Source organism: Coloeus monedula (genome assembly GCF_965178545.1).
Source record: "Coloeus monedula genome assembly, chromosome: 22".
Classification (NCBI taxonomy): domain Eukaryota; kingdom Metazoa; phylum Chordata; class Aves; order Passeriformes; family Corvidae; genus Coloeus; species Coloeus monedula.
In genome coordinates, this window is record NC_138802.1 from 2446603 (window position 1) to 2517854 (window position 71252).

Here is a 71252-nt window from a genome sequence, read left to right on the forward strand (position 1 = left end):
CCCCTGTCCCCTCCCAACGATGGGGATCGTTACATCAGTCTCCTGTCACACCTGTCCCCTATCTCCTCACACCAGTCTTCTCTCACGGCAGTCCATTCACACCTGTCCTCCCTTACATGTTCCCTGTCCCCTCAGCACGGCCCCTCACACCTGTCCCCTCTCACCTGTCCTCCCTTACACGTCTCCTATCCCCTCACACCTGTCCCCTCAGCACGGCCCCTGAGCACGGTCCCCTCACACCTGTCCTCCCTTACACGTCCCCTATCTCCTCACAACTGTTCCCTCAGCACGGTCCCCTCAGCACGGTCCTCCCTTACACGTTCCCTGTCCTCTCACACGTGTCCCCTCAGCACGGTCCCCTCACACCTGTCCTCCCTTACACGTCCCCTATCCCCTCACACCTATCCCCTCACACCTGTCCCCTCAGCACGGTCCCCTCACACCTCTCCCCTCAGCACTCTCCCCTCACACCTGTCGCTTCAGCACTCTCCCCTCAGCACTCTCCCCTCACACCTGCGCCCCTCCCCGCTCCCTCAGCCGCCCCTCCCCGCCGAGCCGCGCTCCCATTGGCTGCAGGTGTTCCCCGCCGCCCCCCCGCTCACTCTGGTTGGCCGGGACGCTCCGGCTCCCCAGGTAACGGTTTCCGCGCTGCGATTGGCGGCGGGTGGGCGGGATCCGGGTGCGGATTGGCTCCCCATTGGCTGCGGCTCCCGCCCTCAGGCCGCCATGTTGCCGCGGGCGCGGGGCGCTGAGCCGGGACCGCGGCTGAGGGGCGCCAGGGGCACCTGAGGCGGGACTTGAGGGGGTACCTGAGGGACACCGCGGCTCTTCCGCCGCCTGCTGTCGCTGCTCCCCGCCAGGGCACCGCCGGCAGCGAGGCAAAGTCCGCTGCGAAACTTCCTTGCGGGACTTTGAGCAACTTGAGGCCGCGGAGGTGTAGCCGAGCACGGCGCAGAGAGCGGCCCCTGGTCGCCGCGGGGCCCCGCTGTGTGGAGCGGGGCCGCGGTCGGAGCAGGTAGGAGTCCGGACGGTCCCGGTGGGGAGGCTGGGCAGAGCCCGCTCCGTCCGGGGAAGTGCCGGCGCCACCTCGTCCCGAGTGACGGTGTCGCGTCCCGGCCGCTCCCCGCAGGCCGGGACTGAGGGGGGACCCCGGGTGAGCCGGAGGGGCCGCGTGTTCCCCTGAGCCCCCCGGAAGGGTCGGGTCGAGAGTTCTGGGGTCTCCGCTGCCCCGGTACTTGTGGTCCGGCTTGCCCGGACAGCGGGGTTAGGGAGGTGTCTGGATACATGCATTCATATGTGAGGTGGTAATTTGGAATAAACAGGATGTTTGTCAGCCTCCAATCATAAAGGTATGCTAAATTGCCTCGTGGAGTTCCTCTTCTGCTTCTCTTGCGTAAATGTGTAACCGATAGTAATTGACTTTAGTGTTTTATATACATAAAAACTATTTTTAGTTACTCGATTCTTTGGGAGAAAGGAGTAAGATGCTGTGTTGATGAGTAAGTAAAAACTTCAGTGGAGTATTTTCAGCCAAGAGGGAGCTGTTGGATGATTTTTTAAGAAAACATTCTCAAATGCTTGGGATATTTCTGTAAAGCTAAATTGGACAGGGTATTTTTAACCAATCTTATTTAGTTTCTGTGCAGGTCAATGGTCTCACACATTTTCCTGTTGATTTTTTGCTGTTCCATGTAAAGCTATTTGTCTTTCTAAAATTTGATACAACTCATTTGTTTAGCAGTGTGTGTATATTCATCAATATTCTGTTTTTTTTTTTTTTATTGAGGCAGCTGGATTGAGAATCATCTGGAGCAGAAACACATTTCACATGTGAAACTCTTCACTTCAGAGTCTGTTATCTGTCTTGAATCAACTTATTTCTGCATACTTCTAATTTTATTTAGCTGCTAAATACAGACCATGCCTAGCAGAATGGGCTCAAAAATTGATCTGAACAAAGACTTCATCAGAGTAAAAACACACTACAGTGGGTAAGTCAGTGTGTCCTTTCCTCTGTGTTGTGACCTGTCTATTTTTGAAGCATATTGAGCAGGAGTTTATGGTCTGACCTAGTGATAGAGTAACCAGGGCTTTGGTGGATTTGTAATTAATGTCAGATCAGGCAGGTGAACTTCTGAGCTATTAAAATACCAGTCAGACTCCTGCAGCACGCTGATCAAGAAGAAGAGTTAATTTATGCTTTTCTCAAAAGGGGAGAAAATGCGCGTAACTGACAACCCACAGTTACTATGGGTTGATGGATTATTGATTCCCATGGTCACAGCCAGGTCTAGATCCATCTCCTGCATCCAGATGCACTTATTACATTTTATCCTGTCTGTAATCAAAATGTCATGGTCCTTTATGACTTCACTCAGTTGTCAGTAGAAACAGGAAGGTTTTATTGCGGCAACATGAAATCTGAATTTTCAGGTATGTTTAATCTAATTGGTTTGCCACTCTGAGGACCTTGTAAAATAATGTTGCTTTGGTTTCTCCTGTCTTCCTTCAAGGCCTGAGTTTAAGGCATTTGAGGAGTTAAATATTTGGCCCAAGTAGATCCTTAAACTTGATTGGAAGTATTTAGGCTGAAGTTGTTTGCATTTACAAAGTGACTTGAGTGATCTTTTCTGAAGTTTTACTGCTAAATAAGTAAATGTAGCTACTACTGTGATTGTTCTTACATTATGGTGTAGAAAAATGCTGTTTTGAATGTAGTTATGAAAGTCACTTCACAAATTTTATTGAAAACAAAATGCTTGCTTTTTAAACTCATCTGCTTATCAGTGCCGTGTAGTTTGAGGTCCTGAGTTTAGAATTCTAGAGCAAATGAATTAATGTGGTAATGCAATAGGAGAGCTGCCTCAGCTATTTAAGGGAAGGCACTATAAACACCAGTAGAACTGGGTGTAAATAATTTGGGGTGCCTTGCTGGCAGGTAGTGCTGATATAAAGTGAAAGGAGTGTGTCTGTGGAACTTGTCTGTGCAGAATTGGGGGAGGTGATAATAATTGTGTCAATGTTAGAAGTCAAGTAATTATTACCATGTTTTACAATAAACTACTGTAGTTTTTCCTGCAACACTACATTCAGTCTTTTGCATTAGCTGTGAAGTCTGTAGAAGTCAATTTACAAACAAGAGTTCCACACTCTGTGAATTTTGTTTTTGTTCTGCTGATCAAATTGTGTGCGTTAAAACTGACTCTTTTTAGCGTTATAGCCTCTATAACTGATCATCTCAGTATCTCCATTGCAGTACTACGCTCAGCTTTTGAACAAGTTTGACAGACTTCAGGAAATCATTGATGCTGGGCAACTTCAGAATTTGGGACAAACCTGTTCAAGTAGCTGCTAAAATTAAAATAATAGTACAGATGCCATACTGTAATCTCAGTTAGAAATCTGAGCATGAGGAAGTTTGAAACATGTGAATGTTGAGTGTATCTCTGGAGGCTGAGTATCTCAGGTATTTCTGTTTCTGGGTGTGACGGAGTTCCTAACATAGCACAGTAGAAAGAACTGCCAGATAGATTACAAAAGAAAACTAAGTAACTGCAATAATGAAACAAGAATTACACAAGTTGCCTCTCTAGTTTATACCTGGTTACTTGAAATCACTGAAACAGAGCAGTGGTGCAGCCTGGTTTGCTGTGTGTTATCTTGGTTCTAAGTGGTGACATGTTTGATCTGTCAGTGGGAATGACTTTTCTTGCTGTAGCTGCTCATACAGAACTTACTGGTCATTAGCTCTTCATATTACTCTGTAGTGTCCAGTTTCAAGTATTTTTTTTTTAAAAAGCATGCTATGGGATTATTTAGTGTTAAACAAGGAATGGCTTTCACTTCCCTGTGCCCTGATTGCCTGATGTGGCTGCAGAGAGGTTAAGATTAAATACAGTAAATCTCAAAGGAACATGGACATCATGGCTATGAAGTTCGTTAATTTACCTGTAGAATGACATCTGTTATAATCCTTTTAACAATTCAAGGTTGATTAGTAGTTTCTGGCTGTATTTGGAGTTTGTAGTGTGCATAGTTAGAATGTTGTCTTACAGTGTATTTTCAGTCCTTGAATATTATGTAGATACTTGTGAAAGCGTGATTGTCCATGGTTACCACAGATCTACAGCTGCTTCATTTCATGAGTGGCTCATGGTGGCACTGCATTAAATAACGAGCTGTGTTTGTTGGTGACCTTGTCTTGGGGCAAGGCATTGCACCAGCCCTCAAACATTGCTGCGAGAACTAGTTTGGTCTCTTACGTTCATAAATGCATAAAACATGACTTCTTTGACAGGGAAATGTTCTTAAACTCAACCTCACCTGACAGCTCTCAGTGTTGTGGATGATATGGATTTACAGGTTAGCAAGTAGCATACGTACTTCTTTTGCTATTGATGTTATGAAGAATTATTAAGTTGCTGTTCTTTGAGAGCTTTACAAAGTGTAGATTAAAGATACACTTGAACAGGTAGCAGTGCTTTTAATCTGAATTTGAAACAGTGCAGTTCTTTAAGATGATTGTTTTAGAGCTTTGCTTATAGTAATTTTTCTCAGCAAAGGCAAAATGGCAATGCATTAATGCATATAATTTAAAATGTAAGTTGTAGAATTCAAGTTTCTTATTTTAGTGTAGTAGTATTCAACTGCTGGCTGAAAAACACAAGTAGGCAGAATATGTTGTATAACATTTTTTCTAAAATGACTTGCCCCACAGTATGGAAATAGGAAAATTATCTCAGTCATGTTGGACAACTCCTGATATGTTTGCTGGGCTAAACTAAGAGGGGAAAGAATTATACATGCCAGTAGCCATTAACTACAAAACTGTTTTCTAATTGTCCTCTGGAAGGTTTTGAAGGCAGTGAAATGACTTAAGTTCATCTCCTGTTTCTTTTTGCACTTGTTTATTAGTTGATTTCCCAGAGTCAGTTATTTGAAAAATATTTTTTAAATAGTAGAAATTCTTGTTTGTATTATCAGATTTTGTTTTGTGTAATCTTTTTTCCTTTCTTCAATATTTGACCTGCTTTGACAGGACTTGTGGACTCTCATTATATCAAAAGTTATTGTCACAAATTTCTGAGATAATGTATAGTTTACATAGAGAGTTCAGTATTGGGGTCATGTTCTCTAAACACTACAAAGGTAGAGTGCAAGATGCAGAATTTGAGTAAGATTTTATCTGAATTTTCCTGTAATTACTTCTTTTAAGAATTCACCCAATCAAAGCTTCATCTCTAACAATAGAGAGGATGTGAGGAAAAGCCTACAGTTTAAAAGGGTTTTCCAATAATTGAGATTTTATCCATCTTCTGATGGAAGAAGTACCTGGATAAAAAACATTTAATTATTATGAAAGCTTCTGGTTTGTTTTTAAACAACGCTTCAAACACTGATAATTATAATAAGGGAGCTTGGCTCACCCAAGTAAACACGCATTAAAGATGGGTAATTAACACATTTATTTCCTCCATACTGAAGTATTTAACTTAAGCACTGTGACATGTAATCCTGCTGGTACAGTGGGAGCATTTTCTATGAGGAGTGCTCATTCTGTATGATTCTGCAGCTTTGTGTCCATAGATGGAACCAAGTATATGCATGGAATGTGCAGGTGTTTTCTGATAAAACCTGATGTTTTCATCTTCTGCAGGCACATCCTGATAACAAATTTGGATGCATCAATGAGCTATGCTGAACTTTGTGATGAAGTGCACGAGATGTGTAACTTGCAGCAGGAACAGCCAATTACCCTCAAGTGGATTGATGATGAAGGTATTGGACTAAAACACTTCTTAGGATTTGTTGTTCACTGTGGTACAGAGAAGGGGCATTGAGGAACGTGTATAAACAAATGTCACACTGTGGAGTTTTTTGTTTCTAAGTACCTAGCTACAGAACTGTCATAGAGCAGGAAGCTTGGAGAAATGAGGCTCAAGACATCAGGGTTGGTTGCAGTAGCACTTGAATTCACTTCTGTAGAAATGAGGCTTTGTACAACCCCTCTGCAGCATGTCAAAGCCATGGCTGCAGAACTAGAACTGAGTGCAGAAAGGTGGGCAAATACTAAACTGGTTTGGCCAACATTTGTAATGGTGTGTTTTGGTTTTTCTAATAGCTCTCTTAGCTGATAGTGTTGTTTGAGTGAATGGAATTTCAAAGTAATGACCTTGGATGGAGGTAGCTGGAAGTCAAAGACGACTCAGCCCTTTTTAAGACACCAAGGAGTAGTATTAAGATTTTTAAATTTTACTCTTTATCTTTTGAATACCAAGAAGGACAGAGGCAACTGTACCAACCTCAGTTTAATGGTGGTGTAATAAAAAGTAACCTGATCAGAAGGACATGGAAGATAATTACATTGCTGGTGCTTAGCAGGTTGAACTGCATGCCTGCTAATAAAGGAAGATTATTGCAGGGAAGAAGAAAACCCCATGAGTTTCGAGTTGGAGGATTCTAAGACACGAGTCCTGTTAAGTGTTTCTTGGTTGGGCTCTCTTTTGCATTGGCTTTTTGAAGCTTACTTAAACTAAAACAACGAATTTATTTATTCTCCATTCTACTAACTGTTTTCCTCTTGGAAATGCACTGGTTAAATGCATACCTGTACAACCTTTTTCTGATTCCTGGGTCTGAGCTGTTAAGTTTCAGCCAATCTGCTGTGTTGGCTGTCCTCAGTCCTCCCGGGTTTTGTGAGTTATCCTATTTCTGCATATGAGTGTTTCCACTTAACTGCCACATGGAATTTAAGTTCATTGGACTGATTGCACAAACAGATGTTCTCTTTGAACTAACTAAAAGCAAACAATTGCCGATGGCTTAATGAATAAACAAAACGTACCAACAGATGAAGAAAATAGATTTTCTGTTGGGCTTTTATAGTGTATCTTTGTTTTTGACAAGATACAAAAGGTTTGAACTATGAATAACTCACTCATGATAAAATCCCATAAACTTATTAGGAATATGGATTGTTGATTTGCAGTACAAATAATTATTTTGTCTTTCATGTTGTATTATTGCTGCATTTATAAATCATCAACAGCAGTGGCCTTCAAAGAGGGATAGCTGGGCCCTGGATTCATCATTTTACAAAAGAAGAACCTTTTTTGAAAATAAGGAATTAAAGTTTAATATGTGGCTTGACACTGGTGTCATCACTTGGCCTGGATATCATAAGGTCACGTGTCACCCAAGGTGTGCTGCAGGAAGTGGCTGTTCCACAAGGGGACAGGGGTTCAGAGTGACACCCTTGCTTCTTTGCATGCTCTCAGTGCATGGTGACGTACTGTACTTTACGTGTGTCTGGTTAAGTGGATTTATGGATTAATTATCCAGTTTTAACAAAAATAACCCTTCCAAGGTAATGCTGATAATGTGACTGCAAGCAGACAACAAGAAAATGGGGGGGATCTTTAAGCATATCTATTCACTTATTTTTTTGTTATCCTATAGGATAGTTCTGTCTACTAAATTTTGGTAAAATCGGAAGGAATAATTGTGTTGCTCCATTTTGGCTTTGATCAAAATGCCCACTTAATATCAAGTGGTTGAAAGAAAGGCAATACTTGAAGCTGGTACATTTTTTACTAGTTGAAATTCTCCACTGAATTCTTCAGGGGTAAATTTGCCTGTGTGTTGCTTTTTTTTGTTAGGTGACCCCTGTACCATCTCATCTCAGATGGAGCTGGAGGAAGCCTTCCGTTTGTATTGTCAGAACAGAGGCGAAGGGCTGATTATTCATGGCAAGTATTGCACAGTTCAGGAACCCCTGTGTGTCTGATAATCCCAACAGCTGCTTAAGTGTGAGGTTGGAGTGACTCCCTTGCCTGTCAAGTATCCTTCTTTGTGTAGCTGCTGCCCTGTAGTTTGATGCTGAAGAAGGAACTGGAGCCCAGAGCTGAAACTGTGCAGGCGGCTTTGAGTTCTGCACAGATTTGTTAGTGCTTTGCTCCAGTATAAGCTCCTGCCAGTCTGGAACCAAATTTTGATTGCATCATTTCTCATGTAGAATTACTTAAAGGCTTCCAAAAACTCTGTGTGTAAATATACTCAAGAATTAAGGAAAAACTACTACTGAGAATCTTTTATCTTAAAAATCTAATGTTTTTGTTTTAGTTTTCCCAAGTACTCCAGAGAAACCCGGCATGCCTTGTCCAGGAGAAGATCGTGAGTACTAAAATGTTACCAAATTCTAGCTAAATTTCTTTTTGGTTACATGGAAAAGAAATAAATTAAAAGATTTTCATAATCTGGTGCTACGTGCGTGTATATCTGGGTTTTTTTCTTAAAAGAATGACAAAATGTAAAATATTTTGCAACAGAGATATTGCATAAATCAATGTTGGAGCAGTGTTTTAATGTTTCTGAGGATTAATGCTGGTTTTTGTAGTTGATATATTGGGAGGAAGAGACAACAGGATTTTAGATGCATATAACGTAGGCCTTTGCTTTTTTTGTGGTTCTTTTGGCTTTGTAACTTTGAGGGAAAAGAAATTATGTACTGAAGAGGGAGATACAGCCATTTTAATAAAAAGGTTATTAATCTCTATAAAAATAATCCTGTGAGAGGTAGATAAACCCCCAGAGGAAGGACACATAATTGATATGGTTTACGTGTATTTCAATGGCCTGAACTGCACAGGGATAAAAGGATTAAATAGCTGTATAGTCAGTTTTCATTACAGAGGGATGGCATCAGGACATTAGTTCATATCTTGGTAAATGTTAAGGAAAAGAATGGGAATAATTGGGTGCCAAAGGTACCAGATGATGCTTGGCTGCTCACAGGAGTATAAAGAAAACCTGACTGAAGAATTTCGAGGACCTTTGCTCTTCTCTTTGAGAAATATAAGAGGAGATAAAATTAATTGCTGATAAAAGCAAGTAATGCATACTAGGAGAAAAGTTGATCAGGATTTACACTGACACAGACTGGCTAAAGATGAGTAGTGCAGTGATAATAGTTGTGAATAATATTTTTAATCAGAGAAATAATACTAATATACTAGTAATTGCTCTATTGAGAACTTCTATGAAGATGGAGAGAGGTGAAACAAATACCAAAAAGTTAAAAGTTCAAATATGATTTTCTACATTTAAACTACAGTAGATGAAAGGTTAAATGTGAAACCCAGGTAAGCTGTTGTGTTGACTAGGTTATTAAAATTGTCTTTTAGAAAGGGAAAAAAAAAGTAAATGTGCAACATTATTTTCTGTAATTTGCTGAACAAGGACAACAGATAAAGACTGTCTTCTACTCTGATTCGAAGAGTTAAAAAAATTGTCCCTGAGACATTTAATTTAATGAACTCATTAAAAGGGTAGATATCCTAGTAGGAAAGTTTTTTGTGTTAATTTGTTAGAAGTTTTAGTTTTCTCAAGCCACGAGACGAACTACAGAAAGCACAGCTGAGTGTGGCTCAGATGACCTGGTTATTGTGTCTGTAGGGTATTTCTCCCTATATGGTTTTACAGGTCACGTTGAATCACACTCAGATTGTTTAAAAAGCCTGTTTAGTTGGGTGTGCTTGATAAGGGGTCTCTGGTCAGGTTTCTCATGGTTTCATGAATTAATTTGAAGCACATTACCTCTCTGCATCTGTGAGGTCTGCATGGAAATTGGGTCTTGTGGCCTAGGTATAACTTTTTTTTGCAGTAGAGCTGTTAAATTGTATTTAAATGGTAACTTAGCATAGACTAATACATTCAGTACTGTTGCTTGTTAGCCAAAGGCCCACGACAAACATCTGCACTGCACGTGGACTGTATGGAAGTGTTACTGGTATTGGTGAGACAGTTGATTTAAGGGACTGTTTATTTTGTCAGGATTGAAATATTGTCCTTGCTTCAGAATTTATTAATCATATTTCAAATTCTTATTTTGTGTCTTTACACTGTAGTTATGTTCATAGAAAATCCTTTTAAAAGTGAGAATATTATGTAATATATGTATATGTTTTCTGGAGCATCATGTTTACACTATAAAGGAGCTTATGAGTTTGCCTCAGGATTTTTCCAGAGACAAATAAACAGTGAACTGGTTGGTCTATCCAAAATGAGCTTCTACTTAAATAGCAGTTCTAAGCGTGGATTGCTGGTTTGTTGCAGAACTACAGACAGTTTGAAACGGAGTTTTTAAATAAAACTATTCAATTGTGAAATAATTGCATTTCCAATCTCTTGCTCAGATGTGTCCATGTTAGGTCATGGAGTGGCTCTTTCCAATAGTTTGTGATCTTCTGAAGTGCAAATCTGTATTTCTGTAGGATTGTAGGGTTTTTCTTTCCAGCTCCTTCAGAACAATAATACTTTGGAAGAAGAGTGGAGGAATACAGACTGAAGGGTTTGCATTTATGTTGAAATTTAATGGTAGAGTTGCTATCTGTCCTCACCTTTATTAAATTGATATGGTCTTGAGATTGTACCAGCCAGCAAAGCTTGAAATAAGAGCCTATAATCCAGTAATGAAATAAACCACATAACTAATATTTCAATTCTTTTTGCATGACTTAAGGAAAGTTATTTCTGTGCTTGAAGAACCTTTGTTCTTATATTGATGTGGTGCTGTCTGAGACAAAATATGCAGTCTCCAGCATCTGCACTTGTATTGTCTCTGTATTCCTTTGCTCCTGAATTTCTGTGCTTTTTGTTGGAGCCAGCCCCAGCTCCCAGCGTGAGTGCACAGCTGTGGTGTACAAACAGCCCCTTTTCCCTGAGCTAACCTGTGCTGGCAGTGCTGCTGTATGGCTGAGCTGACAGCATGGCTGAAACATCTCCCATCCCTTCCCAGACACTGAATGTGACCTCTCGGAGGCGTTCCCAGCATCTGCTGGACTGGAGCCTTGGGTGCTTGATCAGTGTTTCCTGATAAAGATGGCAGACTTCTAGACCAGTCTTGCATTTAACTTTTATTTTTTCAGTAGATGAGCTGTTCTTTCAGAATTGAATGAAACAAGGTTGTTTCAGAGGTGTTTGGTGTGTTCTCTCCTGTGCCCCGAAGTGCCAGCGCTCCTGATAGTGCGTGTGGATCCCAGCAGCTGATTGGCAGTTTTTAACTTAGTTATTGAAGTCTCAGCTTATTTATGCTGACAGATCTTGATCTGATTTATCACTCTTGGTGCTGCAGTGCATTGTGTAACACAGCACGTCCAGCTGAACAATTTCCATCGATTTGTAGGACTTCCCTAACGGAATTGCCGGGTTTATCAGAGAAATACTTGTTTTGGTGACATCAGCTCCTTGACATCCATGCCATGTTTTAGTTGTGCCTCAGCTGCTAGCTACAGCCTCTCAAGGGAGCCAGTACCACCCGTGCCTGGATACATGAGGCAGAGATGTGAAAGGGAGAGACGGGAGTAACCAGTCTTCCATTAAATATTTGCTCTTAATGTTCGAGCTGATCCTGCCTATTGTCCTTGGTGTCTAATGGTATTCACACAGCGGCATCTGTGGAATAAAGAGAAAATGTTTCATTTCATACCTACTACATTGTAAAGAATTACATGCTGAAGAGGCTAAAGAATAAAACCCAGTGAGTAATGCATGCTTTTTCTGTAGATTTTGTGTCATCATTGTGGTTGCTGTTGTGAGCGGCGGGCACTGACGCGGGCTGTGTGTACGTGTGCTGCAGGAGAGAAGAGAACTCAGCATTTTGGTTATGGTACAGTCGCTGTGCCTGCCACCCTCCTTTGCAGCCATGGATTGTTACAAATGCAGAGATTGCCGCTGCCTCTGTGCGTAGGGATGTGGCTGAGAGACCTCCTGGAAATGCTGATAAAATTGCATTGAAAGGACTCCTGGGGAATGTATTTTAGGAGGAAAGGAACGGAAGAGTGAGTGATGCTGCTGCTGCTAATATTGGAGATTAATGAAAGAAATGTATCCCAAAAACCCTGACGGTATGTGCTCAGGGCCTGTTTATTGTAGGATTGCTGATCTAAAGACTAACCATTTAGGAGCATCCTTTTCTGAGGCCTATTTGTTGAATTCTGCTTAGTGGATTGTTATAGATGGCTGTTTTTAAATTGTGAAATACTTGTTTTGAATTAAGGGTTACTTAGTTTCTAATATTGTCAGAACAAACTGTGCTAGTTCACTTCTGCTTAACAAATAGATCTGTGTATTTAATATTAAAATTCATGTTGGATTTGGGTAGCTAGTGCCAGCAAATTTTAGGGTTGTTTTGCTGTTGGCTTCATTAAATAGAAGAATGCAGACTAGGAAACCTTTAAATTAATTAACAAAAAGGAATGAATATGTTTTTAATGTTTTAATAATTATGACATTAGTGTGATAGTTTTCATTCTCTAATATTTTTGGCTGATTTTGCTGCCTTGTTTTTTGGTAATGATTACACTGTGTTGTGCATGTCTCCTATGCTCTTTGTTTATCTGCTCAGTATTTTAGCATTAGGTGTTTGGGCTTCATTTTCCCCCCAAGCCATCTTTCTTGAAAATTTCATCATAGGCTTGAGTAAAGGTATCTTAGTAACCTAATTGTTGTCATGAGCTTTTTATTTTAGGTATAGATATTTGATTTTGCTTTATGTTCTGCCTGATACTATGAAATAGCTCTAAAAGGCTTCTTGCTGGAGTAGTGTGGCCTGTAAATATTTTTCTAGCTCATAAGGCAGGTTTTTCCCTTCATTTGTTACTGTATTGGCAGCAGTGATTAGGTTATTCAGAGCACGTGAACCAATTTAATCCCCCAATGAAGAAAGGAACTATTGCCACCACAGAGACTGTTCTGAAGATGTAGATTGGATTGCACTGGATAATTAGGCAATTTTGAAACTGCTAGTAACCCTCTCCTGGTTTTTAGTAATTGAACTGAGGGGGAGGGGTGGACTGTACTATTTTAATGTAAGATATTCTTGTTTAGTATTTGAAAATAGCTGTGTCATAGTTTCTCAAGAATACCTGAAATCTCTTCCTCTGTCTTAACTGCACCACATTTGTGTCATACGTGACATATTTGAAAAAGAGACAGATTGTGAGGCAGCATAAGTTACTGAGAACAGATTTGTAGTTAAAGGTCTGGTTTGCTTATAATCATTTCATGATTTTTAATTCTAAAATAATTTCAACAGTTTTCTTAGCTATGTAATGTCCAGTGAAAAATAAAGGGCTGGACCTCCCTTTTTATAATTGAGGCGTAAAATTATAAAGCACAAGTCTGATTGTGGGATTTGAAATCTGCCCTTATTTAAAGGTACTGGGTGTCTTAGCAGATGTTTGTATTCCAATTTATAAACTATAGCCTAAGAATACAATGGACTAAGGAATGCTTGAGCTTGTTTTTAAGGTGTCATAGCAAATAATCTGTGTTCTTTTTTTATTTATTCCGCTTCCCCGTTCTCCTAACTGTTACTCAGAATGTAGTATATTAAATGCAGAAAGGATGTCAGCTAGTTTCAGAAAGCTTCTCCTTGATGTAATGTCTAGTTCCTCTCCCTGTGTTATGTCTCATATCTTCTTATAAGGTGGTAAATCCACTCTTGATATTCCAGCACTTGGGTAACCAAATGGGCAAGGAGGTGATGAAGCTTTTTGGTTTTGCTGGAATTAGTGAACACCTGTGGGCCTGTTAAACCTCAGTTAGGCCTGTGTGTTTCAGTAGCTTGGAAGAGCTGTTTAATATGTAACCTCCTCATTTATATGGTCATAGTTAATTATATATTATTATACTTGGGTTCTGTGTAATACTTTTGGAAATTAGTTGCTCTATGCAAGTTATGGTTTTTTATGTTGAACTGAGCCACAGAATTAACAGCAGAGGCCTGCAGGGCAGGTAAATGGGCTCTTCAGCATTCGTCTCCTGGATTTTGGAGTTGCTCTGTGAGAAACCAGAGTGTGTGTGAGATTCCAGCTGCTGCTCATTTGGAATGGAGAGCACCAGGAGCAAACCTTGGGAGACTGTGATAGCAGTTGTTGTAGCCACTGAGGGCTTGCAGTAGTACAAATCTGGGTGGTAAATAAAGCAAAAAGCAGCTGACTTGAGGCTTGCTGACAGGGTGGCTCCCAGGAGAGGCACAGGAGAGCCCTGATAAGTCATGGAGAGAAGGGGTGAGCAGACTGTGCAGTTCATCCTGAAACCACATGGGGAAGGTGCTGCCTTGGGGAGTGGAAAAAAGGACAAACTGATCTTCTCAATATTGACCAGAAAGTGCCTCATTTGTAACTCGAGTTCCATTGCTATTTCTTCTGCATCTGTTAGGGCTTGTCCTTGAATTGCCAGCTGGGGACATGTTTAAAAGGAAACCAGAAACTATTTGAAGGCAATACTGTAGGATTTTAGTATGGCTTTTACTTTTACAATAAGTTACTACTACTAATAATGCTGTTCTATGCTTCTTCCAATAATTTAGGTTCTCATCTAGTGCTCTTCAGCAAAGCAGTACAGAAGCCCTGTGACTGGCACAAGACTCCCTGTTCTTTACTTTGTCAACTCTGATAAAAAGTTACCTAACCTTAATTTCAGTTTCATTCCAAGCACATGTTCTGGAAACTTTTGGTAGTTCTGTGATGATCAGCTTCATGTGCAATAGCACTTTGCAATACAAGTAGAATTGCCCAGGTAACTGTGAAATGAGGGGGAAATTGGGTGTACGGGACAGGCCACAGCCAGTGGAATGTTTCAATGCAAGGAGAGAAGACCAGGACTTCAACTTGGACAAAGACATTGATGCAATATGCTAAAATTAGTTTAAAAATCATGTTTGGCATAGGATAAGAGAAATTAGTTTACCATTTTCTAAAGGACAAGAAGCCCTGGGAAAATGGGACTCTTACAACAAAGTCTTCTAAAATGTTTTCTCAGTGATTTGTCAGTAGTTAGCTTTTTGTTTTTCCTTTGACCTTTTCAATAGACATTTCATAATTTGCTTTATAAGATAAAAAAATAGGACTAGGTGAAAACTAGATCTGACCAAGTTTTAACTGATGATACTTGAACAATCTGGATTTGGTTCCTTCTGATTGCTCTCAGTCACGAGAACTGGACTTCTCCCTGCTTTCAATTATATGAATTACATGTTATCAAAGGATGAAAATTTTCTAGAAAATGTGTGCTGTCAGGTCTAGGGTAAGATTCCCAGCAAGTCTTAAATCATGCAGGCTGCTGATGAGGTACAGCAGAACCAAATTCCTGCAGCAAATGTCATTGGGTTGATCCTGACTTTTTTGGGAGCTTTCTTCAGTGACTCCAGGGTGTACACAAGACAGAGACTTTCTGTTATCAGGCTTTTATTTATAATAGAAAGTATTGTTCCATGCATGTACTGAGAGTAGAGGTTTGTTTAAGAACAAAACAGTGGTCTGAAAGTGGATGCAGATGCTACAGATTGCATATTATGTTCAGAACTTCATTTTGGTCTACTTCAGTCCTAAGTTAGCTAAATTAAAGAATTAAATCATTTAAATAAGTACTGGCTCAGTACTATTCCAGCTTGATCAAACATTTTAATGCAGCTTTTAAATGATGCTAATAGAACATTAAATTCACTTTTCATTGTAGTAAATATTTTAATGGAAGTGATTTTTATTTTGGGAGAATAAATGATGCAATCATCATAAGAAGCCTTTGGACTTACTATTAACCATGCAATGCAAGTTTGGTTTTGGGATTCATGTGACCACTGTCTTTGTACCCAGAGGAGCCAACTGCACATCATGAAGGGGTGTGTGTGAATTGAAAATTGCGTAGAGGGCCCAGTTAGAAAAGGAAAAATATGAACCTTTTTTCTTTCCTAAACAAAAACGTTAATCACCTTCAGAAGCAAGGATCCACCACCAGCTCTCTTGTGGCCCTTTCATAACGTTCTTTCAAATTAGAGCAGCATTTTACCCTGTGTCTGGGACAGCCTTGCAAACAGCAGATGTGTCAGCACAAGAGTCTGAGGAGGGAAGGACATCAGCAAGTTGTGGTCACTGATGTGCCCAGAAATGCTCAGAACCAGGATATGGTCGCTGCAGCCACTGACTGGACTTAGTGATGATTTCTTGAGTAACACTTGGTATACTTTGTTGTTTTCAAGTACATCTGATAAATTGCACATTAAATCACAGACTTACGAGTCAGAGACTCGCTCTAAATGAGCTGTTAGTGCTGTTTTATTTGTGGCATTGTCTTTGGAGATGTGACTTTGTCACCTTGCAGTGCCACGGAGCCATTTTGGCAGCAGGATTTGAAGGTGAGCATCCAAGAGCTCAGGCATGAGGGAGCACTGGGTGTGTGTGTGTGCAGTGCAGGTGTGGGACTCAGCTGCCCCTTCTAAGGCAGTGGAGAGGGATATTCACCCAGCTGTGCTGCAATAAATGCTGGGTAGATAGTGCTGGTCTGTGGGACATTTGTTTCCTTGTTGGTTCTCCACTGATCCTACATTTCCTCGGTCATTGTTGCTGTCTTAACTGTGCCTTTTCTTCACAGAGGTTGCTCTGACTTTGTAGTTAATTTTAGTGTCTGTTGGAAAAGAAAAGGATGGGTAGATGGTTTCCCAAGTGCTAATCAGCCTTAAATTAAATTTTAAAAAGCTATCTTCTGGCCATTTAATATTTTGCAATAACTGCAAGAGGTCAAAGCACTTAATACCTCCATCTTGTTAAGGATACTCTTTTCATTTTCCAACTTCAATTGTACATAGCAGCTTATTCATAATAAAAAGAAGGGCCAGATAACATCCAATGTATGTCTTAAAATTGCTTTCTGAAGCATGTAAATTGTTTCAATGTAACTATTTGTAGGAAATTAAATAACAGATGTCAGGCAATGTACTATCAAAGTGTACTTTGGAATTTAGTGTCCTTAAAAATGTGTTCTACCTTGATATGCAATTTCTTGATCAAGTCCACTCTATCTGAAATGCCAGTATCAATTTCCCCCTTGTAATTCATGAGTTGGTTTTGAAAGAATGCTCACTTGTGTGCTCAGCACAACATTAAAAGAACAAAACAAAAACTGGGCATTCTGGTAGTGTCCAGCTGGCAGGCCGGGTAATTGGCCTGTAAACAAGTTGTATTAATCTCTGAGAAGTGATTTGCAGCAATAGCAAATTACCTCTGTGCTCAGGATAGGAACAGATTTCATTAGAATTGGATCGCATAAAAGCCGACTTCGGAATTGCATTTGGAAATCCAGATGAAGAGGGAATAATTTTTGTGGCCATCTTACTGCCACTCATTGGTGTAAACCAACTGTGTTGTCATTTGGAAAATAATTGTGCTTCTTCTATCTGTCCCTGCTTTTCCAAGTTGCATTTTTCAAGGCAAGGTTCCCATCCTTTCTGTGAAGTTCTGCAGACGTCATTATGGAATTGGGGGGTATCTTCTGTAGATAAGTTCATTTGGAATTAACACTGAACAGTGGACGTTGCTTGTCCATTTATATCCACAGTTAAATTTTATTTGTGTGTTCATGTTGTTCCTTAGAACTTTTTTCTTCAATATTTTTTAAAAGATGAGGAAAATAACCCCAACCCAGCCCTAGAAAATGTCATTGGAAAGGCAATATTAAATCTATTTCCAGGGTTTCCTGTGCATCACTGTTAGTGATGTAGTTGCACAGTTTGACAACAGAGGGAAGAATTGCACAGCAGCAACAGCCAGTTGTTCCCCACTGCTTTTTAGGTAGAGGCAGCTGGTTAATTTTATTTTGATTTGAGTATTTTTATTTCCCTTGAACTCTTACTCTGAAAAAGCCTGTGGGGTTTTTTTTTTTTTTTCAGTTTTCCAATCTTGGAAGTGGATAAAGTTCTGTACCTTCATAGTATTTAAAATATGTATTTGTGTTCCCCAATTAAAAATTGTTATCCCTGCTAAGAGCTTAAAATATATTTTGATTTTTTTTCTCTAAACCTGTTCAGATACAAAATAAGGGTTCAAAATATTTTTTTTAATTAGGCAATGTCTTGTGTTAAATATTAATCATAAAGAAAAGATTACTTTGTTTAATTAGGGATAGATCATCTCCTTCAGCCTAAAGCAGCCAACTCAAACTCCTTAATGAGTTAACTGATGTGTACTGTGAAATAAATGAAAAAGTAGCCCTTTTCATTAAGCTCAGTAATTAAGTAGTCAGACTTTTGTGGTGGCATTCCTCTTTCTAGGTAGCTGGTACCAATCCTGTAAAAATTTGTTTTAGTTCTTGGTTATCAGGAATCATGGAATCCATTCCTTGTTTTATTCTGAAATGCTCTAGAAACATGTACCTGAAAATTTTGTTTGGGTTCATTTTGCCGTGTGAAGTGTAGGGATGAGATGCAAAGTCAGATTAGAGCTTTGTTCACACAACACTGACAATAAATTGTTTCTTAATTCAAGGTATGCACTTACTGCCATTTTATGAATCTGATTATTGTTCAAGGTGGTTTCTTTGATCTAGTAGAGCTCTAGTTAGGACTTGTAGCTGATAATGCTTCAAAATAACAATGATCTTGAAAACACAAACTGCTTTTTATAGCCTGTCATTTTCCTTGGGAGAGTTTCTGGGAAGGATGTCCCCTTCCATAATGTTCCTGCCTGATCAGTTTTCCAGGGGTTGAGGTCTCTGGCAGCCCAACCGTGTGGTGCATCAGCCACTTGTCCTAGTTTTGGATCCTCAGTGAACAAGAGTGTTTTATTCTGTCATAGCAATTTAATCTTAATGTGTAATAATAATAGAACGTGTGCTATAAAGGTGTGTCTTGCAGGGATCGGTGTTTTCTCATTTTTTACCTTGGCCCCTTTTGGAGCCAGGGAATTGATTTGCCTCAGCCCCTGTGCTGAGCCACTGGCAGTCCCAGGGGTAAATTGTAGGGGTTCCTACTTTTTAAAGTTAGTCTATATTAAGCTCAGATTTTGTTAGACTGTTGCTTCACAAGTACATGATATAAAATCCTGCCTTTGATTTAATATTTATCATTAATTAGGGAGGTGACTTGCTCCTCTATTTACAGACTTCATCAGTGCAAGCTGCTCGTTAACTTATCATTCACTTAATATTCCTCATGTCAGTGATAAGCTAATGTTCAGATCACAGATGTATTACGTTGTCTCCATATGGTGCTTTGTCTCATGAATTAATTAACTATTTTGGAAAAAAAAATCCTTGTGGAGATTTTTTTCCTCTTGGTGAAAAGTCACCCTAGAAATGGTGGAAGGGTTCTTCATTGGTGTTTGTGTTTGAGCATATTTTAGTTAAAAACTTTGCAGTAATTTTGCCAGGTTCTCATTTCAATTTTCTTTGCAAGAAAAGTTTGCTTTAAAGTTGATATTTGTCAGATTTTGAAGTGGTGTTTGAGTCAAATGACCATATCCAGTCTACACCTCTGTTCTAGAAACTGTATCTTTGCCACTTTTGGTGTGCAGTCTTTTAGCTGCTTTGAGAAGCTGGTGGGTTTTCTTTTTCCAAATTGTTAACAATTAGCGTAATAGTGCAGTATCTGTTTCAAATGCTTGCACAGTAAACATTTGCACATGCAAATAGAGTAGGTATGAATGTTTGGGGATTTGGCACTGTAGGTATGTGGAATCACAGAAACTTCAATGCTTCCTTTGGAAGGACAAAAATAGAGTATCTAAAATCAGATCCAATATTGCAGCCAGTGTTCACACATTGCGTGTCAGTAGCCTGTGAGTTTTGGCTTGCTCAATATAATGTTAAAATAATTTCTTGACAAAGAAACTTTTTACCACTTGCATTATCATTTGACACAGAAAATACCTGTGTGCTTTTCTATTAAAAAATCTTCATCTTTGATAAAGTGTGGATGTTTGAAAGTTGATAGTAACATTAAAGATGAAAATGTAAGATGCTTTGCATTAATTTCTGAGGATTATAAATGTACAGTCTGCTTCATTCTGACAAAGTGTCAATTATAAATCAGGTCTGTCAGAGTCTCTATACCTCCCTACACCCCACAGTGTCCACCTGTATCAGCTGTGGGAGGCTGCTGACGCTGGTTGTGTGCAGGGCTTGGCTGTGTCACCCTTACACCTGTGAGCAATTCTAAAAGGGACCCCTGTGGCACAACATTTAGTATTAAATATAAAACTCTAATTAGCCAGTCACACAGAAACTGCTCATCTGTATGTATACAGCAACAACAAAAGTAACTTGGAGTACATGCTGGGTTTGGCTTAAACAGATTTAAATGATTTCTTGTTATGTTTAGAATATATTAAAAATAATTGTGGACCTGCACTTGAACTGCCCAAACAGAAGAAATATTTTGGGTAATGTTTACTGTTAAGGTAAAAATGAAGTCAAATAATGTAACTCTTGAGACTTCTAACATGTTCAGTGTTGCATGTGTGAGGTGTTATCAGTACCAAACACGGCTCACGCTATCAGTACCAGCCATCCTTTGTGCGTGTCCATGGAAGGTGACAGGGCGAGAGCAGCAGCGCCATTTCCCCGAGGGAGCTGTTCCTTTAACAGCTCTGTCCCTCTCACCTGAGCCGGAGCAGGCACGGAATTGTAACGGGATTATGATCATGTGAGGGAAAAGAGACACGGCTGGAGGCAAGGGAGAGGCAGTGGTGAAAGCACATCCTGCCCCAGCCGTCACTCACGGCCGCCTTAAAAAAAATCCAAATCCCCAGCGATTGTGGCTGTGCGTTGATATTTAGGAAAGCAAGATTGTTCTGAATCACAACTTGCTTACCCTGCTGTGTGTGGTGCTGCTGGGCTGCCATGCTGCTGCTTTACACCTTTCTGGTTTCTTCCCTAGAATCCATCTACCGCCGGGGAGCCCGAAGATGGAGGAAGCTGTACCGAGTGAATGGGCATTTGTTTCAAGCCAAACGTTTTAACAGAGTGAGTACTGTTGCATGAAACGTTGGGGTTTGCTCATGTTCTGTGCTCATTGTTTGGCTCAGTCTGTGCTTTTTCTGTGCTGGAGTGTTGGAAAGAAAGGAAAAGCAGGATGCTTGTTGATGTGTCATTTTGGTCTCTGCAGTGTTATTCGAGTCATAACGATCAGGAAAAACTTGGCAGTGTTTTAATTTGAGTTAATACAGGATTGGTGGGAATTATTTATTTTTAAAGTCTCTAAAAAACTGGGTTTGTGACTATTTAAGCTGATACCTCCTTGGAGCAGCTTCTCCCTTCTCCACTCCTTCTGTGATTTTTTGGATTGCTTGTTAGCAAAATCTTTTGCCTTCAGAACAGTTTGCCATCCTTAAAAGTTACAGCTGCTGATGTGAGCTTTAACTGTTTAGAATCTGGGGTACTACACAATCAAAGAATTTTAAGAAGATTTTTTTATTGAGCTAAAATACAGCTGCATTTTGAGAGTCTGGTTTAATCCACATAAGCAAGTGAATGTGGCTTTAAGGCTGACACCCCTCCTTCACTTATCCCATTATGCCTAAATATTGCAGCATATATACAAATGTACTTGGGGGAATTCCACACAAAACTGAGTGCCCTCAGAAGAGTTAACTCTTTCATTCAGCAGGGACACTTTTTCTAAAAATGGAATTTAGCATTTTTTCCTAAAATTCCTCACCCCAAAAATGCACTGAAAGAGGGAAAAGCCTCTTAAAACTCAGCATTTTATCACTAAATATATTAAAAATGTCATATTTGTGAATTACCATATGGATTTGTATAATATGCTATACCAGCTCAATTTTAGAATTTATAGTATAAAAGTGTATTTTTGTGTTTGTTACGTAGTTAAAACATATTTCTTTGAAACCCTGTGAATGCATACTGCCACATTAATAATCCATAATATTCTAAATAATGTTTTAATTGCGATGAGGTGAATAGTGAATATAGACAGAGAGATTTTGATACCTTATTAGGATGCCCACATTAGGATGTCACAATCCTAAACAAGACTGCTTTTATACCTGCATACAAATGACATCATACAAAGCCAGAACACAAACCACATCCAACTGAAGTTAGTAAGCAGGTTGACATAAACTGTAAAATGTGACATTAAAATGGATAAATTAATGAGAAATTATGGTCATATCTGTATTACTGAATTTGATACCGGATTTTAGTGTTGATTGAATTTTTAAGACCGGAGTACTGCCTTAAGAATTCATTCCTATTTCAAAGTAACCTTTTGCAAGTTTTTCAGATCATTCAGATAAATGAACACATGCAAAAATTTAAACTTTAATCTTGTTGAACATAACATAAAGGTCAACTCTTTGATATGGCTTTGACTGCATGTGTTTTGGAGAGGTATGAAAGGGTTACCTGGATTTCTGATGGAATCTGGGACCTGTCCCTGCTTCCAGCGCCTGACAGATTTTATTTAGTCTTAATACTACTGCTGCAAAACCTATAAAAGGGCACTGAAGGAAGCCTGATGGGCCAGGAATTTTGGAAGAGGTGGCAATAGATGTCCCAGGCTTCCTCTCATCAGGCAGTTTTTGGGTTGTTTTTCTTTCCTCTGGGCAGTGCAGTTTGGGTTTCTCCTGATCGAGGAGGACTGGCTGCACAGATGAGGTGGGGATGGAATTAAGTCTTGTCTACAACTACCAAAATACAACAGGAGCAGTATAAAAATGCTTTTGTGAAGAAATGCTCCATTCTTTGGTCACTAGTTTTTAACTATTCCAGCACTACTGGCAGGGATTTTTAGGAGCTGAACACCGTTGGCCAGGAGCGTGTGTGACTCACCAGTGTGGGCATCTGAGGGACCGCAGTGTAATGGGCAGTGCCTGGGAGGAACAGACTGGCACTGTGGCTTTGGGACAGTGGCTTTGGGAGTTCTGTCTGAGCTGGGGTGAGAGCAGCAGGGCTCCTTGCAGCCTGCAGGATGATGGGCAATACCTCAGCCTGCTACAGGAATTACTGGAGAACGTTGGCAGCCAGGGAATAATGAGTGAGTTTTATATTGCAGCCTGTGCAGTGTGAGGAGGGTTCACTGGGCCTGGGTGACTTTTTGGTGTGTAAGAATCTCAGATTGTTTGGCACTTTGGGTAGAGTGGATAAAGTGACCATAGCAACATACACTGGAACATTATTTAAAAGCCTCTCCTGCTAAAGTCAGCAGCAGGATGTCTGGCTTCCTCATTTACCCTCATTTTGGTTTAACTCATTTACATGCTCTTTTGTTACATGTGTGAAAGTTGATGTTCTGTGCAACACAGGGGTTTGATATCAGATGTGACAGATGCATTTTAATTATGCAAGGTTTCTACCATTGTTAAAATGTATAGGTGCAGATACAGAACACTTTTTATACGTTGTCTGCTTAACATTTTGTGCCAGTGTTCTCCAGTACAGTCACTTTGGGTGCTTTTTATACGTAATTGTGTAGTACAGACTTCTGGCAGTTTTGTTTGGGTGACCTCTGTCAAAACCTGAGTTTCTAAATAGACTTATTCTCTAAAAATGATTTGCTAATGTCACACTGTAATGGGTCCCATATGCTTGAGGTATTTGTTTTCCTAACATTCATTAAACAGGGCTGCATTTAGCGGAATTCTGGGTGTGAAGTGTAACCTTCAGCTATTATTATAATTCTGGATATTCTAAAATTATTACTGAACATCTGTTAGGTGGCTAGGATGTGCTCTTGCTGCTAGAGAACTGCTCACTTCCAGCAGGGAACGATCGTGGGACTGATAATGTGCATTGTGGCTTGCAGAGAGCGTACTGTGGCCAGTGCAGTGAAAGGATATGGGGGCTCGCAAGGCAAGGCTACAAGTGTATCAACTGCAAGCTGTTGGTCCATAAACGCTGTCACATCCTTGTCCCACTGACCTGCAAAAGGCATATGGTAAGTGTGCATTCTGGCCAGGGCTGAGCAGTGCCACTCGGGCCCGTGCTGCTCTTGGTAGATGTGTCCTAAGGAACGAAATGTGTGCATGGCTGTGGATTTGGAACACTTGGGAGCATCTGGGTTTCTGTTTCTGTGGAGGACAAGCCTTTGGATTGGGAGCAGAGACAAATGAGAAAAGAAAGCTTGTGATGTGACTTCAGTGTGCTCAAGCTTGAATTTGACTTCTCCATTAGACACTGACAATCTCAGAAGTTACTCCTTTTAGCCAGTGGGAATGTTTTAAGAACTAAGGCACTGATGTGATTTCTGCACTGCTCTTTTTAGAAAGGCTTATTGCTTTCCTGTTCCTGTCATCTCAGTTTCTCCAGTACTGTTCTCCTCCTCTCCGTGACCCTCATCCCAGTGCCAATGCTGGTGTCCTTCCTCGGCTTTAAAAATCAAAACATTCAAACTTCTGGGTATCTGAATTTTAGCCCTTTCCAGTATTCATCCCCAGTATTTCAGTGGTGGTTGTATCATGTTTGGTCTGACTCAAAACTTAAACCAGTATTTTTCTTCAGTGATATTGCATGGGACTTGCCTTGACATTACCAATTCTTTGCCAATTAATTTCTGCATGTTGTTGTACTGCCTGGAATAGTCCTACATGTCTTGGGGATGAGACCAGTGTCCAAATGCAATATAAAATATCTGGTATTGTGATCTATACTAATTTATGCACTACCCTTGCATAATGAGCAGCAATTTGTGGTTTTATTAAGCAGGAAAAGAATATGCCAGTGCTCTGAAGGGAGTGTGTAATATGCTGAAGTGTTTACTTTGTTGTAGCTCCATGTGGAACACTCAGAGGTCTTTAAACAGAATAAAAGTTTGAACTTTGCTGTAAAATACACCACTCTTACTTTTAGAAGACAGCCAAGCATCTGTTGTAGCTGCAGAGAATGGCTGATGTAGCATTTAGTTTTTGGTAGGCCGGTTTTATCATGCATTACAAAATGTTAATATTTGTACACACGGTCTCCAAAATCCAGTTTTCACTCTGAAAGATGTGAGGTTTTCATGGAGCTGTAGTTTAGGGCAGGGTGCTCAGAGGGGGCTGTATACCCAGTGTGGTTTGTTTGTGTGACCTGTGTGTTTGCCAGGATTCGGTCATGCCTTCCCAGGAACCTCGCTTAGATGACAAAAACGACGAGGCTGATCTCCCTTCAGAAGACACTGATGGAAGTGAGTATTGTTACTTTGGAATCTCTCTTTCCCTCGTTTTTTCCTCTTCCTGTTTATAAAAGTAGAAAAATTTGGTCAACTGTCCAGTAATAGTTGAAGCAAACTGGCCATAAACCACCATAAATATCTTTCTGTTTATTGATTTTTAAAATTATTTCCAATGAAGGCCTTTATAACCACACTACTTTGATTTCTTTTCTAGTTCCCTACATTCCTTCAAACCGGAAACATGACACCATTAAAGATGACTCTGAGGTATGTTTAAAAAAATATTTTTACAATTCATATTTATGTACAATAATTGATTATTTATGTAAAATAGCTGATTATTTCTTCTGGGCTTTCTACTGCCCTTTTCAAAAGTCTGTGGTTTTTTTCTGGACATTGATAATGTTTTTTTAAGCATTTTTATTGGATTTTTTTTTTCATATTTCTTCTGTGTTCGGCTGTTGTCATTCCACTCATGATCCAGGATACCTTTTAACATTTTTGTTTTCTCCTTTCCATTTGTTAGAATAACAGTGATTTAGCAGAGGGTTTGACTTCTATGGTCCTTGCAACAAATGGTGGCTTTGCCATTGCCTTGTCTGCTGTCCCTAATGGATGCTCACCCTTTGTCACCCTCAGGCTACTGCTGTGGAACTTGGTTCAGTCTGGTAATCCATTCACTACCCAGCTCTCAGAGAGGGTTCATATAAATAATACCTTATCATTTATAGACAGCTCCTGTGGAAATACAAGTAGAATAACATGCACTTAAACTCTTTTTTCAGGTCTTTTGTGGAACATCTGACTCAATCTCTGCACATCAACAATGTTATTCCCTTAAAGCAGTCTGAAAAATCTGAATATGCTTCAATTCTAAAGGGCTTAAAGACATTTCTTTTAAAAATGCTTCTGGCATGTTTAAAATAAATAGGATGCACTCTGCAGAGCACTGGTAGTTGGTCTGATATTCCCCTCTGAGCAAGGCTGCACCTTTTTCCTTTGCCTCCACTACAATGCTTGTCACTACCATTCCTTTCACACTTGAGTAGCTCCTGCTTGTGGGTGACTGCCTTATTTTCAGTCATGTATCTACAGATTTTCATCTCAAATTCAGAAAGGGAAGGGTATAAATTATAAGTACATCAGAGAATTTTAATTGCTCACTTCTGCTGTGTTTAGTGCTCAGGTTTGTGTTTAAATTTGGTAGGTGCTGTTTGCTCAACTGTCCTGAATTATGCTGCTCTGATTGTCCCACCTTGCCTTTGAGCTATACTGAAATAATTTAAGGTATCCTACAGAAAGGAATTGGTGTTCTGGGAGCTTTGTCTAGAATCTTTAAGCTTAGAGCAATCTCTTCTAATAGCAGTCAATCCTAGATCAAGATTCTTTATATAAACACTTTCCACAGTTCTGCAGAATGCTGATCTGTCTGCAAGTACAGTAGTGTGAGGTCAGATAAAAATAGGCCACAGAAGTGTGTCAAAGCCTTGGATATATTGGTAAAACGTGGAAGTCCAAGTACCTGCTGCATCTGTCTAGTTCAGCTGCTCCATCTTCAGTCCCATGTTTTCACATCTAATTCTAGCTAGTGGTCAAGATTATAATTTTTTTTTTAAATAATGATTTAAAAAATAACATTCCTCATAGTGGAATATTTCCTGTAAATTCTCAGACTTGAGAAATTGAGATCTGCTTCTGTATGTTCCCAGGAACCTGTTAGAAATCTTCATTATCATTAAAACTATAGTGAGCTGAGCACAGACAGTTGTTGCCTAAACTGAAACCAAGACAGGTATATTCATTAGCAAATGTGTGTCTCCTTATTCATCTTATATTTAGATATTCTTTATTAATTTGTGCTGCAGTATCTGTCAGAATATGAAAGATGCTCCTCGCTTTGTACAAGGGATACAGTGTACATGGCTTGAAGTTCAAGAATTTGGATCAAACCTCATTTTTCAAGACACTGCCTTCTGCTTCCCTGCAGGGAGTATGAAAACGATTAGTTGGATGAACTACTGCCTTGAAAAAAACCAGTAACTTTTAGTAAGAGCAAACCCAATGGAAACCAAATATTTCTAAACAAATGTATTCCACTCAGCATCCAGCCCTGGGTGCCAGTGCCAAGCAAAGTCAGCAAATTCTGTCCAGTGCTTAAAGATCTCTCTGCCTTAATAGTTGCTTGCTATGGAAATGTCTTCAGTTTCTAGCATCTGTTTCTTTTTATACAGGATCTCAAACCAGTCATTGATGGAATGGATGGAATTAAGATTTCTCAGGGGCTTGGACTCCAGGACTTTGATTTAATCCGAGTTATCGGCCGTGGAAGTTATGCCAAAGTTCTTCTAGTTCGGTTAAAAAAGAATGATCAGATTTATGCTATGAAAGTCGTGAAAAAAGAACTGGTCCATGATGATGAGGTAAAAGTCTGTGTTAATTGCATTCTGTTACATATTATAAAAACGTAGTATGCTTTAACAAAAACCATTCAACTAAGCACGAAGCTCATGTTTCAGACAACTTCTCTGTCAGAGTTGTTTTTCTGACTTTAGAACTTATTTGTCATCAACTCTGCATGAAGCACCAGGGTGAAATCTGAGAGAAATGTCTCTTATTTTAATAACAATTACTAATAGTCTTGGTAGAAATCATGTATTAAACATTCCAACCTGGATGTGCTAATCTGTAAGTGATGAGATAAGTGGGGTGGAATTTGTGCACTTAATTTTGAAAGAAAGCAAATATGTTTTCCAAGGCAAAAGCATTGTGTGTGTATCAGAAAAGGAGCTGAAATTTTGTTCTTAAACTCATGTTGGTAGAGCCTATGTGCAAGTGACTCAGTATTCTGGAATATTTTTTCCATGAGTTCAAAAATTATGCTACTGCCATTTGAGATCCCTGTGGTTTTTGTCTGCCACAGAAATCTGCTGCATGTCTCCATTATTTTCAAAAGCCTTTAGATTTTTTTTTTTTTTTTTTGATACAAGACCTGAAATGCACCAGTTTGGGGAAAAAATGAAAAAGGGGAAAAAAAAAAACCCAAACCCTTCATCTTTTTCCTATAATACGCTTTTTTGAAAGTAGGATGTTTTGGGCAAAAACTACCAGAACACTATTTTAAGTGCTCTTTGTGTTGGTAGTTTCAATCAGTTGCTCTGGCTGTCATCTTTGTCACTATTCCAGAGGCTGGGCTTAGTTCTCCTAAAATACTTTGGCTTTCTCATTTATTTGATGTTTCTTTTTATGAATCAACATTAGGCTGTTGTGTGGTTTATTTACTGTTTCCTTTTTAACATGTGTTTTTCCAAGAAGGTGGGAGCTAAAGCCAAGTCCTGTTTAATGAGTTGTGCAGCTGTTTGAGAACCAGAGGTAGATGAGGAAAGGCTTTCTGGAATTTTGGCTCTCATAATTACACAGAAGATAGAGCTAATTGGTTTTTCTTTTCTCTAAGATAGGCTGTATAATGAAATTCTGGGAACTGATAGGAAATTCACTGAATTCTGTGAGTGCATGAGATATTGCAAGTAATGGAAATTTCACCTTAGAAGTGTTCTACAAAGGAAGAAAATCAATTACATAGCAAGTATCAGCATGTTTAAATTAGCTGGTGCTTTCCAGGGAATGGCTGGTAGTGGAGAGAAGTGAGATGGAGGGAAATCAAATACCTGGGCTTCTGTTCAGTTTTGCTAAGCTTAGGTTTGTTAAGTGGAGTGCTGGTATAATCCTAATGCACAAGTACACAAGTGCACTGATGAAGGGTTAATTTAAAGACTCTTAAAGAGAAGCTCATTCAGTTAAACCAAGAAGCAGTGGACATATTTATTACTTTATTGAAAATTGGTTTTTGGCTCATGTCTGGAGTCAAGTTTACCCTTCCAAGGTGCTGTATCTTCATGAATGTCCACACACAAAACCTAGCAGATTTATTTAATTTGATGGTGACAGTTCTTGGTTTCCTCTGAGACTTGGTTTCCTCAGTGTCACCATCCATCCCTGACAGGAAGGCCTGGTTTCTCAGTCTGTGTATTTGTCTCCAGATTGGTTGGGAAGCTGAGAGTATCTGTGGCAAATGGAGAATTTTTAGAACAATTACAATTCTGGTGTATTGGCAGGGTCCAGAGTGTTTGCAGGATGGCACATGATCAGTGCATTGCATGAAGGGTGAGTATCTGCTGCTAAACCCAGCTGTCTGTGAGGTTTAAATTGAGCATGGTTATGTGAAGTAAAGCTTAAAGGATTTGTTTAACAACAGCTCTGAATTTTGCAGCACTGTGCCTGTATCATGCAAACTTTGGTAGGTTTTTATGATGGTTTTGCACTGGGTTTTCAGGACTTCTCCCTGTTGAAGGATTAAAGGTATCTGTGATGCTTTTAATGATTTTGGCTGGACCAACTAAGCAGGTTTTGGTAGTTTCATTGAATTAAATTTGAATTTCAGATGAAGAGATGAAGTTCAGTTCGCTTGAACCTTTTAAAAGCTGGAGATTCACATTGCTCACTGGCATGAGCTGCTTCAGCAGCTTTGGGATCATTTATCTAAGAACTGAATTTATTTCCATGCAGCAGTGTGAGCAGTTTATCAAATATTGCAGATGGATGTTATTTGCAACGGCTTAGATTTTGTGCAGGCCTTTCTTAAATGGTTAAGTAACTTCTGAACATATAACTGAATTGCAGTGTTTTATAATTTCCTCTAGATTTTGAAGGGTCTTTGCCTTTCCGAAGAACAATGTAACAATGACAGTGTGTAAGGCAGCACTGTGATGTTCACAGATTTTTTTCTGGGAATACCCACAGTGCTTATCCAGCAGGAGTTCTGATTGTTCAATTACTCTATTTCAGGATATTGATTGGGTACAGACAGAGAAACATGTGTTTGAACAGGCATCCAGTAACCCATTCCTAGTTGGTTTACATTCATGCTTTCAAACAACAAGTCGGTAAGAAAGATCTGAAATTCTTTTTTTTTGTTGTTGTTTTTAATCTTGATCATTGTGCTAAGCTGGTTCTCCTAAAGCAAACGTAACCACTGTCATCACACAGCCAGGAATTTTTGGAAGGAAGCCTTAGCATTGTCAGGGATTCACTGCTGCAACACAGTCAGTTCTAGGGGGGTAGCTCAGGCAGGGGTGTGGAGAAAAGTGTGGGTCAGACCTGAAGGGAGAGGGCGACATAGGAAGAGGAGGAGCTGTCCTGTCTTCCTGAGCACAGCCCTGTGAAATGGGTAACACAGAGCTTCCTAACAGTTTACAGCACCTTCTGCTGAGGGGGCCAGATCAGTTCTCAGTAGTTCATTGTTCCTAAAGAGCCTGAGAATTGGGCTGCCCAGTAATAACCTTTTAATGTTAATATAAAACCCTACCTGCGTATTGGTATTGCTACCTAGGAGGCTCAAAAGCCTTTAACACATACCAAAGCAGTGTGGGATTTTGAGAAAGTGCTTATTGAACTCTTTACTACTGAAAATACTAATTCTTTGTCCTTGTTTGCACAATCCAAACCGGATTATTTGCTGATTATTTTGCAATTGGAATATGAAGAAAACAAGGACTTTCATGTCCATGCTTGAGTATGTCACTGGGGAATTGGGATGTGGTTTGGGATTTTTTGTTTTTACAGGCACCTGTTTGCTGTTACACTTTTTAATGCCTCATGCCTTATGTGTTATAATCAGAAAATTGTCATTCTATCCAACTTACTTGCAGTGTAGAGTGAAAAGTCTGAAAAAATTTTCATGGATTATCCAGTCACTTATCCTTAAGAATAATCACCTGTTTGTTGCAATATGTATTGTCAATTTTTAAAATACAAAGCCATGCACTGTACCTTTTCTTCAGTCCCCAAACTTTCACCTCCCTAATGGTTAGAGCCAGAGGAAATCTTCCTAGCAGGAAAAACAGAGATGGAGGAAGTAAAGAAGCTGTATCAGTATTCTGGAGGTACATGGACCAAGGAGTGTTTGGAAGCAGGAAGGAAGGAAGAAAGAATGATCTCCAAAGGCCACTGAGTGAGGATTTGACCAAAAGAAACTTGTCAGAAAAAAATAAATAAACCTTTAGACAACTGACAAACTGTTGGGAAAGGCTCTTTAGTTAAACCAACATTCCCAAACACTTTCTCACCAAACGCAAAGTAGAATTGAACACCTGATATAAAAATTCAAGTGGTCAGGCAGGGTGAGGGATTGAGAATGAAGTTTCTTGTGAGTATTGAAACCCAGGAAAAGGCTGAGTCAGCAGCAGGATCCTGTGCATTCCTCTTTGGCAGCTATACTGATGGAGCTGAGGAGCAGAAACAGGAAAAAAATCCCCCTGCTGAGCATAATCAAAGCTTTCTGTATTCCTGATGTATCTTTATGAGTCCTGCTTTTCCAGCCCAGCTGCTTCTTGCAGTGAAACTCTAGTTTTTCCTTGGTAACTTCAGCCATTTGCCATGGATATAACCATAAAGTCATGAATTCACAATTTGATTATAGCTGTAATGTTATAAAATGATAATTGTGACCTCATTGCATCAAGCGGGAAAAGCACAAAACTGATTTTGAGTGAATAAATTCATCAACACCAGATTGTGTTAAGTGGCCCAAAGAAAATGAGTCGTAATAGGAGAACAGGTTGTGACAAGGGTACTAATGGGGGGAAAGTTGCAAAAAACCTTCTTTCTCTTGAATGTAGTTTCAAATAAATGTTTAACATAAATGTGTACCTAAATGTGAGGTGAATTGATGCTGTATGTAGCTGTTTACATTGTTTCAGATACTAATGATGCTTTTTCATTATTATAATAAAATATGTGCCTTGGACTTGCCCAGAATTGGCAGATAAGTGTCTTCCAAGGATGGCAACAACCTGAAACCTCCATACTGCAAAACTTCTGGTGTTTGAGCAAATCCTTCCAAACCCAGCAAGTCCTTCCACTACTGACACACTTGAATATGACTTCACAAGGAATTTGAAATTGCAGGTTCTGAATGGTGATAAAACATTGGGGACTTCAAAACAGGATAGGAAAGCTGGAAGCAAAAAACTTCAGGAATGCTGTGATAAAATACTCATGGCATTGTTACGTATTTTGTTTATTGCTTATTTAATTTCAGTTTAGCATTTATCTTCTTGTGGGGAGGCCACTGAGAGACCTGCCAGCTGGATTTTGTCCAATAGTTTTTATTGGTTTAAGTTTTAACACTTTATAAGTGTTTCAAATGAAGAATCCTTTTCGAAGGAACAAAAACATCACCACTCTAGAGTGATCTGAGAGACTGGAGCATGTGTTCTCCAAATGGAATGTTTTCCAGTGTGTGGATGTGTGGAAAGGAGTTTGCAGCTCATGGGGAATGAGGTGTACAAGGAAATGCTGCTCCCTGGGTCAGCCCAACCTCTCCCAGAAGCTCTCCCTCAGCATGTTTCTATCCCGAGCTCTCTGACCTTGGCAGCTTTGCCTGGATCATATTTTCCCAAGGATGGAAGCTTTTCTGCAGACTGTAATAGAAATCTTCCTATCTGGCTGGTTCCACCTGGATTTGTGTCCCCTGCTGACTTTTCCCTTGTTTTGAGCAGACTGTTTCAAACACTCATTCTCCAGAGAAACAAATGAGCCCAGAGCGTCCATCTGGTGACTGTGTTGTGTACAGTGTCACACTTGTAATTCGTATAATGATAACTTATAATTAATTCATTTAATTAATTTATACAGAGAAAGGTGATAGTATTTAAATAAAGGGTGTGTTCCTACATAATATGCATCAAATAAGTGCTCTCTCTTTTTCCCTCTTAAGTAGCTTCTGTAACTATAAGAAACCTAGAAGTCTAAATCAAGAGTGGAAGTGAAAATGGCTCAGATGGGAAGAATAAAACCAGCTTTTCTGGAGAGTTTCCTTGGGGTGCATTAATTGTGTTCTATAATTTCAGATTGTTCCTTGTCATAGAGTATGTGAATGGGGGAGACCTCATGTTCCATATGCAACGGCAGAGAAAACTTCCTGAGGAACATGCAAGGTATTTCCTGACACTGAGCACATGTTTGCTTCTGTTCTGGTGCTTTAATGAACTTGTATTCTTAGGTTTAGAATGTCCAGGCCTGGGAAGAAATGTAAACTTTATCTTTTGAAGGATGTGAATATTTTTAAAGAGCAAGCAGTTCATCAGTAGTAGCAGTTATTCCAATTTACTCCTCTTTATTGCTTCATATTTAGGTGATGCCTCCTTGATCTGTTGATAGAACATGGAACTATTCTACCTAATTTGGTCTGATGTTGAAATAATACAGGGAGAAGGTTAAAAATCCATGCATGGCTCTACACTACACAAAGGCTCACTGTCACTCTTTATAAGCTGAAAACAAAGATCTTCCATCTCATATGTGGAATTTTCAGAAAAATACCTGTAGAATAAAGAATAAACACTTTCTTAATTAGTAGAATGAAAAAAAAATCTCACTGTTATTTAGGGAATGGTCTTATTCATAAGGACACTGATCTCATATAAATGTAGCTTGGTTTTGTTGTACTATTGATATGTGTAAGTTGGTAGTAAGAAGATGTTTTAAGAACAGATATTTAAGTTGCACCAGCTCTTGTACCATCTTAATGCTAATATGAACTTTCTCCTTCTTCATTTCAGGTTTTATGCTGCTGAAATTTGTATTGCTCTAAACTTCCTACATGAAAGAGGCATCATCTACAGAGATTTAAAACTGGACAATGTTCTCTTAGATGCAGAGGGTCATATCAAGTTAACAGATTATGGCATGTGCAAGGTAGGATTTTCCTGCCCTTTCTTCTGTCACTCTTAGAGAACACTAAGAAAATTTATCTTCATCTTAACACTGGTGTTGCTGAGCCCAGAATTTGGTTGTGGAATAGGAATTTTATTCTGAAAAAATTGTCAAATAGAACCACATTTGGAACTGAATTGTAATAGAAGGTATTTTTTCCCCAACATCTGTTTGAAAAGGACTTCCAAATTGTTTAACTGATTTTTTTTAAAAAAAAGTATCTGTAATTAGTAAGCAAAATATTGTTACATACGTGTTGTAACTCAGTTTTAATCAACTTTGCTGAAGAGGAGCTGTGAAGTCATAGGCCAGTTTTGAGCACTATGAGTTTATTTTGTGAAAGGAAGCTCTTTAGACTCCCTGAGTAACTTGGGAGTTTTAAGTCTAGTTAAAGAAAGTTCTCAGAAAAGGAGGTCAGCTTTTAATTTATGAAATGGTTTCTGCATGTAGGAAGGTTTGGGCCCAGGTGACACTACAAGCACTTTCTGTGGGACACCAAATTATATTGCACCAGAGATCCTCAGAGGAGAAGAATATGGTAAGTCATAACTAAATAACCTATAGTTATAATAAATATAGAAGTTGCTTGGTTCGAATACAATTAATTTTTTGACTTACACATTTGTGCTATTATATATTAAGAATTAATTGAGTGCATATTGTACAGGTTAATTTTTTCCTGAAATAAGGGGTTTTTTTCCTCTTCCAGTCACTCATTTCAGCTTCTTTTAAATCATACTTGGCCTGAAAAGTATTTATTAAATGACACTATAGGAAAACATTGTCACTGCAGCTTTGCTGCCTGCAGACACCTCTGAGCTCCCCTATGTTTGTCATCCCAGTTGAGAAAACTCACACTCATCCAGTGATGGTGTAAATCATGTCAGTGATTTCAGTTCTAAAACCAGGCCTCAGTCTTGATCTGTGTGAGAGAGAACACGAAAATCCAAGGAGTCCTGGCTGAGAAACCTCTGTGTGCCCATTTGCAGGGTTCAGTGTGGACTGGTGGGCGCTGGGGGTGCTGATGTTCGAGATGATGGCAGGAAGGTCCCCGTTCGACATCATCACTGACAATCCAGACATGAACACTGAAGATTACCTCTTCCAAGGTACAGCCCTTTGGGGTTTGGGTTGTTTTGGGGGAATACAATCAAAATGGACAGTTTGCATAGCAGAGTTAGGGTTTCCTTTCCCAGTGTTACCCCCACAGCTGCTGTAATTGGGCAATTGTGAAGCTGCCAACTCCATAACAGGCAAAAGTTCTTTAAAGCAGTTTCTGTAACAATCTGTCATGCTCTTGTTGAAGGGCCTAATATTAAATCAATTTCTGTTTAAAGTCACACTTTGCCATATACTGAGGACTGAAAGTTTTATTTCCTGTTTACACAACACATAATAGCAAAAGGTAACGAAGATAGTGTGTCCCTTAGGAAATCTTGCAATGTCAATAGAACATTGCCTTGAATTCCTGTAGCTCCTTTTGTTTGCATGATTTTAAATTATGACTTTATCTTCCATTTTCTAACTGATACCATACTGAAATAATAAGTGTTTGTATTGAAATCATGGTCAATGTCACAAACCAAAACCCAATATTGCTGTTTTTAAACCTGTAACAGTTATTCTGGAGAAGCCAATCCGGATTCCAAGGTTTCTTTCTGTCAAGGCTTCCCATGTGTTAAAAGGATTTTTAAACAAGGTAAATAACATTCTCTTATTTTTAGCATCTGAAAGCTGGAAGTCAGAGCTTCCTGTTGAAAGTGATACAGTTAAGAAGTTAATCTGCTTACTATTAAGAAAATCTATAAAACCTTGGTATCCTCTATGTTAAAAACCCCACTTAGTTGCAAATTTACTGAGGGAATTCCACAGCATAGGCTTGATTTTCAACTAGGTGTAGGCTTTCAAAAAGTAACTATAGCTTTGTTTATAAACTCTTTTCTGTAATACTTATTACTCATTTAATTAAGCTGATTGAAATCTCTAGAACCATTATCATGAATGGCGAAAAGAAGAACATGAATTATACATTTCTAAATAAATCCTGTATTTTAAGAAGTTGTAAAATATAATTTAAAAATTAAATTTCAAACAAACTTTATTTAAAGAAAAAAAACAATTAAAATCCCTTGCTAGCCATAGTGTGTTTATTCCAGCAGAGTTTGCACAGTCATAGGAATGCTGGAGTCATCTCTGTGGGCTTTTTGGCAAACGTGGGCTGTAAGTGGCTTGGAGTGTGTAATTCCAGTGTCTTGTGTTTTCCACAGGATCCCAAAGAAAGGCTTGGCTGTCAGCCCCAGACAGGATTTGCTGATATCAAGTCTCACACGTTTTTCCGCAGCATAGACTGGGATCTGGTAAAAATCAGCCGTTGTGTTTCTGGGTGTTCAAAAGGAATAATTCATTAATTTATTAGTTGTGTGCATATGGACAGCTCCAGTGCAGACAGGGAAAATGAATTCTAGGAATGTAAAAGTAGTACTCGTAGTGCATTAAAAGTCAGCTGAATTTACCAACTCTGACTCCTAAAATCAGCTGGATTATTCAGGTGGGTGCCAGGGTTTAGTGACCTGAGGAAGAGTGAGCAGGATCAGTCCCTTTTGTTAAGGATGTGGCCGGAGGGCAGTGGGGTTATTTATAAAGGGGCTCTGATTACAGTTTGCAGGTTTTCTTTAGTACTGGTGGTGTGAGGGAGGTTTCTGGTTCGTGGTGAAGATGATGACTTGCATTTCAGTGGGTTTTCAAGCATAAAATTGTATCAAAATTGAGTTTTTAAATCTTCTGCTACTTGGTAATTGTGTTACCTTCTGTCTTCAGTGTGGAAACATCCCAGAAATGACATCGTAACATTTATTGACGCTTGAGCAATAAAGCTGTGAAGTCTGGAGCACCTCCCTGTCAGCCTTACATTTTTAATAGCTATTTAACAATTGAAAAGTGTGTCTGTAGTATTTTCATAGTCTGGGAAGGCTGCAGGAAGTGTAGGAAGAGGCAGCACTAACATGAAAGAGTTCAGATGAGAGAAAGCTGCACAATTTCATTTTCCCTTTGAAGCTGCTGCTCTGAATTTCATTGTAACATTCTTTAGAGAACACATTCAGTGTGTAAAGTGCCTGTGCTTTAAAAGACCTGGTGGTTACAAAATTATCCCTGTAATGAGGGCTGGCTTTAATTTTGCCAGACATCCCTTGCTTGGAGTCCTCCCTCCAGCCTGAGTGTTATTATTTTTCTTTTTTTGCTACCTTGTGGTGCCACAGTGCAGTTCACCTGGGGGTGTGGAGCAGAACATCATGTCCTGCAGTTTGTTCTGCTTTGCAGTTCGTTCTGCTTTGCAGTTTTTTGAGAGAGAGAAGACAGCAACTGTTGGATTTGTATTTTATTTGTAGAAAAAACCTCTTCATTGAAATTGGTACTTCTTGGTCAACATTTATGCTGATTGAATTTTTGTCTTTTCTAACATATTTTCATGGCTGAAAGCTTTAATATAAATATCTATTTTTTTAAAAAGTGGAAAGATTTAGGAGATCTGTTTTGTGATATGATTAGGACAGTGCTGCTCAGGAGGATCAATGTTAAATAAACTTGAAGCTAAATTTCTAATAAGTTCTGGCAAATATACTCAGGAAAAAATGAGAAAATATTTGGAAAGCTTTTTTAGTTATTAGAATCTCCTACTCACCACCTGCATGCATTTCAAAGAAAACATTTGGACTTGAAAAGATTTGGAAAAGCTTTTAAGTTGGAACCCAAGGAAACGAGTCTAACACTGACTTAAAACTTGTTCTGTGTGAACCTTGAGCTAAATGGAAAAATAAATACAGGGAAAATGAACACACAGCCCAGGAACATTTTTCCTGGTGTTAGTCATCCAAAGTGTGTGTGGCACAGCCCAGAACACTTCAGATTGCTCACTCTGGTGTAGGATGGCTCAGCAGCATCCAGGGCCGTTCTTTTTTAGATTGTTTTGATATATTCAGTCTGTTCTTATCTCAGTGCCTGTTTTTATGGTGTTTAACCATTATATGCCAGAGCAAGAACTACAAAGCCATAGCTACTGTTTGCAGTGAGGTATTTTTTAGAGCTTCACCACCTATTTTTGATGAGTGAATTTTCTCAAATTAAAGGCTGCAAGTTCTCTCTATGGCTTATTTAAGAGGGCCTTTATGCTTTACTGAGTATAACAAAAGAGGAAGTCTGATGTTTAACCCCTTGTGGAATAATGTCTGTCTGTTGGATGTGAGTGTGTGGCAACAACTTCACTGGGATGGTCCTGCTGCCCTACTTCAGTTTTTAAATATTCATTTTGCTAATTCTTTCATGCTGCCATTCTTGTTTGGGAGGAGCTAATTATTTCTTCCTTATAACTTTGATTTCATGGTGCTTTCTCAGACCTGATCACTGATGGGATGTTGATGTGTTAATTCACCACCCTGTGACAGTTTCACAATTTCCTCCTATCTCCATCTGTGCTTCCTGTGCTCTTGTCTGAAACCTGAAATCCAAGATCTTTCTGTAATTTATTCCCTGTTTTGTTTGCTCTGTACTAACCATCATGAGAGATCCTGGCCCTAAAATCAAGTTTGCTCCCCATGTTGGTAATACAAGTCATCATTTTCGTCAGTGGTAACTACTACTCACATCCTGCTTACCTGTTCTAAGTTAGATTATGGAGATTTGTAGCCTAGACAGTTTTTTAACTGACTATAAATGTTAGAATTAGAATGTTGGTGTCTGTGCTACTATAAATTGGACTATGTGACAGATTGCACACAAGTGCAGGAAGAAAAGTAGGTCGATTTCTCAGGAACAAAAGTAAATATATTGTGCTAACTGCTGTATTGCAGCACAGTGGGAATTTATCAGTCCTGAGTGTGATCTACCAATTTAGAGAAAACATAAATGGTTGAATTATTTGTGGATTTTTATTTTCAAATGCAGAGCACTAATTGTGTTGGTGTCTGTTGCCTGGCTTGTAGGGTGTACTACTTGGTATTTTGCTGTTCCTCTCCAATAGCACTTACTGCAGTTGGATTTGAGTTTCCTGAGGGATGTTGTAACTCTTCCACACTGTAATTTCTCCTTTCCCCCATATTTTGGGTAGCTGGAGAAGAAGCAGACGACGCCCCCGTTCCAGCCGCAGATCACGGATGATTATGGGTTGGATAACTTCGACACGCAGTTCACCAGCGAGCCTGTGCAGCTCACCCCAGATGATGAGTATGTGCTGCTTTCCCCCAATCCAGCTGCATATTAAGAAATTAATTGATAAATTATCTGAAAATCACTAAGAGACTGTGTACTTGCCATTAGAACATAGTCGTGTTACAGTAAATTTGAAATCTTTGTATCCTACATATCTCGCATAACTTATTATATATGATACAAGACTGCCCAGTGTTCTGATAAACTAAACACTGCTCTCATTTGTTTTTCAGAGATATAATAAAGCGAATAGATCAGTCAGAATTTGAAGGATTTGAATATATTAATCCATTGTTGCTGTCAACAGAAGAAACAGTATGAAGAAATTACCTCGTTGGGGACAGTGTGAATGACATTAATTTATCCTTAACTACAGTATATGCATGCGAGGCTGGGGACTGGTCACTTTGGATGGAGACCAATGATCTAAAAACAAATTTGCTGCTGAAAATCAAAGAAGAGAATAATGATTTTGGTGGGTGTCCTCTGCCACTTAGTGATTCTTAAGTTCTGGGCACTGACACAACTGGCTTCATTAATGAAGGAATTTGCATTTTGTGCCTGTTTCATGAAGGATTGAAACGTTCATTGCATCCCTGCAAAAGGAGATCATGAGAAACTTTGAGATCCACACACTTTCTACAAACATTTGATGCAATGAGCTCCCAGTTGAAGAGTATTACAGTGTAACATCCTGAAGAATAAAATATATTATGGTGGTGTTGAAGCTTATTTTTGATGCCTTTTTTCACAAGTGGTACCTGTCTAAACATCTCAGATATATTTAAAAGGAGTTGTGTTTTATTAGCAATCAAAACATAAATTTGGGTACAAGATTTAAGTGCCTAAATGGATAAAACTGCATTGAAGGATTATTGCGTATTTGGGACGTTCTTACACCTGGTAAGTTCTGCTTGTTAATATTAAGTAACATTTCCATCTGAAACATACAGTTCACAGCTGCAGCCTGATGTTTAGTTGCATTTTTACAGAATTTGGAATGCCGAGTGACTCAGTGAGATTAATTCCAAATTAGAATTTACAGTATCAATTTCAAAATCTGTTGTCTTAAACTCCAAATTTACCAAAATGTAGAGATTGAAGAAAACTAAATTTGCACACAAAGGGTTTCTAAACATACTTAAGCAGTGCCTACACCTACAATGATATTGTGTTGTATATTAGATTTTTGAAAAGTATTTTTATCAACAATACAAATATTCAGATGTAGAGCAAAAGCATAGTAAAGCATAGCCTTAAAGTTTAAGTAGTAAATCTAGAATAACCATAAGATAAAATCCACTTTCCTGATAAAGCACACCTCCTACTTATGATAAACTGTCTGCTTACAGTTACTCAGTGTATGTTAATAACTAATCATTCTGCAGCAGAGAATGGGATCTTTCAGCGAAATGATTTGCATCAAAGTAGTACAATTTTTTTAATGGAAGAAAAATGAATACCTAAGAAATTGGAAAAAGCAAAAGACAACTATGGAATCCCTTCTGGTGGGAACTGGGGCGGTGCCAGGGGAGCCAGGGCATCCGAAAGGGGAGAGCTCAGGAGCTGGCAAAGCTGTGCTGGAGGTGCCGGAGCCGCGGCCGAGCCGCCGCGTTCGCTGCCCTGGGACAGCAGCGAGGCTCTGCTGCCTCGGGCTGGGCTGCGGCTCCGGGGCTTGTGTGGGAAGGAAGAGAGGAGAAACCCTGTGCTGTGGCATCTCACCTGGTCGGGTGTAAAACAGGATAAATTGCGACACTTTCACTTTCTTTACATTAACCTATGGTTTTCTCAGGGTACAGCATTGCATTAGGTGCTGAACATGACATCTTTGGGATTCACATCCAAGTCATGAGGTGCTAGGACCAGACTGCCAAAACATTGTTTGAAATATTCAATTAATCATTGATTAACAATCTAGGTTTTGTATCCCCTCTTTAGCCACAATTATGCAGACCTGTGGTTGTTTAGTTCTATGAATCCCATTCAGGTTTCAGTTGTGGGTTTCTCTGTTGGACTGTAGCTTTTCATATTCAGCAAAATGTGTTTTAATCAGCACTAAATAATTTAACCAGTAAAAAGTACTTGCCTCAAATGCCTGGACTTTAGATACTTTATTATCTACTAAAGGCAACATTACCTTTTAAATGTAATCTGACATTTTTTAAATTGCTCCTTTTCCCTCTTATTTTATTTACCCTGAATAACTTCCTTTTCAGTGTTTTCAACTCCCCTGGTACTAAAGCTAATCAGTAGTGATCAGAGTGACTGCAGGCAGCTCATGAATGGAACTGTGACAGGTTAAGCTGTCCTTTGACATGCCAGGGCATGGAACTTTAAACTGGAAATATTAGAAATGTGGGTTGGGGTTTTTTTTAACCTTTTTTCTAGGTTTCAGAACATTTTGGGAGGGAGGGAAGGAAGAACAGAAAGACACATTTTGCTAAACAAACATTGTAAAGACTATTTGATTTTTATTTAAGAATTTACAGGCATTTACAATGTTGCTGTGTTGCCAAATAGTTTGCTGGGTACAAGTTTGGTTGCTCATGTGCAAGTGTTTGAATAATGTTCTGTTCATGATGAAGGGGAAATTTTTTATATAAAGTACTTGTTTTATAAATAAAAGAAAATGAAGGATGTAATTAAATGTGTGGTTTGGAAAAAAAATCCTAATATATTACAAATGGATCTGGTAATGATATATAGTTGTCTTATTTGAAATAGTAAATGAAAATTCTAGCTAATTTAATGATTGTAAAACAGTAAATATGTTCTTGTAGTTTTGTATAATTAATTAGTTGGGATCTTTGCTGACCAGTTTTACTTGTGCAGAAGATGGTATACTAATCCATAACAGCTGAGATCATTTATATTCTTGCACATCTATTAAAGACTTTAATGAAAAAGTTAATAGACTGTTATTATTTATCAGTAAACTGGGCTATGCCCAACCTCTGAAACAGACAAAAAATGCTAAGTTCAAATGACTTTTTAACTCAGTTTATTTTCGTAGATTACTGGTATTTTTTTCTAAACAGGTAAACTTCTGAATTAGAGTAAGTAACAGTTGTCTTTTGCTCAGCTGCTTTCTTCTGTCCTGAGAAATTCGGAACTGTGTATCAGACAAAGCTCCAGGGATTTCCAATAGTGCCTTTTTTTCAAGAGTACCAAGCCTGATTTCCCTGGGGATCTCTAGGACATCCCAGAGCACCATTTTCAGAACTAGAACTACTTTACATGCATTTGAGAGGCTTTAAAATAAAAAAAACAAACAGGCAGGTGGCACTTGACCTTCTACTGAGTTGCTGGCTTGTGATCCTTAAGCAAGGCAGAGGTGAGGATGTGCTTCCTTGACACATTTTTCCTTTTCCTTTGAGAAAGCTTCATCCGTGGCCTTGCTCCTTTGCTCTCCACTCTTCTGGCTCTACCACATGACATCATCTGCACTTTCAGACAAGCACCTGGCAAGGTGGCCATCAATATCCAGCTGTGAGAGTCTGCAAACAGTGTTTGTGCAGTGAGAAACAGTCGAATCCTTCTACTTTACTCTCTCCCAGAAGTGTTCTGGTACCTTAGGGGAGGAGTCACTGCTGTGCCCAGCAACTCTACACAAATCTACCCAAACCTCCCACCCTTGCTGTTACTGCTGCTCCAACTGGAGCTAAGTAGCACAGACCTGAATATAGAGATCTGATTCATTTTAAGCCAAATCTCAATAGAATGACCAAAACTGTATAAATATTAATGCAGCCACTCTTTTGTCTTCCTGTTCAGCCTCCTAACAACAGGAAAAGTTGCACCCAACAGAGCTTGTAGGGTTAGGGGACCTGTTGAAATGCACATTTTATGAGCAACTCTGACAGCCTACGTATTATGAAATCGTGTTAACAGTTCTTACTAAAGAGCAGATACTCAACTTGTAAATGGGATTAAAATAGGTAATTCTGACAGCTGAAAAGGACCTCACAGTAGAAGTTTTGTCTGCTTTTGTTATTTTGTATATAGAGGATGGGGTTAATTTATGGGAAAGTTATGAAAATAACCAAAACAAACTTACCTTCCACTAAACTGCATCAGACACATTGGACAACTGTCAAGAGCTGAAGCTGCTTCACTCTGGCTTTCCATTTTCTCTTCGCAGCTCTCAGCCCCAGGAGCACTCCCGAGCCGAGGCTTCTCCCCAGGCCCCCCTCTGGTCTTCTCCACGGGAACATCCCCCTGATGTGTTTGGATTTGAGGTTCTTCCTCACCCTTTTCTTTCCCCTCTGCCCTGCTGTTCTGTGCAGTCCCTGTGCAGTGCTGCTGAGGGCTCAAAGCTTCTGTGGGGCTTTGTGCCAGTGCCGAGGGCTGTGCAGAGCTGCTGTGTCCAGGGAGTTCACATGACTTAAGACTCGCATCCAGCTTTGAAACACCTTTTGTGTCTTCCCCAGATGCGGTTTTGGCTTGATCTGTACTGATTCCCCAGCAGGTTTTCTCAGCTGTAGATGATAAACTTTTCAGTTTATCTGCTTGGCCCTGTCCTTTATGTAACTCATTGCTCTGGCTCTGTGTTGGCTGCTGGGAGCTCAGAGCCTTGGGCTTCAGACGTTTTTCTTTGTGAAAAGATGGGAATGATACCCACTGAAAGTCTTTCGTTCCGACTGTAAAGACTTCCTGGTGTTCTGGACTCTTTTCCTCAGCCTTGTAAAACACACACACAGAGAATGTCTTAAGCAAATGTGGCTCAATCAATACTTAAACCCCAGGCTTTGGGAACACATTGCAAATACTGAGAAAGCTGAGCTACAGTGAAGAAAAGAACATTTTATTTATGTCCCTTTTCCAGCACCCATAAAGCAATCAGGAGCTTCCTGGAGCTGATGGAATATGGGTCTTCCCTGAACGTTTCTAAATGGATACAATGGGTACTCATGTTCCAGAGAGACTAAGGATGAAAACAACAACCTGCTGCTGTTCAGGGGAGGAAAAAAGTACTTTATAAGGACTGATTTTTACGTTGTGATCTTGCCTAATGCCACTGGAACGATGTCAGGGTGCGTTCTGTGTAACTAACCCCTCCATTACAGTTTGCCTTTTCCAGTTTCACTCCTTAGGGCGATGCTGCTGTTTATGGCAGTCAGCATCCTTACACAGGCTCCCTCTTCCCAGCAAAATGTTGGAAAGAATTTGCTGTACTGCAAAAAAAGCCTCTTGTAGCTGTCCTTATATTCCCTGCCACACCACTGTACATAAAGAGCTGAAACCCACATCTCTAAAAGCTATTTCAGGTTGTTTCCCATTAACCAGGCTGTCGCTATTGGAAGCAGGACATGAAGTGCAAAAACAAGGATACAGCACGCTACCTTTTCCAAGAACTCCGGAAAGCTGGGCACTGTGTCCCAGTTTGTGCAGTGTGAATTTTGACTGATGTCTTTCAGTAACAAAATCCAGGTTTTTTCACACTCATTTAATTCTTCCTTTTCAAACCAGGAACACCTGTCAGTCGATGCCCTGTAAAGACAGTCCAACAGTTTGAAGGGGGGAGAGAGGAAAGAAAATACTCTTACACTGATACTAGTTTGCCTCTTTTTTCTGGAACACAAAGACATTATTTAGCATACAAACATTTTTTTACAGCTTGCTATGACATGTACTTTGTACAGCTAGCAAAAAATTAATGTCTAAATGCTTTCTTTTCTGCTTCTAACAAATGAGCCGTAGGTATCTATCACTATTTTTGCTTCCAAGTGAAACAGTTAGGTGTAGCCACTGTTTTATATTCTCAAATACCAAACTTAACACCTGCTGAGCACAGAAATCATGGAAGTGTTTGCACTGAGGGTGGCAATTGCATCAGTTCCCATGTATGTCTGGGCATTTCCACACTGCCATTTGAAATTACTGACTATCTTCCCAAACAACTTGATTTAACTGATCCTAGGAACTATAAGCACTAAAAGGTAATGCTGTATGAAGACAATTCCAAGGGGAAGATGGAATGTTAATGTCATAATGGTATTTCCAGCATTTTTCTTGACGCGTTTTCTCGGGTCGCTGTCCAGGAATAAAGCTGCGCGGTGAAGAAATTAGAAACAACACGCCCTCAAAGAGCAGACTGATGAACCTCTCATAGGCCGTGCTGGAAGGAACAGGGCCGAGCCCCCCGGGCTCGGACACGAACCGAGCCACGCATTGCCTTCAGTCCTCCCCAACTCCAGGGCTGGAAAAAACAGGAATTATTTCTGCGTTCCTGTGAGCCGTGTTCTGGAAGAAAAAATACTGAGCTTTCATACATTAGCATTTTTCAGGCCCTGTCCTCGCCAGTGCTGTTCTGTGCCGAGGAACGCGCAGGGCCCGGTGTGCTTTATCCTGCAGTTTTGTCTCTATTTTTTTTTTTAAAGGCGCTACGGGCGGTGTTTTATGAAATAACCTTTCACAGCCATAGACATGGATCTGACCGCGAAACGCTGCGGGTCGCTGGGGCCGATCCGGTCCCCCAGGACCGATCCGATCCCCCCGGTGCCGACTCACTGGGGCCGCGGCGGGGGCTCGGGGCCGGGGCTGCGCTCCCGGCCGCGGGCGGACGGCGCCGTCCGGGGCTTCAGGCGCAGCTTGGCTGCTCCTTCCTCACACATGGCCGAGCCTCCCCGCGCCTCGTCAAGGGACGGCGCTGCCGGCCACGGGAGGGCGGGGAGAGAGGGCGACCGGGGCTTCCTCCTCCTCCTCTTCCTCTTCCTCCTGCCCCGGGAGCGTTGCCGGGGCTGTGACTTGCCGCTCGGGGCTGTGACTTGCCGCCCTTAGAGCCGCCCTCACGGCGCGGGTCGGTGGGGGCGGGTGAGCAGCTCTGAGGGCGCCCTGAGAGGAGCCCTCCGTTCCCCAGCCCCTGCACCCTTCAGCCGCCGGGGGCTGGGCTGCCTCGAAAACAGCCCTTTTTGTGTTGCTTTTACCGCTCAAACTTTATGGTTTTGTAGGGTTTTGGTGTGTCGGGAAGGGCAGGGTCAGGGGCTGTGCTGGGTGGTCCCCGTGGCTGAGGGGGATAAGATGGCGGCGGGTCGGGCCTGGCCGGTCCCGCCCTGGGTCTGCGGCTGCCGCGCGGGGCCAAATCCAAAGGCTGTTCTTGCAAAAAATAAAATGGATTGGGAGCGCACGTCTGACCTAATTTCGCTTTTAGAGAAGAATCTGAACTGATGCAGTTTGACGTTTTTGGCGGGAATGTCGCCGTGTGGCTTGAAATAAAGTGCTAGAGAGGGTTTAAACACTCCCCAGGCTGCAGCCTCCTCAAAAGCAGACACCAGAGGAATGGTGACAGACGCTTCATCCTCCAACAGTACATGAAAGGATCAGAAAGTAACTCTGCTGTTTAAATTCTTTGCAATTGATGCAAGAAATAATTGTACAAGGAAGTAAATCCAGTTGGGTAACAGGTGTTTATGAGGGCTCACCAGTACTGACAACTCTGCATAAAACAAAATTTTTATTGGTGAAACATGAATCCCAGTTAACTTTTTTTCCCTGTAACTGTATTTTTGTGTTGCTAGATGTCTGTGGACCGCTCCATCCTTGTATTTTTCAGAGTGGAAAGGAGGCATCAGTATTGACTGTATTAAAAGTTACACCTGTGAATCTTTGTGTTGGCCACAGAGCCCAGCAAAAATGTATTAAGTGACAGTTGACATGCCTTAATATGTGCTTTGAGTGGATCTGAACCTTGAAAATGGGTATCAGAGTTCAGAGATTCACATTTCGCACAAATTAAACCTGGGCAGGTCTGGGCAACCCCATCCAGAGGTGTTTCAGCTGAGGATGACTCTGTCTATGCAGAGATCTGGGAGGCTCTGCCCAGCCTTCACCTTCCCCTGTGTTAACTCAGTTATTTTCTGTTTCTGTGACACCACAATGTCTTTTACTCTATGTAATAGCTAATTTCTTAACATTAAAGCAGCATTAATAGGTTTCCTTTTGCAGATAAAAATCCTGGAAGTGCAAAGTGTTTGGTTGTTGCTGGGATCTTTATCAGTTTATACAATAGATAGCCCAGCTGAAAAATAAAAATAATAAAAAATGGTCACGCTAGAGGGCCTGCATTTCAGCTGTGTGATGGGCAGAGTAAAACGAGAATGAAATTCAGGAAGAAAGAAACGACAGTGGAAAAGCCAACCCCTGTCACACAGACTAACCTTTTCCCACATTAATGTCTGTTACAGCTATGCAGTGCCCAGGGAACACCCAAGGGATAGTCACAGTGTTCTGCCTGTCATTTTTGCTGCCATTTAGAAGCTGCTTCCCAGTGGGCTGAAAGGAGATCCCAGGAAACAGGCCCTCCTTTCCTTCTTTGTCGGGAAAGGCATTCCTCCAAAAGCTGCAGGTGGAACAAGGTACGTGGAACAGAGGTGAGGGGTGAATTTGGATCTGAAGGTTTTAGGCTGCTGTGGAGAGGAAGGTGGTGGTGGAAGCAGAGACAAAGCAAAGAACAGCAGGAGAAAGGGGGTGTAAATAAAGCAAAAGTGTGGATTGAAGAGAGGTTTGGCTGTGGAAGTGGTGGGAAATGAGATGACAGAGGAGGGGTAGAAGTTTGATTTCACAACTAGCTGAAGAAGTGTTCCTTGGGGGATTTTACTCAGGATCACTGGGAATTGAGGCCCAGCGCTGACTGTCACCACATGGAGGCAGCAAACTATGCAAAACCAGGGATTTAACAGAATCCGAGGGACTGTGAAAGCACTCCGAACATACTCCTGGGTGTATCTACGTTAATGATCAGTTATGCCACGGGGTTTCTTTTATTCCTGTGATGTTTGGGTTAGTATTTTATGCTTTATGACCCCTTGGATACTCCTTGGACAATCCTCTGCTGCTAAATCATGTGTTGTACCCATGGATTTATGTTGTTAAATATGACTTCTCCCAGAACAACCATCAGGAGTGCAGCCTGTTCTTCATGCTGGAGGTGTTGCTGTGTGGTGCTGTGAGCACTTAGAGCATTTGCAAAAGCTTTATTATGGGGGAACATAAAAATTGGTTATTGTGCAGTAAGGGCCACAAATGAAAGAATATAATAAAAAGAATAGGGAAAATTATTACTGCAGCTTCTGCTTGTAAAGAGCAAAAGGGGAAAACCTTGCTTCTGTAGCAACTGTACCTTGTAAGTGGGTTTGGATTTTGTAGATTTAACTGAAAATTCTAAGGTTTTTTGGTCGTTGTCTGTTTAATGATACCCACTTTAATGATACCCACTCTAACTATGTCATGTTTCCATTCTTGCTCTATCTGCTTCTGTAACTACCTGCAGATTTCAAACTAGAAATCTTTGTCCATTAAGGGTACATAGTAATTTTCATCTGCATCTTTCCAGAATTAATAATGTACTAAGAAAAGGAAGGAAAAGTGAAGAATAGGACCTGTTCTTGGGTTTGCACAAGATTGTATCTTCTGTTTCCTCCACTGCATGGAAATCCTATTACTTCTTGCTTGATTTTGGGTCTTGCTAATTTAATAATGAGAGTGTTTAGTGGTCTTAGGAAAAAAGTTCTCCTAGAAATGCGGAGAGTGGTCTTTATCATAATCAGCCTTGACTGGATTTGAGCCAGTGGCCAAGGGATCTGAGCTTGTGGAAGCCAGAATGCTCCTACAGATTATCTGCAGGTATTTCCTTGTAAATGGGGTGCCAGCATGTGTAGTTATCTCTTCCCTGTTGAGTCTCATCATGCTGCACATGCTTAATCTTTACTTACATGGTTCCTGATTCTTGCTGCAAAATGGGCCTCAGTTTTAACTTTTGCTCTCAGGAAGAAGGGGCTATTATAACAAATTCTAATCCCTTGCAGTTCCACAATCACTAAAGCCTATAAATTGCCTGCCAAACAAACCAAGTGATCTTTTCCTGGGCTGAGGGAAAGAGGAGAGTGTAAAACGCAGGTGCCAGCATTTGCTGGGGAAGAACTGGTACATTATCAACTAATCCGCCTTCTGCTATTTCTGATTTCCTCCCCAACAGCTGCAGCATTGAATGAGAGCTTCTGCATTTGGGAAGAATTAGAAAGCCTGGTAGTGCAGGGTCTCTATTACAGATACAACAGCTCACAGACAGGGAGGAGATTTTTGCTGCCGGTGTAGAATTTGGAGTGCTAGGCATTTTATAGCCTGGAAAAATTGTAATTTTCAGCTGTTGTTATGGAGTAATCAATGAAGAAGAGATGCCACAGTTTCTGCTGGGTTTCTCTCAGAGCCTGATGTCATTGCATGCAGAAGCTATTATTTTTTTTAATGTGCCACTTTGAGCCTGAAGCACATGCAGTTTTTATTAAAACTTTTTTTTTTTTATGACGACTGATGCTCACTGATAGCTTTAGTCCTTCTGAAATATCTTTGCTTCTGTAGTGATAGCTCCTGTATCAGATGAAAATGTTCAGAAGAAATTGTTCCTTGCTAGACCATTGAAATATTATTATATTTTAATTATTTTATCTAATCAATGCTTAGCTTAGGAGTACGTGTTGATAACTTTTTGTCCTTGTCAAATAGTCTGTGACTTCACTCAAGGATGAGCGTGTCCATTCTGCTCAATGTAGTAAAGGACAATGTCCCCAAAGAGACCACAGTCTGCAGAGCAGCAGGGAAAGCTGCTGCAGCAAATGTCCCACAGCTGAAATGCTGGCACTCTAATGTCACAGTGTGTCCCCTGAACTTCCCAGTGGCAGCAAATGCAGCCCTGGAAAGAGAAACTCAGCCACACTAACCCACTCAGTCCAGTGTTAATCACTGGCTGTGGTGAAATGGGGAAGTCTGACTCTTTTCATTAATGTGATGTGTTACAGTTAGACCACAAAATGAGGAGAACAGGGTAAGACTGGCTTAGTCAGGAGAATAAAAATGACATGCATTTCAGTTAGAGAAGTGCAGGCTCATTGCTGCTTCCAGAGAAAGTCAGTTGAGTGGAGACAGTTTTGTGGGCTCTCCTTAATTTTAGTTGCAGAAGACATTCTCTTTCCCACAAGAAGTCACTGCCTTTGAAAGCAGCTCACCAAAGCTGAATTTACCAAAGTGCAGCATCCAGTGCACGACTCATCTCTTCAATTCAGCCTTTCCAGTGCAAGGACAGATCAGTACCTGTGTGGCTGGAGATGGAAAACCCAGCCTTGTGACATTTATATGCCAAGATGGGAAGACCTAAAAAGAGGACTAGGGAGACTAGCATGGCATTTGCGGGTACCAGGTTGCCAAGGAGGCATATTGTATTGAAACAGTTGCCTGGGAAACATTTAAAAATACATTGAATGGAAAAGCATATGTGATGTGCCCACAAGTGTTCTGTGTGAATGAAATGCCATGGCTGATGATGGCACCAAGAGACTGTTACTATTACATGTAAAAATGCTGCAAGTGATGTGTGGTTTTTTTTTTCTTTTTGTGGTGTTTTCCTACCCTGTTTGCAGGAGGGGCATTGAAGGAAGGTTGTTTTGCTCTTGGCTGATGGATCAAAGTGAATGTGGGGTAGGTGGAATACAGGCAGCAGCAGCAGCTGGAAATGGCAAGAGCAATTTGGCTTCATTTAGGCAACCTAAACCAATTGACAAGGAGCCTGCACAATTCCCCCTCATAAGTAATAACAGCACTGCTCAAACTCCTACAGTACAAAGATAAATGGTTCTCTGAGCACTGCCACTTTAATTGGTGCTAAAATGGTACTGGGAAGCTCTGAGGTCATTGCAATGGGACTTATATAGAATCGTCATGGAAAATGTGGGGGTCTTGATCTAGTTGGACAATGTATGTGAAAAAGTGTCTCACTGACCTTGTTTTTTGTTTGGGGTACTGAAACAGAGGGAGATGAAGGGAGAAAGTTGCAGAACTGTTCTAGCCCTTCCTCAAATCAGAGTCAATTACTGAGAGATGGTGCTGACAAAAAAAGAATGATGTCACTGGAACCAAAACAAGCAATCATATCCACTCTTTGTCTTGCAGAAAAAAACCCCTTTTTTTCTATGCAGCCAAGAAACAAAGGAGCTAGGAACTGTTATCTTTGTTATCCTACCTTGGACAAAGAGGTTCATCTGCTAGTAATTTCCAGATACTAAAAGGCATCTCTTCTTCACTAAGAATGAGTGGCAGGTGTGAGGCTGGTTAGGATTATGGTCACCCTGCCTAATCCTCCTTTGGAGATTTAGAAATAAATATCCTACTCTTGATTTGCTAGAGGCTTAAGAAGCCTGTTTGGGAGCCAGCAGATTTAGCTTGGTCCAGGATTTATGTGGTACAGTAAATTTTTTGGACAAGGGATGCAGTGGAGAGGAGCTCAGTTGAGTAAGAAGGAAGGCCTGGAGGCCTTTTTGTTGGTGGTAGCTCTGCAAAGAGTTGCCTTACAGGGGAGGGCACCTGGGCCTTGGCTCCTGGAAGGTGTTGCCTGTTTGGGGCTGGGAGGTTGCTGCCTGTCTGGTGAGTGCAGCTTCCCAGGGAGGAGGAGACTCTGCTGACTTTGCTGTCAGTTTGGCCAGCGAGGAGATGCTTTTTGGCATTCTGGTTATCTCCTCATTTTGGCACAATCTGCTCAGGGATCTGAGGTGATGCAATGATCACGTTGGAAAACCATGAATCAGATGAAGTCTCCTTGGTGTCAGTCAAGTCCCAGGATCACTCATCATTTTTCTGGCCCAGTGTGTGTTTGGTTAAATCAAGTCCTGCTGTTTCTAGGCCCCGGGGTTAGTGTAAGAGAGGAGGAGAATCTGCCTTTCATCCTCTTGGAATTTTGCAATGTGACTGAAAACTTGGAGAGAATGTGTCAGATCTCAAACAAAGATTAGGTTTGATGGCACGGAGACGTGGGTTCTGTGGCCCAGCCCAGAATTCTGCTGAGGGAGTTATATCATCTCCCCTTACTTTAAAGGATTTAGACTCTGAGTTTAGGATGAAATATGGCTTGAGGTTTTCATATTTATTTCTTGCTTGCTTTCTTCTTTCTGGGTTGGTTTTTTTTTGTTTTTTATTTAATTCTAAGTGTATCTCACAAATTGTAGCCAATAGAAGTCAGAGTTCCTCTTCTTTGCTGTGTATCATTCCTTCATTTGAAATCAACATATTAAAGAGCTTCACAAAAAAAAAAAAAAAAAAAAAAAATCCATAAATCACTTGTTTATGGGCATGAAACCACAAAACAGTGGGACAAAATTACCACTACTAGTTAATGTGGTGTGATTTTATCCATAACTACACTGGTGTATAAAATCAACATAAAATAGAATGTAATGTAATTCAACAGATGAGAATGTATTTATTGCTTCAACAAATGTGGGTAGTAGGTTTAGTTAGTTTTTCAATTTTTTAAGGCCTAACTAGTGTTTTAGAAAGAAAATAGGGTAAATCTGAAGGAATAATCAAAGCTGTGGAGGTTAGTGTAAGTCTTTTCACTGAGAAGGGTTTATTTTCATATTCATTCTCCCTTTGTCATTAATGCTTTGATAAAAGAAATACAAAATGGGATTAATTTAGAATCCTGACAGTAAAATACAGGAGAGCTCTAGTTTCTTTTTTTCCATGTGTCATTTATTTAACTGTGTCGTACATGGGCTGAGTTTGGTTTATTTATATTGTCTTAATACCCACTGAACTGAAACTCCGTTGAGACGTTGTCGGTGTGAGAGGTCGCTCTGCGTGGAAGGTCCCTTGTTGTGACAGAGCTGCAACACCCAGTCAGAGGTGCTGAACAGGGGTGTGCCTGCCTCTGCTGTCACTCTGCAGCTCCCAGCAGCTGTCAGTCAAACCCATTCAGTCAACTTCAGCAAAAGAAAGCTGATGCCTTCCTGCCACATCCCAAAACTGCTGTTAACAAAGGGTAACTTCATGCTACTGTTCCTTTCATGAGAGAGTTTGGAATTGGACTCATTTTGGAGGATTTTCCCCAACAAATGCTCTCCTGCTCCCCAAATCCATTTTGCTGTTCCTTCAACTGTCCTGCTCTCGTAGAAATTTTTGGTTGTTCCCTTTTGATCAGTGGGAAGTGCTCTGAGGGAGATGTGTGGTAGCTAAACCAAGATGTTGTGGTGCTGGCTGAGGACAGGAAGCATGTTCAGTTAGCTGAAGTGCTTGCTCTGGTTTGTACCACAGTCTGGTTCCATCATTAGCCTGTTTTTATGAGTCTATCCTCCCATACTGGAATCAGATGTTTTATCAGAGCACTCTGAGGAAAAGCAGCAGCCTCACAGCTCTCCGTGACTGTGCTGTACCCTGCAGAAAATGAGTTGTTTAACTTAAAGCCACATCCCACCAGGCAAGAGGCAACATCACACAGAGCTGCAAAAATATTGGCACCATCAAACCTCAGTATCAAGGGATGAGATGAATCCAGGTCCTTCCAAGAAGCTGTTTGGGCCTAATTGGGTTGGCTGGACATGATGAGATGCAATCTATGACCAGTGCAGCTTTGTAGGCAGAAATGTCAAATATAGATGCATTTAAGTGAGAGCTGCCTCCTATTCCCTCTCCAGCCAAATGAGATTTGGAGGAGCCTGCTCGCTGCAGGGTTCAAAGGACAGCAGGGATCAGCAGGGAATTGTCGTCAGTGTTTCTGGGAGTGGGGTTTGGGTTTTGCAATTACAGAGGAAACTAGAATTGACATCCTCATTTGCTGGTCTCATTATTTAGTAAGGGATGGTTGTTTTTCTGAAATGTTTACCTGTTCAGTGATGATTTAATTTAGGAATTAATTCAGGGAATTTCTACTGCCTGTAGTGTGGTGCAGTAAGTCAGAATACTAAATTATGACATGCCCTCTGCCTTAAAGTAGCCCTTTCTTGCCTAATTTCATACTGATACCTGTTTATGAGATAGAACACAGGTGCACAAAAATTAGGGATATTGCCTGTGATAACACAAGCCCTGGGAGCTGAACTCTGGCCTGTTCACTGGGTCTTTGCATAGACATAAGACTGATCTTCCTTTCAAGCCCTGTTTTACTCCCAAGGGCTTCCAACACAGTGTCTTTCATCAGCTTTGAGTTCACTAGAAAGAAATAAAAAGCTGGGGCATCTTTCTGAAAGTCTCTGCCTAATGGCTTGTGTTTTCCAGAGTATTGATAAACTCCAGTGCAAATCCTGAGCCTCCCCTGCCCCAGGGACGTGCTCTGGCTTCAGTACCACACTTAATGACAAACAGTCACCTAGTTTACCATATGCATTCTTTTATCTTAGCTGCTCTCCGTGCATGCTAGGAGATTTATTTCTCCTCATAATGCATTTCATGTGTGTTAGTTGTAAATATTGTGCTCATAAATCAGCCTGGAGCATCCAGCCCCAAGGATGGAGACAGCTCACAATAGGTCTGTCTGCTTCACATTGTGAGGCTGAGCTCGCTCTCTGCTTTTTCCATTGCTGGGCTCTGCGAGTGGCGTGTTGCCAGTCTCCTGCCTCACATTAACAGGAATACTACATATTACTGAATTCAAAGTGTTTTTCCTTCAGGCCTAGAAGAATGTAATGGAGCATGCATCTGGCAGCAGGACACCGTGGCTGTGGGGAATCACCCCCGGGGCTCCCCGCTCCAGTCACCCGGGCTGGGGACACCTTATGGCAGGGTCTGCATGCAGATAGACACAATGTGTCATGAAAAGCTGATTCTTCTCCCTTCCCTTCACCAGATTCTCTAAATTCAATACCACAAAAGTAGCAAGTCTGGAGCGTAATCCCTAGAACTCCATTTTTTTTCATGCCACTTCTAGATCCAGCTCCATCTGTATTCACACCTACTGACCTCACTTTTTTTCATCTGGGAGATGGAAACTTATTTTCCTTGCCTCATAAGATTTTTTTTTGAGAATTAAATAGTTCATAATGTATATGCATGAGGACACGGCAATGCCAGAGAAGTACGTACCAAACTGCCCCAAAACTGGGGTTGTTACTCCCCGTTTTTGGGTAGTGTCATTTGGCTTCCTCTCCATTTGTCCTTTTGTTGGGAAGCTTGTCTGCCTAGTGGGAACTGCAAGTACTTTCTGCAGTGCCCCTGATAATTACTGCCCTTTTACTGATTTTAAGGATGTTGTGCTCTCAAAATTCCTGTGTTTACACGAATCAAGGCTGCATTAAATTGCGTGGTCTAAACCAATCAATATTCAATAAGCTTTTGGTGTTTTAGAGGACTTGTTTTTGGAAGTCTGAAATGGGCTGAGCTGCAGGACTAAAACTAAACAGAGTCTGTCACACCAAAAATACTCTGAAGGAGTGTATTTCTTCATGGTAGTGCAGCTGAAAACACCCCGTTTATTGTAATTAGTTCATCTCACTCTTGTGACTAGGCTTCCCACCTAATTTATACATATTCAAACAAGTTTCTAGGTATCTGATTCTTGGAGACCGTGTTAAACCAGTGCCTTCTGTTGGTTATTCTGGTCTGGTAAGATTTTGATTTGCCTCACGCGGTACATCCCAAAACTATAACCCTTGATTTGCCTCACACAGTACATCCCCAAACTCTGGCCCTACATGAAGAAACTGTTCCCCAGAACAGTCTGTAACCATGATGCTCACGATACATTTCAGGAGAGCTGGAGAGGAGAATGGTGTCATCACCTGAGGGGAAACACAAAGCAGAAAGAAACGAGGAGGGGAAATTTCGGTGCTTATTTTTAGACTCCGTGGGTGAGTATTATTTTCAGCCTTATCTCTATTAATTTCTGCAGAACACAGTGTTAACATGTGATTAGGCTACCTACGAAGAAAGTATTGTAGTTTCTAGCTCAGGCTAAAGTAATCCCTCCCTGGCAATCCCTGGAGAGTCAATACACCCCTTTGTACCAGGGTAAGGCAGCAAAGACATGGCTGCAGACGTGGATGTGTCTGAGACAGTGCTAAGCTGTTGAGAAATAAACCTTACACGTGCATTTATGCTTATTGAGTTCACAAAAACTGTCCCTGTCACTGGGTCAGTCCTCCCTGTAGCTGAAGACACTCTCTTAGTGAGTTGGTTTAAAGCTAAATTTCAATATGTTGACGGGGAGCTGTTCTCACACTCATCATCACATACCTTCAGCATCTTCTGTATTTAGCACAAGACTACACATTCATACGTTTCATTGAAGAACATGCTGCCTGTTAATCAGCACTTTATTGTCTCAGTATGCTTAAAATAAGCATTTTGTCACATTCAAGAAGAAGGAACTTTATTGGTTTGCATTCTGGCATCGTGCTCCATGTTGTCAAGTGCTGTCAGTTGGCTTCTTTCTGTAACTTATGAGATTGAAACATTCTGGTAACAATTTTCATCAGATACATATTGGATGTGTTAGAGAAGTATCTCTAATGTTCCAGAGAAAAGAGATTTAGTGGGTAACAGTCTGGTCTGGAGTGCCAGAGGGCCCCTTTAGAGCCTCTGGTTGCTCTATGGGACAGGGAAGACAAAACTTAAATTCCCCTGTTGAACAGTGAATACAGTGAGAGGAAGGAAAGAAGATAACATCTTATCAAGGGATCTTCTGGTTTCCTTTATGAACAGCTAAGAAGCAGCATTAGCCCTTTCCTCCCTCTGTATTAAGCAGAGGACCTTTGAGGGAACAGTGGCTGCCAGGCTACCAAAATTCAGCTTGACTGTCTGAGACTGTGTCTGGAGTCTGAGGAGCAGTAAAAGCTCATACTGCCCTCGAGCCAGATGTTTTGAGTTAGGCTGCAATGCTGCCTCTTAACTTGATGTGGAGGCAGAAAAGTACGATGGAGTCTGATCTTTGCTTTGAGAGACCTGTCAGTTGCCCTGAGCCTTTCACCCAGCCCTGAGTCGTTTCAGCCCTGCAGCACTCCCAGTTCATCAGCACCAGGACGAGGGGCAGGGCTGTTCTTGAGACAATAAAGGCCTGATCTTGTTGGACAAGATTAGATATCACTGTCATTAAATGTAATAATTTGCAGAAATGTCCATTGCTAGTTTATGTGCTAAGTGGAGCATCAGAAAAGGCAGCAGAGGAGACCTGAGTGGAGACAGGGAGAGCCAAACCCTGAAGTGATAAACTCATAATGCCCAAACCAGGCTGTGGTATCATAAAGCATGTTAATTCCTAAATTCCAATAATGTGTGAAAACTTTTGAGGCTTGACTGTGGCAAAATAGCCCAGAAGTTTGGGAAGACTTGAGCAATGTCATCTGCAGAAGACCACAAGTAGCTTTAGAAAAAGACTTGTGTAAGCCTATTAAATCTGCTTAGGTTCTTGGGTATTTCCTGTTGTAAATAGATATGGTTGGGGCCCTTATTCAAGGCTATGAGTAAGAGAATTTAATTATGGGTATATCTTTTAGCTTGTTACAGAACACATCCCTTTGCAGCTCTTTTTGAGAAAAAAACCCCAAAAACAAAGCAAAGCAAAGTTTCTTAGGGCAGGCGAACATAAAATAAATGCATGAGATTTTTGTTTTGGAAAATGTAGCTAACCTTGAACTCTTATTAGAAAAGAAAGCTGTGAGAAGTTAACAAAATGCTACAATTATCTGTGTTTCTAATGGGATTTCTGGGTTATTCATTGAGTTTTATTGTGCAAAAGCTTTTCCAGAAATCATGGGGGCCAGGAGCATACCATTAAGTCTTGTTTTGAATCACCCAACTGAGAAAAAGAAATCTAGAAAAAATAAGTTTTTTGGATTACAAAATGTCAGAAGCATATTGATATAATTATCCTTAAAAGGAGATACTGTAGGAAATAGGATGGATTAAGTTATTACAAACATTCATGGAGTAAAAACACTACTAAAGCATTACAAGAGTCAAACAACCAGTGAACCAAAAGTGTAAAAACAACGCTTTGGAAATGGATATTTTCCCAAGAAATGTTTCCAGTAAGAACCTGGGAAACTGCACTTTTTCTTGTGGGTGAAAAAAAGTCACATTCCGACTTTAAAGGGACAGTGCTTCTGGACAGTTTAGACATTCAGGATGTTCTCTGTCTCCATAAAAACTGTGAAAAAAAGAAGTTTAAGGGCGTCATCTGGGTTTTTTCCCCAGTGTATGCCTGTCAGTCTTTTTGTGTGTTTTTCCATGTGGATGGTAAAAGTAGACAGGACAATTTCACAACTGCTTCCATTTCTTTTTCTGACTCCTGGGTATTTGTGGCATTGCTGCAAGTGGAAAATACTAATAAAATCCCTCTGGGGAGTGGAGTGCCCAGCATATTTTGGTGACATTTATGGTGCACTGGGTAACCCTTTCCTTCCCCCAGCTCTGTGAGCTTGCTCGTGGGGGGGCTGCTGTGCTTTGCTCACAGACTCTGCTAAGGAAACCAGAAACTTTGGTTGCATTTCAAATCCAGTCCGTGCCAATAGCAACTCACTGGTTGTTTTCCATAGGGTTATTTTCAAGTGGCCCATAAACAAACAGGGACGTGGTCCCCGATGTGTTCCGGCCGAAATGATGAACGCAATTGATCTTAATTGGTTTCCTTGGTAGTTCTCAGAAAGAGCTCTCAGAAGAAGAGAACCTTGACTGCCTAGTTAGCCTCAATATTGCTCATTCCTGACTTTTGCTGGTGATTCCTGGAAGTTTCTCAAGGCATTGTTGATTGAAATATACTGCTGAAACAGTGTCCCAATGAAGTCCCACTCTCCCACTGTCAGAACTGGACCTTTTGTGGAGACAAAGGACTGCAGACTCCAGGGCTGTCATGTCTGATATCCTTCACTGGGAACAGACGCACAGGGAAAAGGAGAGAGCAGAGGCAGACCCTGCTTCAGCTCTTTTCTGTGTGGAGGCACAGACTTGAGCTTGTAACATGTACCGTGAAGCATAAATACATATATTTATATCTATATTTTTAACTCTGTACTGCTGGCTGTGCAGCTGAGAGTGTGGAAGGATTCAGGAATGATGGGATACTTGTATGGCTCCAAACCCCCCGGATTTGTTACAGTAATGATCTTTAAAATGAAATACAGCAGAGAGGAAACAAGAGAACCCTTTTAACTCTTGGTGGTGAAGGACAGACTTCTTTTTTTTGGATTGGTTCCTCTTGAAGTGTCTTAAAGTTTTGTGGGAAGCAGCTTTTTGTGGCCAGTGTCAGGGAAAGGATTGCGGGCACTGCATGGGATCCATTGCAGCAATTCCAGGGCTGAAAATAACACCAACAGCATTTGGTGTCAAGAAACAAAGGCTTGGTCCCAAAATTATTACGGATCAGAGGAATAAGCTTTTGAGAATGGAATGAAAAAGGGGGAAAAAAAAGGAAAATAAGGCCTGATCAAAGACTTTTAAAAATGCTTCTTCCTGGGGGATTTTTGACAGTGTCATTCTATCAGCATAAGTTAATTCTAATCCAGCAGTGGCCATCCTCTTCGCCACCTCTTTTCTTTTTTTTTCTGTTTTTTTGGCTTAGCTAACTGTACAAATTACTCCATTTTCCTGTGTGGAAATTCAAACAGAGAAAAAATAATCCAATCCCTGGATTTCTAAATTCAAGCAGCTTTCAAATCAGAAATAGTTTTGAGGCAAGAACAATAATCTTTCTGGTAGTGGGTGGCATAAAGAGACTGTTTTTTTCCATTCAAGGCTTTTTCTTTTAAATGTATTTGATTTAGATTGATTTAGCTTGGTGTGGGAATTGAAAGTCTGACTGAAGCTTCCTGTTCTGAGTTGTGGCTTGAGTGAGCTGCTGGGTGAAGGTGTCGGAGCAGCCTTGTATCCTCTGTCTTGCATAATGATCCTTGGTTCTGATGAGTTTCCATCACCTGCGTGGGCTTGATGAGGCAGAGCCCTCATGACTGGTTAAAAAGCACAGGAAATTGGTGCTTCTCTCCAGACCTCCTCTGTTTTTTGAGAGAATCGCTTCATTCCTTTCTCTTGCCTCAGTTTGTCAGTACAATGTAATTTTTCTAAGGGCTCTGAAACCCTGTGGAGGACTTGTTGAAGCCCTTGGGTGGAGGTTACACGGGATATTCTACAGGTACTTCTTTACTGAGGTGCTAAATAACCTGAGTACTGTTGGTGGAAATGGTCCAACTTGCCTTTCCTTCTTAGAACCCCCTTCACTGTTCTTTCAGTGAATTGGCACTTTTCCTGTTTCCAACACTTAAACAATTTTATGGAATATTGTAGGATGTCTGTGGCGGCTCAGACCTCATCCTCCACTAAGAGCTGAGCAGGTTGGCACCAGAGGTTTCCGCTGATTTAAGGCACATGGGAAGCAGTTCTGTCTTTCCAGGCTGTGCAGGGAAAGCCTTTAAGTTACAGCAACGCCTACAGATGTTTCCCCTCTCCTGACTACTCCTGTCAACAGGAAATGGCCAATAAGCAGAGTGGCTTCCAAACTGCAAACTCCTGCAAGAGGGACAGAAAGAGATGGGAGTGCTGGTACTCTCCATCTCAGGGAGAGGTTCCTGGGCTCTGCAGCTTCGTGGTGCATGGACACACCACTGACCTTGTGCAGAGTTCTGGTGGTGTGAGCCACAGCCCATTCCCACAGGGCATTTTGTGCTCAGCCATCCTGATCTAGAGGTGGGTCACTTGATGCTGTGCACTTGTATTGGAGCCATGTGGCATGAAACACTCACCCAGAACAGCTCAGACCTTTTGGACTGGTGACACAGACCTGTGCTCAGGATCTGGAATATAGGGGAAAACAGGTAGTTTGTGTTGATTGTATGATCTCATTCACAACAGATTGTATGTTGAAGCCCATGTCCTAAACACTTCTAGATTTTTTTTAAATGCTCAACTGATTCCTTACTTACACTGAACAGTTGCTACTTTCTTATGTTTTTTGGAAATTTTCCCCTTCTTTCCCTGCATCAATTAATATAAACTAGAGGTCAGAGCAGCTCTTCATTATGAAAATGTGCTAGTTTTTATCTGTTCTGTGACTCATTTTTTGTGAAGAAAATAAAGAAGGAAAGAGTCTTTGAATCTCTTTAGTGTGATGAAAAGTATATAAAAACGATTCCTTTATGTGCTTGAGTGTATGATGTTTTCAAGGTTCTGTTTTTGAAGAAAATTTTCAGAATCTTACTGATCATACTGACCTGCTGGATTTCTTTCTGCACTTCACATTTCTAGTGAGTGATACGTGGGAGCACTAAGTTGAAATCATCTGAGGCAAATCTTTATGCTTTTCAAAGAGCATAGCTTGCTATCCAAATCCAGTGTCTGTGAAACACCATCTTAAAAATTCAAGTGTTGGTGAAGACAATTGGCATGGGTTTAGTGAGTACAGAACTGAACTTTGGAAGATAAAGTAGGTAACCTTTGGCTTACTACAGAGCATCAGCCACAGAGCCTCTGCTGAGATGCTGAGTTCTGAGTGCTCAGGCACTAACACAAATCCTGAGGATAACTCTGTGTGGTTGGTTGTTCTGTGTCCAGTTTAGCAATCCCTTGGAGTTAGCTGACCAGCACGCCTGTGCAGTGCCACCTTTCCAGAGCCTGTACATCCCCTCTGAGTATGTGGTGCCCAACCAGTCAATTGTTTTGCTCCTTAGCTCCCCTTCCATGGCTGTGAAATATTTGCAGGACCTGTATTTCATGACTGGCCCAGTTACTGATTTATCTGCTGTACTGTTTATCCCACTGGGATCATGTTATTTTTTTCAGAGCTGACCTCCCTTGCTCACAAACCACAGCTAATTTAGGTTTATTTCCCTCCCTGCCCCCTCCTCCGGGCATGCTAACAGTGATTCCAACTGGCTGTTAACTTCCACTGAGGAATTGTCACCAGATCTTTCCAAGTTAAATCTTGCAAATGAAAATCACAATGTGCTTGGCACTGTCTTCACTTGGAGGTGCAGCCTGCCCTTAGGAGGTGATGGTCATTACCAAATGTCAGCTTTGGGGAGATCCAACAGATGGGAATGCTCTGGTTTGGATTAACTGCCCATGTATTTGTTTAGACAGATTCAGGGGCACTTCTGATGCCTTTGGAAGCCAGAATTCCAGTGCACAGCACTGGAAAGGAAGGGAAACACGGAGGTGGAAGGAAGTGCCTTGAGGTGCACATGAAATGCTTTCAAGTAAGATGTTGAAATTGCACAAACAGTGCATGCTCCTATTTGCTTAAAGAGTGTGGCAGCAAAATCCATTAAAAATAAATCTGGATGGGCATTCCCTCAGGTGGCTGAGACCAGTGCACGGAGCTCAGCTTGTGGCCTACCTCTGGACACCAGGAACAGACCTCCTGGACACCCCATTATTGACAGATGTCTGTGGGAACCAAGTGTCAGCAATAGTAGCTGAAGCTCTTTAGAAGCAATCTTTTCTTGCTTGCTTTTCCTGGAACTAAAATAAAATGAGAACAGGGTCTGTGGCCTGGCCTATCTCCAGAGAAATTTCATGGACTTTATTAATCAATTATATAAGGAAAATCATTGGGCAATGAGCAGAAATGACAAAGCATCTCTGTGAACTTGCTGAGTTTTTCTAAGCAGCCCTTTTAAGGACCTCATTGTTTTTTCTGCTGAGGGAGAAGAGTCTCTCTTCACAGAGGCAATTTAAGGCAGTAGCTCCTTGTAATGAGAAGGAATGAAAACATGGCATGAAAACTTGGTTTTGGTAGGTAACACAGTAGGTCATGACAAAATTGTCTTGTTCCTGGTGCTAAACATGACCCACTCCACTGTTCCCTCTTGTACCACACAGCTCTTGGTATGACCCATGTACAACTCTCATAAAGGAAGTCATGGTGATTTGACATGCTAAAAATGGCCTTTCCAACCTGGGGAAGAACTAGGGATTCAGTTCTGAAGTTTTACAAGTCCATCATTCCACACGCCTCTGTAATTGCAACTGATCAAAATGTCAATGATCTGTATAGAGTAAGTAGGGAAGGAAGGCATGACAAAGATTAAATATGGATAAACTGCAGGTGAATTCTAAACATACACAGCTCCAGTGTGGGTAAGACTGAACATCTAAAAGAAACAGTATTATTGATATTGTTAGTCATGGAGCTCTTCTAGGTATGAGCAAAAATGAAAGGCAGCACCAATCTGTGTCGCACCCCTCTCGTTTGCATGTCTTCTTTAACCTGTATGTGTTCCCCATGGAGCTTCTGTAGGCCAGCCCAAAATAATCTGCATGGATCCAAACAGACTTAATTTTCTGTGTGTAACGAGACTGAACTTGCCATTTCTGAATTGTACTAAGCTTTTCTTTTTAGGCTTAAACACAGGAAAGACTTCAAACCTAATTTCTCAGCTTATCGTGCAAATAATATTCTGAATCTTGCAGGATCATAACTTTTTGTATAAAGCTTTCCAGCTGTTTTCTGTTGATAAAAGACTTCAGCTGGGCACCAGGAGATAAGACTGTGGAACTGAGAAATTGCTGACTTAGTCTTGTAATCTTCCAGCACGGCATTCCCATAGGGAGGTTATGGATAGGTGTAACTCTGCACAAGTTAATGTTCTAATCCTTGAATCCCACTCAATGGCTCAGCCACGGAATTTGATGGAAATTTTGGGCACCTGACACATTTCAGGATTCAGTTTTATACAGAGACTTTCAATTCCTGGAAGATTGTCAGTGTGGAGCTCAAACTGATTCACTTGGGGCTGTTCCTCTGGATTTGAGAATGTCATGTTCTGAGAGCAAACCTGGCTGGGAACTTCAGTGACACCCTTTGGAAGGACTCTGAACTTCCAGGCTTCAGATCAGGAAAAACTGTCAGGATCAAACATGATTTATAGCATGAAGAACTTTATTTATTGCCAGCAGAGAATGGTAGTGGGGTCTGGAATAGCTTAGAGCTTATGTTCTTTGCTTCTGACAGCAAATAGACTGTCCATTCCTCTGCTGGGGTAAGGGCTTGTCTTGATGTTCCAGATAACTCTAATTATATAGACAGAGAGATAAAATTAAGACAAATATACTGAAAATGGAAAATTACTTAGACAAATGGAAAAAAGGCATGCAGATGGTTAGGAACACCTAAAATCCCACATGGTGCAGTGACTGCTAAGTCAGCCAGCAATTTTTTATGAATGAGAAATCTAATAAGGAGGGGAAACCAGTTAAAATTTGCCCTGGAGCAATTGTAACGTTTACACCTCTTTTTTTGGTTCATAAACACCTCTGTCGCCTGGAAAAATACTTGTGAAGATGCTTTTTAATATGGTTTGCTAAGTTTTGTTGCTTGACTTCATTGTTCCTGCAAATCAGCAAATGAATTCCATTCGCAGTTTGATTTTTTCCCTAAGACAAGGAATGTTCATGCCAGATTGCTGTTCCTGCATTTACCCTCCAAGCTCACACAGAACTGGAGCTCTCTGCTGTGCAGGAATACACAAGTGTAGGATCCATGTGGAAAGAGCCAGACTATGACAGGTATTTTGCAGTGCTAATCCATTAAGTAACTTGAGACATACATTGAATGGCATTTTTATCTCACATTTAGTGGGTAAATACAGGCAGTGAAGTTGTTGGCTGCGTGTCACAGTCCCTTTGTCTCAGCTTTACATGGCAATCATTCTCTTCATTTCACTTGAGCTGTCCTGCAGCTGATTTATCCCCACTCCAGCAGAGAAGACACTCACAGAGTGATTTGAGTCAAATCATTCCAGTTTGATACTGATGCAAGACAAAGCTGTGTGTTTGAAGTCAGATTTTTCCTTAGAGTTGGGAAGAAGAGAAGGTGTTCTCCTCAGCTGAGGCAGCTTTGTTTGCTTGTTTATGCAGAAGTTTGTGACTTCTTAATATTCTACTCTATAGAGGACAATGCTGATGCAAAGTACATAAAGTAAATAAGAAGTCCAAAGTAGAGAAAGTCTAAAAAATCAGAGAAGGCTTTGGAGCTGATGAGAAAATGAGAGGTGACATGAGAACAGGAAGGAAAGGGGAAGGTTATGTCATTAGAGGCTGGAATTCAATGTTTTGATGAAACTCCATGGATACAGGAAGGAGCAGGGCGGGTAAAAATAGCTAAATGAAAATGGTATGAGTTCCAAGAATTCAGCTCTGAAAAGAAAAAAAGGAATCTACGTTCTTGCTCAAAACCAGGTGGAAAAAGTTATGTGTTCTTGTGAAGCGTTAGAAAGAATGAAGCAAAATTTGCTGTCTGCAATTTCTTTATTTTTTTCTCCAACCAAAACTTGAAATTTTGTGTTATTATACACATCTCATCCAAACCCTCAGTGGCCTGGTTCCCAGGAGAGGGAACACTTTGTCAGGAAAGTCGTCTCATCAGAAGCCCTTGGATGCTGTTCAGATCTGAGGAGCTTTTGGGGCTGAGCACATGCAAATGCTTACAGACACAAGAATTCTCTCCCTCCCTGACTGACAGGAACACTCCTGATCACTGTAGGAGGAAATGGCCATCACTGAGAGAACAGTTTACTTTGCAGGACGTCGATTTGCGCAAAGCCAGCGAACAATTACGCTGGAGTCTCTATTTTCTTGTACTGAACTCTATGTGCTCACAGTTCCCCTTGGAGATTCACTCTTATCTACAGAACAGAAAGCTCTTACTACAAGAAAAAGAAAGAAAGAAAATCAACCCATTTGCTTACTTTGATTTTGTTTTTGTTAATTTCTGAACAGATGGTAACATACCACAATGGAAGTTTTATAAAAATTTCCATCTTTTAACTGAGTGCAGGCCTGAAAATTTTCCCTGGTGAAAAAGCGGAGTGTGAGTCATTAAACAGGCTCTGTGCTATCTGCCTGAGATTTTCACTCTGCAGTCAGAAGAGTCAGAAAGCCCTTCCATTACAGAAACTCCCTTTTTTTCCCCCCTTCAGCTGGGCAAATGGCCAATTCCATCATCTCAGGCTCAGTAGGAACAAGGAAGGTACAGTCCGAGGAGGGATATAATGCACAGACAAGGGGAGAGGTACTGCTACAGGCCAAGAGCAGGAGTCCAGTTCTAGAGCTCAAACAATTGTCAAAAGGAGTGGCCTGATTTATGATTTCTCCAGTCCAGTCTGAATTCAGTAATTGAAAAGTTATGGCCTGGGTTTACAAGTGAGACGTTCTGCTGCCTGCAGAGTGCTCAGCACCTACTGACTCTTGGCCCCAGATTATCATTATGGAGATAAAGAGTCTAAACTTAATCTTTGTTTGGACTCTGTTTGAAATTTGGCACAGATTGCTGTGGGACAAATAAGGCCCAGAGATGCTGAGTGTTCTTTTCTGCAGGTCCTCTGATGTGACCTTGGAGAGCTGGAGGAGTCCAAGCTCTCTGGTCTCCAGTACTGTTCATCTTAGTGAAGTTATAGAAGTTTGCTGGAGGGGCTTGGAAATAAAAAGGGATTTTTACATTGAGGCTTCAGGGCATTTGTAAAATCCTTTGTGTCTCCCCAGGGCCCTGAGTGCAGGCTCTGGTGCCCAGTCCTCACACACAGCATCTCCCTGAGCAGTGCAGTCCTCACCAGTCTGTTCCTTGTCTAGGCCTTTGTAACACCTGTAGAGCAAAATTACCTTGGAAAAATCAAATTGGGGTCTGAAATTTGCATTTTGGAATTTCCTCCGTATCACCTCGAGGTGGTGTCTTCAGCTTTGGAGTGGAGATGTGACAAAGTTGCTGACAATTAATGGGTGTGTTAGAAATGCAGAAGGATGGATGGATGGATGGATGGATGGATGGATGGATGGATGGATGGATGGATGGATGGATGGATATATCAACCTTCAAGGTCTCTCATTCAGGAAAAGATGAGTTAATCCTTCTCAGTCTTAGTGACACTTAATGACATGTACAAGAGAGGTGAATGGCATCTTGTTGCATAGCAAGGGTAATATAGAACACAATTTCCCCTGAAGAAATAGCTCACATACCTTATATAATGAATGAGCTCATTTTGCCTGTGTTTGCCAGAAACAATAAAAGTTAGAAAATGTCCCAGTAATTAAAATAAAGTGTTACCCAGATTTATGGTGAGAAATGTGAAATGTCAGGCAATTGAGTGCAGCTCCACACTCACAAATAAGCTTCACATTCGCTAGAACAGGTTGCATTCATTAGGAGGAACAGTGTGGGTCCAGTGCTGGCCCCAGAAGGCAAGGAATGGTTTCTCCTGCACAGGGAAAGAAAGCAGAGGGGAGGGAAGGATGGGAAGGATGCCAGCTGGCACATTCCCTGATGGATCCTGGTCCTAGTGGTGATGCTGCAGCAGGCACGGGACAGACAGGATCATTGCTTCAAGATGGGCCTTGGGTTACATGATGGATGGCAGGGGGAGAAGAGAGAGAGTCCCCTTGTCAGCCTGCCACGTGCAGGAAAGAAATCCAGTAAAAGTTTTTGAGGGGTGGAGATGAAAAAGGGAATCTAAGCACAGCCAGCCTTTCCTGCAGTTCTTCCTCTCACAGTCACTGTTCATTATTTTAATATAAATGCTGTACCCAGGAATACTTTAGAAGTTTACTAGATATGAGCTCATCTCTTGCTTAAAATAATCTTAAACCCTAATTATTCTATGCACCATTCTTTGTCAGAGGGCCACGTAAGTGAAGTGGGTTTAATCTACATAAATACCATTCCTGTAGCCATAGGGAGCTCTGAAAGTGCAGAGCTGCTGGAAAGTGGAAGTGGAACTCTCTGAAAGTCTGGTGGAAGCTCATTTGAGCAGATCCTGCTGGAACATCCCCAGTGCCTCTGGGGCTGTGGAAATGTCCTGCTGGGACACAGGGACTGGGATACTGGGAACCTGCTGCCCCAACATTGCCTGTCACCAGCTTTTGTGCTCCTCTCTTCTGACATAGCTAATTAAATATTGAAGAGACTTGAAATGGAAATGCTTTACATAAAAGCTAGTCTGACAGTTGATGCTGTCTAGAAATGAAAATGTTCAGTGCCTTTTTCCTGAAAAAGAGAACAGGGCAGTGTCAAACCAGACACTTCAGTAAATACAAATCTAGTGGGGGACGTTCACTACCTGCTTCTACCAGACTGAAGTGTCTGGTTCAAAGCACAGCCTGTCTTGCCTACTGAAGTATGGAACAGGTCTTATGGACAAAAAGAAAATAATTCAGACAACTCCAGTCCTCTTTGTTTTTCAGTGTTGGATTCTGTTATTGCATAGTTTTGATTTGGGAGTAGTTCTAGGAATATTGTGGAGTTTTGTTAGGAAAAAACCCAGTCACGAAGTTAAAAGCAGTTGATTTTAACTTGGTAAACGATTTGGATTGTGATAAAGATCTGCAGGGTGGCCTTAAGCCAGTTGTATATCCTCTCTGTTCTGCAGTTCCACATCTGTAAAATGACAGAATGAATTTGTTTCGTTTTCATTACATGCTTGTAGGAAAAATCTCATTATGCTAATGAGGTGTGCATGTGCTTTAATCACAGGTTCATTCAGAAAGGCCATAAATGAAATAAATATGAGATCAACGCATAAGAATTTGTGAGAAAGGAGTAGAAATCCAGGATTTTTAGGACAGCACGTTCTGAATGAGTGTGAAGTGATGATGCAAGCACTGATCCCCACAGAGAGCCTGGTGCTCTGTGTGTTATTTATAGGAGGCACAGGCCTCTACAATAAATTGCAGGTTCACCTGTCAGACCAGCAGACAGGGGATCACTTTACAACAAGAGGGAAGAGGTCGTAAATTTCAAGCAGATTCATTCCCTGCCATGATTTTGGATGTTGAGCTGTTGTAAAGGATGTACCAGAGGACATGAGGAGAGACACCAGGATCAGAAGCCGTGGTGATAAAAACCCAGCGAGCAGATCAGAAGGTCTGACAGAGTCTTTCTAGCAAAGGTGCATTAAGCTTATCAATATTATTTGCAAAATACAGATATCATGATGATGAGAAATGATCTCAAAGATGGAAGAGATTACGTAAGAGAGAGGTGAATTCCCTGGAGTCTGTGAGAGGCTGTGGAGGGAGAAATGTTTGGCCTGTGGGTTCTGGATGAGGGGGAGCGAGGCCGTGTCACTGCTGCTGTCACAGTCGGTCACACCGACTGGGTTGTGGAGCCCAGCTCTGCTGTCCTTTACTCATCCCAGCAGCTGCAGCAGATCCAGTCAGCATTCCCAGAGCTTCTCCTCATGGCAGAGCATGTGGGGGAGGGCAGGGGAGGGCAGGTCACCCACCTTGTTTGGTGCAGCTCGGGTTTTGCTAATCCAGAGCTCCTGTAGGGCAAGGCTGGCACACTCATTTCCTTTGATATGGATTGCTTTGGGATAAGCTATGGGAGAGACCTGCTTAAATCCAGGCTGAACTTTGAAATGTGTTGATTTTTCTTCCCTAGAATGGTGATGGTGGCTCTGGGAGGAAATGCTGAGGGTGGGCAGCAGCAGTTCAGTTCATTCTTTGCAGGGACAAGGCTTTGGCTTGGTGTTCCCGTCCCTTCCTCTGCTGGATGTGGATGCTCTGCTTTGTTTGCTCATTGCTGGCTGTGCTGAGAAATGAAAGATTTGGTGTTCAGATAAATGCCAAAAAGTCTGTGCAGCTCTGACTCCCCACAGGACTATTCTGTGAGCTCCTTTGGGAATCCCAAGAGTTCCAGCTTTATTCCCTTCTCTGACTCTGGTTTTCCCAGTGAATTATTTTTTTTATTGGCAGTAGCTAGCATGTTTTTTGGATTTTTTTTTTTTTTTGGTGAGGTGTTTGGCAGCATCCACTGGGGCATGTAGGTACAGAGTGTGTTAGGGAGGGAGGGGCAGCCCTGAGCAACATACCAGGCAACTGGGAACGAAAAAATTCCAAAAGATGGAGAACTCTTTCATGTGTTTGTAACAACCCCTCACCTCCCATACTTCCTGGGATGCCTGATGATTTCCTGCAAATTAAATATGAATTTTAGGTGAGAGCGAGTAGTGTTTTAAGCAGGTCATATGTTCATTACATGTATTCATCATGGATATATGGCCACCAAGAGGTTCTGTGCTTGGGAAGGAAATAAAAGATACAGGAGACAGGCTATGGAGCTGAGCTGGACAGAGCCAAGAACTGGGAAAAGGGTTAAGAAAATAATGATGAATTCTGAATCCATGGGAAGAAGCTGCTGTGAACATGGTAAAATAAAATCAGTTAGCTGGACCAAAGCCCTAAAACAAAGCCTTGCTGCCATTGCTAAAAAGTCACAGCCACCTCACTGAGCTCTTTGCCCTGAAAGGTTGGTTTTTCCATTAATTAAAAAAAAACCAAACAAACTATTTTTGTTGTCACGAGTCTATTACTGATCTTCTCAGACAGTGAAAAGTTTTGTTTGGTTCATCTTAAATATGACTGATTCTTGAAACTTTTTTTGGTGACTTTTTAGATGTCTTAACTTCACTTATTTCAGTGCATATCTCAGAGAAATATGTACAAAAAAGAAGTGCTGTCTTTAAAATAAATGTTTCAAAAAATTTTTTGGCAAAAAAATAGCTTAGTTCACATTTGTGAAATAATTTTCTGTAAACAGAATATGTGTGTTGATGAAAAATTGAAAGATTTGAATGCAAAAGACCACTTGACCCTCAGATAATCCTTTCCAATAGAGAATTTGAAACCTTATTCCACAGGTTCTGGCTAGTTTGGAATTCCCCAGTTTCACTGTAACTGATCAGTGAAAATGACGACCTTGATAAATGATAATCTCTAAAGGAAAAAAGGGAAGGAAATATCCTGGCCATGCAGAAATTGTTTTACTTCTGTCACAATTAGCAATGAATATGTACAGTACAAGCATGGAGGAAGTGGAAATTGGCTGCTCCAAGGGCTGTGCTGTCTAATGTGAGCTGCAGCAGGAATTTTGACGTGTCGCATTCGCACCCACGCTCCCCCCTTCCTTCTTCACAATCTTCACAATAGGCCCTTCCCAAACGTTTTTTCAAATAGCTGCAATATGCAGCACAGCCCTTGCTAATCCCCAGTTCTCCCCGAGCAGGCAGGCAGTGAGAACCAGAGGGGGCTGGGGGGAACCCTCTCGGAACACACTTCTCCTCTGTGTGTACAAACATAGGCACAAACATCCCCTCAGCCTGGGGGACGTGCAAAAGGTGGGACCCGGTGCTGGGGAGAGGCACCGGCTTCTGGGAGTGAAGGCGATGGGGAGGGAAGCGAACTGCCTGTTAAATATGGAAAATGGAGTCTGCTTTTTGTTCTGGGCCTTTGGAATCTGTGGGTGGATTGGAACTGGCAGGCAGGGAGCAAACACCCACCCACCATAGGGCTGTGTGGTTCAGAAGTTTACAAGAGTGTTTGTGTTCCAGGAGCTGTTGGCCTTGAAGCCAATGGAGAGGGGGAGGAGAAGAGGGAGAGAGTGAGAAAAACACTGTGGTGTTAGGGCCCTTCCTCGGAGATATTTTTCCCCCTCTTCTTTCTCCAGCTCCAGGGCTTTGGAACTGGAGCAAGACAAACAGTTACTGTGGGACAGATTAATCTGATTTTAGGATGCGCAGCACTCACAGTCCGTCATCGAGAGGCAGAGACGCCACTGTCACCTTCTTGCCACATGACGGCTCCCTTTGCTCCCCCTTCT

At 41.0% G+C, this 71252-nt stretch overlaps 2 protein-coding genes across 5 annotated transcripts; one reads left to right on the top strand and one right to left on the bottom strand.

Moving 5' to 3' along the window:
* The first annotated feature begins 759 nt into the window (after positions 1-759).
* On the top strand, positions 760-41272 carry PRKCZ (protein kinase C zeta). Of its 4 annotated transcripts, none has more exons than XM_082295720.1 (19): positions 760-1015; positions 1787-1991; positions 5657-5778; positions 7659-7748; positions 8122-8172; positions 20711-20796; positions 23600-23731; positions 24877-24958; positions 25161-25213; positions 27178-27366; positions 29789-29886; positions 32854-32940; positions 33565-33700; positions 34169-34256; positions 34708-34827; positions 35338-35417; positions 35986-36075; positions 38820-38935; positions 39154-41272. In XM_082295720.1, the coding sequence occupies exons 2-19, from the start codon at positions 1921-1923 to the stop codon at positions 39239-39241; spliced, it is 1779 nt and encodes a 592-aa protein (XP_082151846.1). In that variant the 5' UTR covers positions 760-1015; positions 1787-1920; the 3' UTR covers positions 39242-41272. The 4 variants fall into 4 exon arrangements, with proteins under 4 accessions (XP_082151846.1, XP_082151845.1, XP_082151847.1 ...); XM_082295719.1 differs by having other exon boundaries at positions 1791-1991; XM_082295721.1 differs by lacking the exons at positions 35338-35417; positions 39154-41272 and having other exon boundaries at positions 1791-1991.
* Positions 41273-41430: 158 nt separating this feature from the next.
* Positions 41431-45568, bottom strand: FAAP20 (FA core complex associated protein 20). The gene is made up of 4 exons (XM_082295738.1): positions 45431-45568; positions 44263-44410; positions 42978-43600; positions 41431-42417 (listed from the first exon to the last, which is right to left on the bottom strand). The coding sequence occupies exons 1-4, from the start codon at positions 45532-45534 to the stop codon at positions 42345-42347; spliced, it is 948 nt and encodes a 315-aa protein (XP_082151864.1). The 5' UTR covers positions 45535-45568; the 3' UTR covers positions 41431-42344.
* Positions 45569-71252: the final 25684 nt, after the last annotated feature.

Excerpts from the sequence above, each read along its gene's own strand:
- PRKCZ (XM_082295720.1), top strand. The coding sequence starts at position 1,921 with ATGCCTAGCAGAATGGGCTCAAAAATTGATCTGAACAAAGACTTCATC. Across the intron at positions 1,992-5,656 it reads GTAAAAACACACTACAGTGG|GCACATCCTGATAACAAATT; the intron begins GTAAGTCAGTGT and ends CATCTTCTGCAG. Across the intron at positions 34,828-35,337 it reads TGAAGATTACCTCTTCCAAG|TTATTCTGGAGAAGCCAATC; the intron begins GTACAGCCCTTT and ends AACCTGTAACAG.
- FAAP20 (XM_082295738.1), bottom strand. The coding sequence starts at position 45,534 with ATGTGTGAGGAAGGAGCAGCCAAGCTGCGCCTGAAGCCCCGGACGGCG. Across the intron at positions 44,411-45,430 it reads GAGCCCCCGCCGCGGCCCCA|GGCATCGACTGACAGGTGTT; the intron begins GTGAGTCGGCAC and ends CTGTCTTTACAG. Across the intron at positions 42,418-42,977 it reads CTGATGCAGTTTAGTGGAAG|ACTCTCACAGCTGGATATTG; the intron begins GTAAGTTTGTTT and ends CACTGTTTGCAG.